This window comes from Leucopleurus acutus, assembly GCF_964270905.1.
Source record: "Leucopleurus acutus genome assembly, chromosome: 6".
Lineage (NCBI taxonomy): Eukaryota > Metazoa > Chordata > Mammalia > Artiodactyla > Delphinidae > Leucopleurus > Leucopleurus acutus.
Window position 1 is genome coordinate 112,676,393 of NC_139149.1, and position 72,089 is coordinate 112,748,481.

A 72,089-nucleotide genomic window follows, 5' to 3' on the forward strand; every position below is an offset into this window, starting at 1 on the left:
CAGCATCTTTTGCTTCTACCCACTAGATGCCCAGTGACACCCTCTCCCCTAGCTGTTGACAACTGAAAATGTCTCCAGATGTTGTCAAATGTCCTAGAGGGCAAACTCACCCCTGGCTGAGGACCATTGCTCTACACCAGTGGTTCTTACATTTGAGTGTGCATCAGAATCCCCCCGAGGATTTGTGAAACACCTATGGCTTGGTCTTCTCCTTAGGGTTTGTGATATAGTAGGTCTGGGTTGGGGTTTGAGAATTTGCATTTTCAGTAAGTTCCCAGGTGATACTGAAGCTGCTGGTCTGGGGACCACACTTTGAGAACTTCTGATTTCTACTACTTTGCTTGCAAATAAACATGCTGTCCCCTATAAAATAAAAGTAACAATACTATTCACATTTCCAGAACATGGAAAATGATGACTATTGGCCATCCTCTTGACAATGGAGTTCAGGAGTTTAGACACCAGGCTATTATAAGAAATTAGAAGATAGCTGCAAAATCTATGGTTTATGAATCAGATGAAGATTTGGTTTATACTTGCTCTAAATTTAGTGATTTTTTTCTCAACTAATATTACTGTAGAGATGAGCAAGATGAAAAGAAACTATCTTAAGAGAAATGATCAAGATGATAGCAATGAACTGTATTAGTCTATGATACGGATGTCCACCCATCTTTATTCAACCTTTTTCTAATTGCTCATTGAGCTTCCTGTGATAAATTTTATATAAATTTCCAGAGGCTGCATGAGAAAATCTATACTCTACTCTTCACTTAGTGACACAGAATTTATTTTCTAACATCTTTATTGGAGTATAATTGCTTTACATTGCTGTGTTAGTTTCTGCTGTATAACAAAGTGAATCAGCTACACGTATACATATTTCCCCACATCCCCTCCCTCTTGCAAATCCCTTCCACCCTCCCTATCCCACCCCTCCAGGTGGTCACAAAGCATGGAGCTGATCTCCCTGTGCTATGCGGCTGCTTCCCACTAGCTATTTTACATTTTATAGTGTATATATGTCCATGCCACTCTCTCACTTCATCCCAGCTTACCCTTCCCCCTCCCCATGTCCTCAAGTCCATTCTCTACATCTGTGTCTTTATTCCTGTCCTGCCCCTAGGTTCTTCAGAACCTTTTTTTTTAGATTCCATATGTAAGTGTTAGCATACGGTGTTTGTTTTTCTCTTTCTGACTTACTTCACTCTGTATGACAGACTCTAGGTCCATCCACCTCACTACAAATAACTCAATTTTGTTTCTTTCTATGGCTGAGTAATATTCCATTGTATATGTGTGCCACATTTCTTTATCTGTCATCTGTCAATGGACACTTAGGTTGCTTCCATGTCCTGGCTATTGTAAATAGTGCTTCAATGAACATTGTGGGCCATGACTCCTTTTGAATTATGGTTTTTTCAAGGTATATGCCCAGTAGCGGGATTGCTGGATCATATGGTAGTTCTATTTTTAGTTTTTTAAGGAACCTCCATACTGTTCTCCACAGTGGCTGTATCAATTTACATTCCCACAGCAGTGCAAGAGGGTTCCCTTTTCTCCACACCCTCTCCAGCATTTATTGTTTGTAGGCTTTTTGATGGTGGCCATTCTGACCGGTGTGAGGTGATACCTCATTGTAGTTTTGATTTGCATTTCTCTAATGATTAGTGATGTTGAGCATCCTTTCATGTGTTTGTTGGCAATCTGTATATCTTCATTGAAGAAATGTCTATTTATGTCTTCTGCCCATTTTTGGATTGGGTTGTTTGTTTTTTTGATATTGAGCTGCATGAGCTGCTTGTAAATTTTGGAGATTAATCCTTTTTAAGTTGCTTCATTTGCAAATATTTTCTCCCATTCTGAGTGTTATCTTTTTGTCTTGCTTATGGTTTCCTTTGCTGTGCAAAAGCTTTTAAGTTTCTTTAGGTCCCATTTGTTTATTTTTGGTTTTATTTCCATTTCTTTAGGAGGTGGGCCAGAAAGGATCTTGCTGTGATTTATGTCATGGAGTGTTCTGCCTATGTTTTCCTCTAAAAGTTTTATAGTGTCTGGCCTTACGTTTAGGTCTTTAATCCATTTTGAGTTTATTTCTGTTTATGGTGTTAGGGAGTGTTCTAATTTCATTCTTTTACATGTAGCTGTCCAGTTTTCCCAGCACCACTTATTGAAGAGGCTGTCTTTTCTCCATTTTATATTCTTGCCTCCTTTATCAAAGATAAGGTGACCATATGTGTGTGGGTTTATCTCTGGGCTTTCTATCCTGTTCCATTGATCTATATTTCTGTTTTTGTGCCAGTACCATACTGTCTTGATTACTGTAGCTTTGTAGTATAGTCTGAAGTCAGGGAGTCTGATTCCTCCAGCTCCGTTTTTCTTTCTCAAGATTACTTTGGCTATTCGTCATCTTTTGTGTTTCCATACAAATTGTACAATTTTCTGTTCTAGTTCTGTGAAAAATGCCATTGGTAGTTGGATAGGGATTGCATTGAATCTGTAGATTGCTTTGGGTAGCAGAGTCATTTTCACAGTGTTGATTCTTCCAATCCAAGAACATGGTATATCTCTCCATCTGTTTGTATTATCTTTAATTTCTTTCATCAGTGTCTTATAGTTTTCTGCATGCAGGTCTTTTGTCTCCTTAGGTAGGTTTATTCCTAGGTATTTTATTCTTTTTGTTGCAATGGTAAATGGGAGTGTTTCCTTAATTTCTCTTTCAGATTGTTCATCATTAGCATATAGGAATGCAAGAGATTTCTGTGCATTAATTTTGTATCCTGCTACTCTGCCAAATTCATTGATTAGCTCTAGTACTTTTCTGGTAGCATCTTTAGGATTCTCTATGTATAGTATTATGTCATCTGCAAACAGTGACAGTTTTACTTTTTATTTTCTCATGTGGATTCCTTTTATTTCTTATTCATCTCTGATTGCTGTGGCTAAAACTTCCAAAACTAAGTTGAATAAGAGTGGTGAGAGTGGGCAACCTTGTCTTGTTCCTGATCTTAGTGGAAATGGTTTCAGTTTTTCACCATTGAGAACAACGTTGGCTATGGGTTTGCCATATATGGCCTTTATTATGTTGAGGTAAGTTCCCTCTGTGCCTACTTTCTGGAGAGTTTTTCTGATAAACGGTGCTGAATTTTGTCGAAAGATTTTTCTGCATCTATTGAGATGATCATATGGTTTTTACCCTTCAGTTTTTTAATATGGTGTATCACATTGATTGATTGGTGTATTCTGAAGTATCCTTGCATTGCTGGGATAAACCCCACCTGATCATGGTATATGATCCTTTTAATGTGCTGTTGGATTCTTTTTGCTAGTGTTTTGTTGAGGATTTTTGCATCTATGTTCATCAGTGATATTGGCCTGTAGTATCCTTTTTTGGTGACATCTTTGTCTGATTTTGGTATCAGGGTGATGGTGGCCTCGTAGAACGAGTTTGGGAGTGTTCCTCCCTCTGCTATATTTTGGAAGAGTTTGAGAAGGATAAGTGTTCGCTCTTCTCTAAATGTTTGATAGAATTCGGCTGTGAATCCATCTGGTCCTGGGTTTTTGTTTGTTGCAAGATTTTTAATCACAGTTTCAATTTCAGTGCTTGTGATTGGTCTGATTATATTTTCTATTTCTTCCTGGTTCAGTCTCAGAAGGTTGTGCTTTTCTAAGAATTTGTCCATTTCTTCCAGGTTGTCCACTTTATTGGCATATAGTTGCTTGTAGTAATCTCTTATGATCCTTTGTATTTCTGCAGTGTCAGTTGTTACTTCTCCTTCTGCATTTTGAATTCTGTTGATTTGAGTCTTCTCCTTTTTTTTCTTGGTGAATATGGCTAATGGTTTATCAATTTTATTTATCTTCTCAAAGAACCAACTTTTAGTTTTATTGATCTTTGCTATTGTTTCCTTCATTTCTTTTTCATTTATTTCTGATCTGATCTTATGATTTCTTTCCATCTGCTAACCTTGGCTTTGTTTTGTTCTTCTTTCTCTAATTGCTTTAGGTGTAAGGCTAGGTTGTTTATTTGAGATTTTTCTTGTTTCTTGAGGTAGGACTGTATTGCTATAAGTTTCCTTCTTAGAACTGCTTTTGCTGCATCCCATGGGCTTTGGGTCATCGTATTTTCATTGTCATTTGTTTCTAGGTATTTTTTGATTTCCTCTTTGATTTCTTCAGTGATCTCTTGGTTATTTAGTAGCATATTGTTTAGCCTCCATGTGTTTGTGTTTTTTCCAGTTTTTTTCCCCTATAATTGACATCTAGTCTCATAGCATTGTGGTTGGAAAAGATACTTGATTTCAATTTTCAATTTTCTTAAAATTGAAAGTTTCTTAAACGTCAATTTTCTTAAATTTACCAAGGCTTGATTTGTGACCCAAGATATGATCTATCCTTGGAGAATGTTCCATGAGCACTTGAGAAGAAAATGTATTCTGTTGTTTTTGGATGGAATGTCCTATAAATATCAATTAAATCCATCTTGTTTAATGTGTCATTTAAAGCTTGTGTTTCCTTATTTATTTTCATTTTGATCGATCTGTCCATTGGTGAAAGTAGGGTGTTAAAGTCCCCTACTATTATTGTGTTACTGTTGATTTCCTCTTTTATGGCTGTTAGCATTTGTCTTATGTATTGAGGTGCTCCTACGTTGGGTGCATAAATATTTATAATTGTTATATTTTCTTTTTGGATTGATCCCTTGATCATTATGTAGTGTCCTTCTTTGTCTCTTGTAATAGTCTTTATTTTAAAGTCTATTTTGTCTGATATGAGAATTGCTACTCCAGCTTTCTTTTGATTTCCATTTGCATGGAATATCTTTTTCCATCCCCTCACTTTCAGTCTGTATGTGTCCCTAGGTCTGAAGTGGGTCTCTTATAGACAGTATACATATGGATCTCGTTTTTGTATCTGTTCAGTCAGTCTATGTCTTTTGGTTGTAACATTTAATCTATTTACATTTAAGGTAATGATCGCTATGTATGTTCCTATTACCATTTTCTTAATTGTTTTGGATTTGTTATTGTAGGTCTTTTCCTTCTCTTGTGTTTCCTGCCTAGAGAAGTTCCTTTTGTTGTAAAGCTGATTTGGTTGTGCTGAATTCTCTTAACTTTTGCTTGTCTGTAAAGGTTTTAATTTCTCTGTCAAATCTGAATGAGATCCTTGCTGGGTAGAGTAATCTTGGTTGTAGGTTTTTCCCTTTCATCACTTTAAATATGTCCTGCCATTCCCTTCTGGCTTGCAGAGTTTCTGCTGAAAGAGTAGCTGTTAATGTAATGGGAATTCCCTTGTATGTTATTTGTTGCTTTTCCCTTGCTGCTTTTAATATGTTTTCTTTGTATTTAATTTTTGATAGTTTGATTTATATGTGTCTTGGCATGTTTCTCCTTGGATTTATCCTGTATGGGACTCTGTGCACTTCCTGGACTTGACTGACTATTTCCTTTCCCATATTAGGGAAGTTTTCAACTATAATCTCTTCAAATATTTTCTCAGTCCCTTTCTTTTTCTCTTCTTCTTCTGGGACCCCTATAATTTGAATGTTGGTGCATTTAACATTGTCTCAGAGATCTCTGAGACAGTCCTCAATTCTTTTCATTCTTTTCTCTTTATTCTGCTCTGTGGTAATTATTTCCACTATTTTATCTTCCAGGTCACTTATCCGTTCTTCTGCCTCAGTTATTCTGCTATTGATTCTTCCTAGAGAATTTTTAATTTCATTTCTTTTGTTGTTCATCATTGTTTGTTTTTTCTTTAGTTCTTCTAGGTCCTTCATTTCTTGTATTTTCTCCATTCTGTTTCCAAGAATTTGGATATCTTTGCTATCATTACTCTGAATTCTTTTCAGGTAGACTGCCTATTTCCTCTTCATTTTTTAGGTCTGGTGGGTTTTTACCTTGCTCCTTCATCTGCTGTATGTTTCTCTGTCTTCTCATTTTGCTTAACTTACTGTGTTTGGGGTCTCCTTTTCGCAGGCTGCAGGTTCATAGTTCCCGTTGTTTTTGGTGTCTTCCCCCAGTGGGTAAGGTTGGTTCAGTGGGTTGTGTAGGCTTCCTGGTGGAGGGGACTGGTGCCTGTGTTCTTGTGGATGAGGCTGGATCTTGTCTTTCTGGTGGGCAGGACCGAGTCCAGTGATGTGTTTTAGGGTGTCTGTAACCTTATTATGATTTTAGGCAACCTCTCTGCTAATGGGTGGGGCTGTGTTCCTGTCTTGCTAGTTGCTTGGCATGGGGTGTCCAGCACTGGAGCTTGCTGGTCCTTGAGAGGAGCTCGGTCTTAGCTTTGAGACAAAGGTCTCTGAGAGAGCTGTGGCCAATTGTTATTATGTGGGACTGGGAGGTCTCTGGTGGTCCAATGTCCTGAACTTGGCTCTCACACCTCCAAGGCTCAGGCTTGACACCCAGCCGGAGCACCAAGCCCCTGTCAGCCACACGGCTCCAAGCTCTCTTTGATCTCTAGAGCAGAATGCTGGCTAAATCCAGTAAATCAAAGTGAGCAAAGTTCTTCCTCTCACTGGACAGATTCCTGGAGTCTCCCTCTCTGAAGTGTTCAGAAGAGCTACTAAAGGAGGTGGGGCGACACAGAATTTTTAACACCTTAGCTAAATAATTTTTGTTAGAGCAGCAGAAAGCTGCTGGAATTATTGCTGTGTACATTTCTGCAGATCGGAAAAAGAATAATGAAAGAAATAATTATGGCTTGAATTTCAATGGTTGGCTTCTATTTAATCTTCTAGGTTTACCAGACATGACGGAGATCTGCAGAGACATTTGTAGTAGTAATCGCTTTTTAGCACTAATTGGTGGCTGCTCTGCATGCCCAGTGTCAACGTTTATTATAACCAAATGAATTTGAGAAATAAAATGGTCTATCCTTGCATCAACAAGCTAATAGCAAAATCAATAGCCCTGTGCTGGCAACATTATTTTATTGTTGTCTCCTTAATCTCCTATACTCTTTTGCAATTACTTTCATTATTACTGCTCATTTAATGAGACCCTGAAGTTTGGAACCAGATGGTGCGGTTAGTTGAATCTGGAAGACTTTAATGGAATCGAGTTCAAACCAGGTTAAGAGTAACAGAATCACAAATCTTAGTGGTCATCGTCTCATAGGCATCGCTTTGTGTACATTTTATGCACCAGAAATCAGTGCAGGCTTCAAACAGAATGACTCGGATTGAGGTTCAGAGAGGCCCAGTGTGCTCACTCACTCATTCATTCATTCATTCATTCATTCAACAAATATTTAATCGTGTTCCTATCTGGGTACTGCAGTATGGCATCAACGAGACAGGCGCATTTCCTGTCCTATGGAGCTTATAGTCTACTGTAGGAGAAAGAAAGTAACAAACAAACAAGCAAGATTACTAGCCCTTGTGTTAAGTGCTAGGAGGGAAGAAGCAGGGAGCTGAAGAAGGGGGAGAGGATGTGTGAAGTTCAGGTGGGTGGTCAGGAAACTCTAGGACACCTGTGTGCAAGAAAGAAGGTGGCCCAAGATGAGGCCAGGAGCTGCTGGACCCAGAGATGCTGCATGGGCCAATGGGCATTTAGGCACTGAGATTTTCTGGGGATTTTATTTTATTTATTTATTTATTATTATTATTTTTTTGCGGTATGTAGGCCTCTCACTGTTGTGGCCTCTGCCGTTGTGGAGCACAGGCTCCAGACACGCAGGCTCAGTGGCCATGGCTCACGGGCCCAGCCGCTCCGTGGCATGTGGGATCTTCCCAGACTGGGGCATGAACCCGTGTCCCCTGCATCGGCAGGCGGACTCTCAACCACTGCGCCACCAGGGAAGCCCCTCTGGGGATTTTAAATACACCTTTGTGCCAAAGTGCTGATGAATAAGACTTGTAGGAAGAACACCTTTTAGGTGAGGGCAGTAAATATTGATGATTCAGACAATATGTCAAGTCAGAAGCATGATTTTAAACGTTTGTGCAGAGGGCAGGCAAAGCAGAGGGAACATTTTGATTAAAAATTGCCTTACATAGTAGCAGTAATTAAAATTTTGTATCACTGCACTTCCTGTAAGGCATATCTTTCTTGTTAAATCTACCCCGTATCTCTTCTCCCCTGTCCCCCACCCACCCCCCTCCTCCTCCTCCACGTTGGTAACAAGGCCCGACCTGCCTCTGGTGAACATCACTGCCCCACACCACATCCTTGGCAAACGGCTGCAGTTCTCTCCCAGTGGTTTCCTGTCTGCTCTTTCTTCCTGGCCTGAGTCTCCTTCTCTCTTGTTGGGCACTTCTGCATCTGTTAACCAAAGAGACACAAGACCACCAAAGTCAGGAGGACTGAGCAAACTGCCAAAGTCTCCACCCTCTACCAGAATTCTCATAGCAATTTATGCTTCCCTTGTTGGCACTTATATTTGCCTTGTTTAAGCAGAGTGACCTAGATGATTCGTTCATTTTGATGTTCTCTGGACCTCTTGCCTTTTACACAGCAGATACTAAAAAATATTTATTGAATTGAATTCTTACCAGCAGTTACTGTTTATTGAGCCATTAATTTGCTAAGCATTCTTCCAAGGGTTTGTTATTTAATTTTTATGTGATGCTTAATTTTACGTGTCAACTTGGCCATGGTGCCCACATATTTGGTCAAGCATTATTGTGGATGTTTCTGTGATAATTTTTAGATGAGATTAACTCTTAAATCAGTGAACTCTGAGGAACGCAGATTGCTCTCCGTATTGTGGGTGGGCCTCACCCAATCAGCTGAAGGTCAGAATAAACACAGACTGATCTCCTTGGCAGGAAGGAATTGTGGCAGTAGGTGGCCTTTGGACTCAAACTGTAACTCTTCCCTGGGTCTCCAGCCTGCCAGCCCATGCTGCAGATTTTGGACTCACCAACTCTCCACCATTGCATGAGCCAGTTCTTTAAAATCAATCTCTCTCTCTCTCTGTGCCTCCCTGACTAATAATACACTTTTACATCTAACCATTTATGCCCACTTTATAGGTGAAGGAGTTGAGGTTCAGAGACATTTAGTACCATGCCCAAGGGTACATGCCTCACAGGTATGGAGCCAGGATTCTGATCCAGGTATTTCTGAGCCCCAGGGTGCTACAGCTTCTTATACGTGAATTCAAGGCATGAGAGCACCATGAGTTGCATGTAACACAACCTGTATTTACTATAAAGTGTGTCTTCTTTTTAATGATTCACAAACTACCTTGGGATCTTATAGTGCACGAGACTCATCAGTATGCAAATACCTTATCATCCAAGTGAGATGCGAAAATGCCCGTAAGCAGAGAGGGTTGGTGGACACGGAGGCTGTTCTTTATTGCACGTGAACTTGTTTGGCATATTTAAGCCCTGCGGATTAAATTCTCTCCTTTCCAGTCATAATTTCCAGTATGATCATGAAATAACCACACAATTTTTATAAACAGTCAACTGCAGGATCTTTAGGAATATGAGAGGGAATTAAATGGACAAAACTGTAAAATTAACCGTTTTGTTGAAAGTAAGGTTGCATCCCCTCCCTCCAAAAACTTTCGTTTAAAGAGAAATGAAAGTTTCATTTAAACTTTCAAATAAAGAGAAATAGGCCGTCCATGTGGATGAAATTAAAATAGAGAAGAGCAAACAGTGCACGCGGAGTCCCCGCCTCTTGACGGCTCTTGCCGCGGGCTAAAGTCCCATGTTGTACCCTTTCCCTAGGAAAAGGCAGCAGTAAATATTGACTGCAGGATCAATTGTCTCTGTTGAAGCCGCAGTCTGCCTCAGTCAGAGTGAGCAAGCCAGGTCACACTGGATAAAGAGCTGCTTTCAGGACGACTGGTCACCCCCAGACACAGAGACAGTCTGCTGGGATCGGAACTGAAATGATCCTTCCCAGAATGGAGAAGATGGTGATGAAGGTGCTGATTATGTTTGTCCTTGGAACGAACTACTGGTTCCACTACTGTGCAGGTAAGGAGTTCAGGGTCAGGCCACCTGCCCTTGATGATGCAGAGCTGTCCTCATCCATGCATCCTGTCTCACTGTGTCCTCATGTGTTTATGAGTCCAGGTTTTCCCGTGTATGACTATGACCCGTCTTCCTTGACGGCAGCCGTCAGCGCCTCCGTGGCAAAAGTGAATTCCCAGTCGCTGAGCCCCTATCTGTTTCGGGCGTTCAGAAGCTCAGTTAGAAGAGTAAGTGCTTGGTATGTCTGCTCTAGTCTTGGTATGTCTGCTCTGGTTTTTTCTTTTGTCCTTTTTTGGGTTACACGTTAAAAATTTTCCAGTTTAAAAAGATAATAGCTACTCATCTCTTTCACACTTTTTTTTTTTAATAGAGAAAGGATTTAATTATAATTATTGTCGTAAAGCTCTCAAAGCTACTTCGGATGACTGATTCTTCTTGCATTTTTCTTCCCTCTGGCATCATTTCCTATTTCCAGATGTTACCCTCTGCACATCCTGCTTCTGGACCCAAAGTCCCCATGGTTCCTTTTGAGATGTTTTATTAAAAACTGCTTGTTTATTAGAAATGAGGCTTTTTCAAGTTCAGCAGTTCTGCTCCTAATACTTATAGGAAATAAATTCTGGCTTTTGAGCCAAAGAAATCCACTTTGCTTTGTCAATTTTGTAATAGTCTGTTTCCTGTTAGCTTGGGGAAATGGGGAAAAGATGAATTTTCATGGGCTTCCAGTGACTAAGGCCGTGATTGGCAAAGAAAGAAACAGAATTATCCTTCCAAGGAAATGAGAAACTAGCAGATCGCCTCCCTCCTGGCTGGGCCCCAGGTGCTTGTCTGCTCGTCTTCCCGTGCAAGGGGGGTGGGGGGGCAGCAGAAATACCTGCCGGAGAGTTTAGGTTAGGTTAAGAGCTTAGGTTAAGATGCGGGGTGAGGAGCTTCTACAAAGTTCCTGGTCCTACAAACGAGAGCTCGTTGCAGACGGGCCGCCTGGGAACTGCGAACTGTGGAGACATGGCCAGGGGTCCAGGCAGCGGCCGCGTCCTCGCAGAGGCCAGAAGGGCATTACTTCCTCTTCACCTTCATGCTCACCTCTCCCATCCCTGCTGGGCACCACCTTAGCACACACCTTGTTTGTCCCCTCTCCTCCTGTGAAGGGCACACAGCTCATGGCTCCATAGCTCCAGTCTCCAAATACAATACATTCATCTTGACCCAGCTCCTTCATAAACTAGCTCAGTTTCTTATTTCCAGATTCCCAGGAAATTAATTGAATTGTCCCAGCTGTCTTTTCTAATTGGGTCATAGGTCACGAAGATGATGCTTTAGCTAGTCCAGAACCAGGCTGTTGTGGCCAGACTGGGGTCACTTGGCCTGGCTGTCGCGGTGCGAGAGCACGGCGAGATACGTGTGGTCAGCTGCCAGGCCAGAGGGCGAGTTCCTTCTGGAGGAGGACTGGGCAGAATGAAAAACCCCTCCGTCGTACACTGACTGTTTGGGCTTCCATCTTTTGCACTTAATGAAATCCACGTTTGGTGTGGGGCAATCGGTGTCCTCTTGCCAAGCTTGCAAATGAGTTTAGATTTGCTTGTAATTTAGCTAGTGCTTGCTACAGAAGAAAGTTAGTAGTTAATTAAGCGAATAACATCATGAGGACAGGTCCCGAGAGAACCAGTTACGGACACCATGGAAATCTGGCCAGTAGAGACGAGCTAGCATGAGGCATAGTCATCCAGAGAACATTCCAGCGTGTGGGCCATCTTGGTATCAGACACCTGAGCCCAGACACACAGGTACCTGTAAAGAAACACACCTATGTATGTGGGCGTGTGATCCTTAGTGAGAACACAGGAGGGAGATGCCGCTCTGCCTCCTGTGCGCTGCTCTGCTACCTGGAATTCTGCACATTCTCGTTTCTTTCCAGCCTTTTCTCACTATTCAAATTCATTGGCCAAGTTACATTCACCGTGTCCCTTCCATGAAAACTTCCTTTCTTCTCCCAATGGAGGAAGAACTCTCCTGCTTTGATCTGTCCTGGTGATACATCTTTCTTCTTAGAAGTGGTTCACATTTTGCTTTATTGTATGCGTTAGTCATGCCTTCTATAAACACCCTGAAGATGGCCCCAAATATGCCAATTCCCTTCATAACAGTAGCCATGAGAGATCCACTCAGAGCTAAGCAAAGTCCTCAGGAAAGAGATGAAGGAACAGATCAGATCACTGTCCCTGAGGGTACAAAACAATTCATAAAATAGTAATAGAAATGAGCTCGAAACATTGCGAAAAATGTCACCTCTCCGACAGCCGACAAAATCAGAATGAAAATAACCAGGGGAAAGGTGAAAGGGAAATCTCAAACACTGCTAGAGAAAATGTAATTTGGTAAAATTATCTTTGCAACGTGCAATTTGTTAAGCATGTTTATAAACACGTTAAACATTAAAAATAGCAAATGTTTATAACATTTGATCTCATAGTTTCATTTCTAGGAGTGTGTCCGAAGGAAATAAGTGGTTTGGTCATGTTCGTGTATGTGCAGGAGGTTTGGGGTAGAGTTCGGTGGGCTTAGGGTGAGGGGTCCGGCCCCACTACTTTATCCCTGAGTTTGCTTCATAAGCCCAGTGGTTCTCGACCCCTGCACATCAGCATCATCTGGGAGATTGAAATACTCCTGATGTCCAGGCAGGATGGTGACTAATTAAATCCCAATCCCTGAGGGTGGGGCTCGTATTCTTACATGTTTCCTGGTCATTCTAATGTGTAGCCAGGGTTAAGAACCACTGCGATTTACCAGGGACTTGGATCAAATGCTCTTGCCATTGATTTTAAGTAACTTAACTCTTGGGCTCCAGGTTTAAAAAGGATGGGAGAGCATGGGGAAACGGAATCAGCCACGATGACTTCCTTGTTCCAACATTGACACTAGGCACACACAGACTGTTCTCTCAATGTACACAAGCAGAGAAAGGAAAGGTGGACACAGGCCCTGTGCTGGGGGTGAGAAACAGAGAGGCTGGACCAGGCCGTGCTCCCATGGAGCTCAGATACCACTGCAGAGAGAGAGGGGAGGGAGAGGAGGGGAGGGGATGAAGGGAGAATGGGGTGCAAATTCTATAAGTGAAGGTAGTCTCAGAGAGTGGGGAGTCCTGTGGAGAAAATAAAACAGGGTGATGGATGGGCCTGGGCCTGGGCTGGGGCAGCTGTCAGAGGGGAGAGAAGTCGCCACAGAGGTGCCGTATTTGAGCTAAGACTCACTCAGTGACGAGAACCTCCAGCCGTGGGAGGACCTCCTGCAGGGGGTAGCTGGGAGGAGGTTTTAAATAAAGTGCAAGTAGACCTTCTAAGATCTCTGCAGCTGTTGTGTGGAGCGGGATGCCAGGAGGAAGCCCAGACAGCAACTGTGGGAAGCAGATGGTGACCTATGGCAACTGAGGCTCTTAGTGTGGGGAAGGTGAGGAGTAGATGGATTCTGGGATATTTGGGGCAAAGCCACGGAAGCTCTGGGATCCTTTATGTGTCTACGCCCATTTCTGTCCATTTTTACCTTTCCTCTTTGCACGTTTTGCTTTTTGGCTTTCTACGTTTTGCTAGGCAGCTATACCTGAGCTTTACTTTTTGTCCAATCATAAGGGCTTAGTTTGAAAATCCTAAATGATCACTGTGTTAGTCAGGCTTCTCCAGAGAAGCAGAGAAGAGATGGACAGAGTCAGAGACAGACAGAGACAGGGAGAGATAGATTTTAAAGAATTGGCCCACACTACTGTGGAGGCTTGGTAAAGCCCAAATCTGCAGGGTGGACCAGCAGGCTGGAGACCCAGGGAAAAACTGACGTTGCGGTTCAAGTCTGAAGGCCGGCTGTTGGCAGAATTGCTTCCTGCTGAGAAAAAGGTCAGTCTCGGCTCTAGTCTGACCTTCAACTGATTGGATGAGGCCCACCCACATGAAGGAGGGTAATCTGCTTTCCTCAAAGTCCACCACTTTAACCTCATCCAAAAACCTCTTCACAGAAGCATCCAGATCAATGTTTGACCAGAGCTCTGGGCACTGTGGCCCAGCTAAACTGACACATAACGTTAAACATTGTACTCTCCAAAAGGAACTGTTACGGGTATTTTATGGCTTGTATATTTTTATTTCTTTTTGAAATAAAAAAATCAAAATATACTCATTATAAAGAGTCACAGGATACAACAAGAAAGAGAAAACCAAGAGTAACATTCGTTACCCAGCCCTCTGAGACACCCACTATGAACATGCGGCAGGTTGTCTTTTTGGATTTTTTTCTCTTCATATGTGGGTATAAAATATATATTTTTTAAAAAAACAGGACCACACTGTAACACCGATTGTAAAGGACCATGATTTATTTCAGCCGTAACGCTGGGTTTGGGATTTTCTCCAGTTGATTCCTTAGGGTTGAGTATTTGGGTTGTCCCACATTTTTCAAAGAACACAGAGCAGAAATTCACTGGCTGAAAGTGAATTCAAATGAAAAAGCAGAGTTATTTGACTTTTCTCCATATTCTGGAAAGGGTGCTTAAAAGTGCTTAGAGATGCAAAAAGTTTGCAAAATCATCTCACAGTTAAAATTATCAGTATGCAAACCCCCTGCATTTTCATCTTTTAAACTAAGCTTTTGTCCTGCCAGGTTGCTTTCATCAGGTTGCTTTAAGAAATTGTGGAAGCATGATGGGGGGGGGGGGCGCTGGCAGGGAGAGCCTGCTTGATGCGCTCCAGCTGAAGAGTTTTTAATTTTTTTAAGAGATTCAGATTTAATATCTAATATGTAAAAATGATCAGTAAACAGGGTCATAAACAATGGCAAGGATGAGTTTTTTTAAATCTCAGAATTTTTTTAAAATTAATTAATTTATTTATTTTTGCTGTGTTGGGTCTTCGTTTCTACGCGAGGGCTTTCTTCTAGTTGCGGCGAGCGGGGGCCACTCTTCATCGCGGTGCGCGGGCCTCTCACTGTCGCGGCCTCTCTTGTGGCGGAGCACAGGCTCCAGACGCGCAGGCTCAGTAGTTGTGGCTCACGGGCCCAGTTGCTCCGCGGCATGTGGGATCCTCCCAGACCAGGGCTCGAACCTGTGTCCCCTGCATCGGCAGGCAGATTCTCAACCACTGCGCCACCAGGGAAGCCCAAGATTGAGTTTTTAATCCTATTTGTTTTTAGAAAACTCAGCTTGTATCAGCACTCCTCATCCTGCGTCAGAAAGAGACACAAAGATGCCCGCATCCCGAGCTTGGAGCTGTGGCCACTTATTTCCAAAGCAAACTATCCCGTTACTCCCTGCCTGAAAGTGGTCCCACCGACTGTCACAGTGCTGTCACCACCTCTCTCCCCACTGGGCAGTAGGTGAGTGTGTGGGTTGACTCAAACTTGCCAAAGGATGGGCTCAAGAGCTCAAAGGGAAGGAGTTTTCGGAGCCTGGGGTGGGGTCGGGCAGTGGAGCCCACCTCCCTGCTGCCATCTTGTCCCTGCCCCCGTGTGCTCTCTTTGTAGCAGCGATGGTGACTCAGATCTCACCTCTTCGAAGCCTCTGAGAACTTCTCATTGCAATGAGAATGAAGCCAAAACTCGTTCCCACGGGCTACGGGACCATGAACTACCTGGAGCACTCCTTTCCACCTTCAGGGTGTTTGGTTTTCCTCTTGTTCATTTTGCTTCACCACCACCGCTGGGCTTGTTCTGCCCCAGGACATCGGCTCTGCGTTTTCCTCACACTATGGGCTCCTTCCCATCCTTTAAGTCCCAGCTTAAATACGCCTTCCTTGGGAGGATTTCTCAGGCGCCTCGTCTAAGCTCTCTGCTCTCCGTCCCCACTGCCACGTTGCTTTTTTACTCTTAACTCTATAGCCATCTGGAAGGTCCTTGTTCAGTTTTCTTTAGTGTGTTTGCTGTGTGGTGCCCCACCACCCTGCCCCAGGTGGAATCTAAGCTCAGTGGGGTCTTCCCTGCTGTGCTTCTGGTGCAGCACACACAGTGGGCATTTAGTAAGTCAGGAGATGTCCGTGTCATCGGAACAGCACACTCATCAGGAAGTTTGGAAGGTACCCCCAGTATCCCACCCTTGGTGGAAAGGAGTGGAAAACTGTGTAATCTTATTCATAGATCCGAACTGATCAACCGGGAAGCGGGACTGGATAACACTGTACAGCAGAGATGTACTTGCTACTTACTTATTTCAGGAATTATTAAGAAAGTATGGAGCATTCTTTTAGGAAAATGACACTTAAAATACTTTGCTTTTGCTTTGGAAATAAGTGGCTAGCTCCAAGCTCGGGATGGAGGGGTCTTTGTGTCTCTTTCTGACTCAGGATGAAGAGTGCTGATACAAGTAGAGTTTTCTAAAAACAAGTAGGACTAAAAACTCAGCCTTGCCATTATTTATGACCCTGGTCATTGATAATTTTTACATATTAGATATTAAATCTGAATCTCATACGTACGTTGACACTTAAAATAAGTTGATTCTTGTTATTTGCGGCAGTTACATTCCATAAAGATTCTGCGAACACTGGGTTAGTGAATCCTGAGCCGTTTATCCTGGGGAAATTCAGGGTGAGGTTTCTGAGAGCCTCTGGTCACAATATTTCGGTTAACTGATCAATATGTGCCCTTGTTTTATGTGTGTTTTCACTTAAAGACTTATTTAATATATATGGTTACCATTGAGCTCACTGTACCAGCGCTGTCACTCAGGCCTGAGCAAAGCTCAGCTAACACATGTATTTTCTCTGTCAGGCACATCATAGCCTTCCTGTGCTTAGGAAACTAGACAGCTTGTCAGCACTAGGCTTGGGGGCCAATTTAAACAGCAAAATCACCAAGGAAAAGCACAAAAATGAGAAAACCGCGACACACATAGACCATGAAATTGACGTGTGTACGGTCTGGCGGCAAAGAGCCTGCGCCTTTTATCACCACATCTGACCCCGGTCGGGAGCGTGTGCGTCTGGCGACTCAAGTTCTTTGCCGCCCAGCGTGTCTTCATGAGTGGTCGTGAGGGCGCCCGGTACTGATTGGGGTTAGATGTACATTTTAGCAAGTAGGCAAATTTGCAAGTACGGAATCTGTAAATCCCGAGGATTCGTCATAAATGTAAGTCATTAGCAGCAGTGCTTAGCGTGGAGTCAGGACACCCAAGTTCTGGTCCTACTGTCTCAGTAAAGTCTTGTGAGCCTTCGGTAAAGCACTTCTTCCCCTGGTCTTCAGAATGAGGGTGTGGATCTGGGTGATTGCCACGAGAATTGAGAGCTTTAGTGGTGGGGTATTCTGTCCCTTTCTCTCCTTGTGCAAGGAGACACATTCCTAGCGTGTGACCTTCAGAAACACATCTGTGGCAGACTGACGCTTTGTTTTCATGAAGGTCAACATCCTGGATGAGGACAGCTTGACCATGGACATAGAGCTCCGCATCCGGGAGACGACGTGCAGGAGGGGCTCTGGGGAAGACCCCGCCACCTGTGACTTCCAGAGGGGCTACTACGTGGTAAGAGTCGGGGGAAAGGCCACCAGCCCAGAAAACAACGCAAGGGAGCACCTGTCTTCCTACATCGCCGGGACCTGATTCAAAGCCACACCAAGGGCTTGGCCACTGCCTGGCATCTGGACACCCTGGGAGGCACCACTAATTGTGTCCACGCTGTCCCCTGGGCAGGGGTGGCGTGACTCAGTGGTCGAGGACTCGAGCTCTTGGAGTCCGCGGTCCTGAGTAATCCTGGCAAATTATTTAACTCCTGCTGCCTCAGGTTTCTCAGCTTTCCTATTTAAAAATAGGGATAATTGGTTCCAGGCAAAGTGAATACGAAGAGGCCAATAGCCAAGACAAATCCCAGAGACATTTCAAATTCTATTTTAAATGAATTTAAAATGCCAGCTGTGTTCCTGGTGCGAGGTGCACTGTTTTATAGTTGCCTGTTGTATAACATCTGTCTCCTCCACCAGCTTGGGCTCCATGGGGGTCAGGACCACAGCGTGGTCAGTTTCATCTCCCCAGTGACCAGCACATGGCCCCATGCTTTGTTAACCCCAGGGATGGGAGGCACCCCAAATTCACTGTCCGAGGCGTTCTCGTTCAGATGTACGAGGTCTCAGGGTTTTGTTACTTTATTGTTGTGATGTCTGGGTCGTTACACAGGGGTGTCAATCCTGAAAAGAGGACCCGTTGTTTTGTTGTTTCGTGAGACTTTTTGCTGTGGCTCTGTTTCACAAAGGTCCCAAACCCAAGTGTCACTAGCATTTGTTTCTAATGAAATCTGAGGCCAAGGGAGAGCAGAGCAGGGTCCTTGGGAGATCTTCCCATTTCTTGTTGTTCAAAAGGAAAGGCATTTGAGGGAGCCCACTCAGTGCTCAAGAAGGGAACATCTTCTTTCCCTCAGGACTTGTAATGTAGCAAAAGCCTAAGAGATATTTAAGTCATCATTTGTTTCTGCTTAGGTCTTGAGAAATTTTCATTTTGGAAAAATGAAATGTCTCTGTGAATTTTTCCTTTCTGTCTGCATCATTGCGTCAAGCCCTATGGTGTTGCCTGATTTCTTAGATAGGTCCTAACCATTTCTACCAGCTGCCGGGCATGGAACTCACTGCTTCCCCTTTTCCAGCCGGCAGTTGCTTGCAGAAGCACCGTGTGGGTGTCTGCTGAGCAGGTGCAGGACGTGTGGGTTCGCTGCCAGTGGTCCTCCAGCTCCTCCGAGTCTAACAGCAGTGAAGAGGTAGGTGCAGGGGCTTGGCATCCTTTGGGACAGCACCTACCTCTTAGGGTCTGTGTGGGTCTGTGACAGGCAGGCCAGTGTGACAGAGTAGCTGGAGCATCACTCGGGTATAGCTCTGCTGACTCAGCTGGCATCTCCCTTTTACACCTGCAACCTCATGTTCAATATCCCTTACTTTTTCCAGTTCTCTCTCTTTTCCTAAGATTTAGGATGTGAGCTTAAAATAACAATGAGCAAATCTTCAAAGTTTTAGATCTAAGTATGCATCTCACTGCCTCTGTGTTTTAGTGGAATGAAGAGGGGCATTTTTTTTTTTTTTTACGGTACGCGGGCCTCTCACTGTTGTGGCCTCTCCCGTTGCGGAGCACAGGCTCTGGACATGCAGGCTCAGCAGCCATGGCTCACGGGCCCAGCTGCTCCGCGGCCCGTGGGATCTTCCCAGACCGGGGCACGAACCCGTGTCCCCTGCATCGGCAGGCGGACTCTCAACCACTGCACCACCAGGGAAGCCCAAGAGGGGCATTTTTGATACATCAGTGTTCATTTACCAGCTCTGCAACCTAGGTCAGGAGATTTAATCTCCATGATCTGAAGCTTCTTCATCTGTTAAATGCCAGTAATAGAGACCACCCGATAGGAAGTTGAGAAAACCAAGGAAGTTGATGGACATGAAAGATCTGGTCCAGAATCTGGTACGTAATAGATGCTTGGTAAATGGCAGGACACCTCTTTTTTCCTTCAATTGCACTGATATTCATCTGCAATAATACTGTGAAATCAGTATATATACATTTCTGACTTGGAATTATATTACTTATTTGTCTGTGTACTGACTGCTTTCCTTACTGGAATGTACATCAAATGAGGGCAGGGAATGTGTGTTTTGTCATCTAGGACAAGGTTTGATACAGGGTAGATGTTCAGTCAATACTTGAATGAATACAAGAAAAATGAGGAAGAGATTGTCAAGAATATGATATGAGGAGGAAGCTTCTAGACTCTAATTTGGGATAAAAACATAACGATTACGTTATTTGTTTATTCATAATGGATAATATCTTTGACTGCTACTTAAAAATTGTTTCTACCATTATACAGCCAAATCTGTCCAATGACATCTTTCTCTACGTATATTTTTATTAATTTTTTCAAGATTTAAATCTGTAGTGAAAATTACATGAAAAGAGTATACAATTTCAACTTCAAGAATTACACATAAAAGTAATGTTCCTCTATTATGAACATACCCAGGACTTCCGTATTTTATATGGAAGTCCATTTTAGAATTAGGAAGGAGTGAGAAACTCCTGTTGCAGGGGTGTTTTCACTGTTGGAAGGAGAATTCTGCAAAAATGTTCAGTTGAGCATAAGGTTATTGATCAATCTCGTTCTCACTGGCAACTTTTGAGTGTCAATCCCCAGGAGATTTCTGGATCCTATCTCCTTGATGCTAGTTCAGGTACCCAGGGCCTCGACTCCAGTAAAGTATCCAGGATGTAAGGCACGCTTCACAGCTGACACAGTGGCGCATGCGTGGCCAAGCTAACCCAGGAGTGACAGGGACCAAGCATCATGTCACAAGCATTTCGTGTGTATTGATTTTGTGGTTTGCGTGGGGGAAGCTAGGAGACAGTGGAGAGCAAGAGAAGCACTGCTCTGGCTCTTGTGGGGTTTGTGGATGAGTCTGGGAGTGTCCATTAAGCAGGGGTTACCCTGACTACCAGGCAAGCTTTCGGGAGCACGTAGCAAGAGGATGCAATAGCGTGTGGGGTCAGAGCGAGCTTTCCCCGGGGGCTGAAGGGTGGGTGACCGCAGGACAAAGGGCACAGGGTGTGGAGGGGAAGGATGAGGAGATTCCCAGCACAGGGGAGAGCCTGACGGAGTTCCCTGATGTGTGAGGGAAGCTAAGCTGATGGGTACAAATGGACAGAAATCCATCATGACTGGGAGAAAAATATGAGAAGAGAGGCATAAGGGTGGGGCTGGAGAGGACACCAGCCTGGTCAAGGTGGACCTCATGGGTCATGTCAAGGAGCCTTGGCTTGGGGCTAGTCAAGGGCTATAAGTAGGGAAGTGACAGAATAGATGAAGAACAGACTGGAACTAGGTAAGAATGGATGGGGACACTGGGAGGCTGGCAGGGCAGGTGAGAGAGAGTGCCAAGTAGAGCTAGGAGTTAGTGGTGAATGTCGAGAGAAATGGATGCCTGTTCTTCTATGACCTTTAACACATTTGAAGTTAATAAGTGGCCCCCTAATTTAACCCCTCTTCCATCTCTTTGGAAAGAGATGGAAAGTTGATTTGGAAAGTTGATTCTGATTGTTTGCACAACCCACAAACCTACTGCAACTTGCTAACTGCAGACTGAAGACTACTCACTTTTCTTCCAGTCCCAAGTTTTGTAAGAAGACTCTGATACTAAGTTAAGTTAGTCCCGGAAACAAACAAGATTTTAAAATAAACTCCCAGGTTGCTTTGCCTCAAAGACTAGGAGATCATAAAGGATGATGAGCAAAGAAAAAATTCCTTAAATTAAAGGATTCTGCAATTCGAAAGAAGGAGAAGAAAGCAGATGGAGATTTAAAGTAATTCCTGGCAACTCTAAAATAGATTTCTTACATGAAACAGAAAAAAAATTAGACGACAGCTGTTAACCATTTTCAGTGAAATAAATGATGATACTACAAACATGAAAGACAATTGACTGGAATGAATTTAGACATAGAACAAATAAATCATTGTTGGAAGTAGGGAATAAAAGAAAGAAAACTGAAAAAAAAATATCCCAGAGTAATGAACATAAAGGCCACTTGAAAAACATATGTAGATAGTAAAGGAATTTCCAGAGGAAGGAATATAATGTGAAGAAAGATGGAAGCCATGGAGAGCAAGACCAAACATCCTAATTATTACGAAATAGGACTTAGCTCAAATGGAAAATATCTGGTAAGCATACAATGAGAGAAAGTGTCTCTAATATAAAAACATTCAGGTTTTCCACTACATAATTTTAATAAGTATAAATGCTTTGTAAAAAGATTTGAGCAAATACATTTCTAAAATTGCTAATATTCTCTCTTAACCAAATAAATATTTCAATTATGGGCAGTTTTTATTTTTACTTTTTTAATTTTGAAAAAGAAGCATGTAGAGGATAAACGATTTCTATACGGCACTTCAGTCAACCACACGACGAAACGCTAACATCTGTAGGATGATGAATGGACTTGATTTTGGACAAATCCTTCTGATTTCAAGTGGATGGGATGAGGTTTGGCTGGAGTTTCAGCCATGAGACCCAAGACAGTGCAAAAGGAGAAACTGAGGAAGAGTGAACAGGAATTCTGAGCTCGGGGGAGCAGAGTTCCAGGCCTTTCATTTATTTACTCTCTCCCATTTCAAATGATAGAAATTCAACTAGAAGCGACCTAAGCCAAAATGAGCTAATTCCCTGGCTCACGTCCCCAGAAAGGAGAGGAAGGAGTTGTCCTCTTGGACAGCTCAATCTAGGGACTGTCAACACTATCTGGGCCACATTCATGTTTTTCCTTCTCCGTCCCTCCTCCCCTTACTGCAGATGAGTGTTCTCCTTGTAGCTGGAGGCGAGACTGCCAGCCACTCCAGATTCATATCCTCTAAACTTAGGAGGAAACAGAGCACTTCTCTCTAGCTCCAGCTGGAGATACCTCTTGGTATTATTCCCGTTGTCCTATCTTAGGTCATGTGTCCCATTTTTATTTTAATAACACTGTTATTGAAATAAATTGGGTTGGCCAAAAATTTCGTTCGGGTTTTTCCATACGATGTTACAGAAGAAGCCGAACGAACTTTTTAGCCAACCCAATAATTCACAGACCATACGATTCACCCCTTTAATGTGTACAGTTCAGTGGTTTTTAGTATGTTCATGAGGTTGTACAACTCTCATCACTATCTAAATCATGAACACTTCGTCATCCGGAAAAGAAACCCTAAGACCCCTTACCCTGTTCCTCGTTCTCTCCAGCCCTTAGTAACCGCTAATCTACTTTCTTTGTCTATAGATTTACCTTTTCCAGCCATTTCATATAAATAGAAACATACAATATGTGTTCTTTTGTGAACGGTTTATATTAGTTAGCATGTTTGGAGGTTCATACATGTTATAGCACGTATCAGTACTTTTCATTGTCGAATAATACTCCATTGTATGGATAAGCCACATTTAATTTATCCATTCATTAGTTGATCAAAATGGGGGTTGTTTCTACTTTTTTTTTATACATATCTCTTTTTTTAAAAAAATTATTTATTTATTTATTTATTTGATTGCACTGAGTCTTGGTTGTAGCTGCCGGGCTCCTTAGTTGCGACACGAGAACTCTTAGTTGCGGCATGCGGCATCTAGTTCCCTGAGCAGGGACTGAACCCAGGCCCCCTGCATTGGGAGCGTGGAGTCTTAACTGCGCCACCAGGGAAGTCCCCGTTTCTACTTTTTGACTATCGTAAATAATGATGCTGTGAGCATTCATGTGCAAGTTTTTGTGTGGGCATATATTTTTATTTATCTTGGGTATTTACCTATGAGTGGAATTTCTGGGGCGTAAAGTAACTCTGTGTGTAACTCTTTGAGAAACTGCCATGCTGTTTTCCATAATAGCTGTACCATGTTACATTCCCACCAGCAATGTATGAGGGTTCCAGTTTCTACACATCCTTATGAACACTTATCATTGTCCTTTTAATTTTAGCCATTCTAGTGGGTGTGAAGTGGTGCATCATCATTGTTTTGATTTGCATTTTCCTAATGAGCAATGATTGACTATTTGTATATATTCTTTGGAAAAACGTCTACTCAAATCCTTTGTCGGAATTCCCTGGCGGTCTAGTGGTTGGGACTCCGCGATTTCACTGCCACCGAGGGTGCAGGTTTGATCCCTGGTTGGGGAACTAAGATCCTGCAAGCTGTGCAAAGTGGCCAAAAAAAATTCCTTTGCCAAATTTTAAATTGGGTTATTTGTCTTTTTTTGTTGAGTAGTAAGACTTCTTTATATATTTTGTATATGTAAGTTCCATATCAGATACACAATTTGCAGATATTTTCTCCCATCTGTGAGGTTTTTTTTTTTACTTTCTTTATGGTGCACTTTGAAGAACAAAAGTATTAAAGTTTAATGAAGTCCAATTGATCCATTTTTTTCTTTTGTTGTTTGTGTGATTCTTACATTTAGATGCATGGTCCATTTTGATTAGGAAGGGGTCCAGCCTCAGTCTTTTGCATGTGGATATCCAGTTGTCTCAGCACCGTTTATTGAAAAGATTATTCTTTCCCCCACTAAACTGTGCCACCTGCTAGGCCAATCACTCTGACAAAAGTCAGCAGGCTAACTGACTGTTCATGATGGAGAGGGTAACAGGTAGGTGGCCCAGACACCTTGTAGAAAGGTTGTGAGTCATGCAGCCACCTTACTTTGTGACTATGGGCTTTCAGTGGCTTCATGAAGACTACTCGTGCACACTTTTTGTTTTTTTTTTAATTGAACACATATGGGGACTTCATAGAGAGAAAACTCACAAATTTGACCTAAACACAGTTGATTTGCAAGTCCATATAACGAGGTTCTGTCTTTCTCGTCCACAAAACAATTGGGGGTCATTTTGAGTCTAGTGGAAACGTTTTTAGACAATTTAAACTTCATGTAAGTTGCTTTTCCCCACATGCTTTTTTAGACATTACATGTTCAATACCATATAAAATTATTTAATGTAATGTATTGCCTTATTTCATTAAAAATAAATTATATAATACATCTGAGTCCTCCTGACAATATTTGCATATTTTGCAGTGTCCTTCCTTTTCCTCTCTTTCATGTGCTGATACATACTAATGCCTACATTTACTTAGATGGTTTTGGGAGATATCTTGGGATCCTCTACATCAAGAAACAGTTATCTGCTTGGTAAGTTGAGATCCGTTCTTTTTAATATACATATATGTGTGTGTGTGTGTGTGTGTGTGTGTGTGTGTGTGTGTGTGTGTGAGAATCAACTTCATATTGAAGCTCTCTATCAAGGAGTCATTTAAAACTAGAAATATCTGTACATAAGCTTTGAACAATTACAGAAACCACAGAAAATAAACATTTGCTTTTGCTCCTTTCTTAACAGTAGGCAATAATGTTACAACTCTTCATTTAGGCCACTCTATATTTATGCAGAGCCTTTCCATATATGATTCCATTTCATGTCCCAACATCTCCGCCAGTTAGGCAGGACAGGTGTTGGTTTTTACTATAAGAGGGTCCCCCAGCTTGAGCACGCTTTTTCCCTCCTGGGTGCACGACCAGTTTTAGGAGCCAGGTATGAAACAATGTGTCGGTGGAAGGATCTGGACTAAACCTCATCTGACTGGCTGGGGCTGAATTCTGTAATCCTCCAGCCATAAGACCAGAGGTGACCATCCCGTTAAGAATCTTGCTTCGGGGAGGGAGGGCTTTCTTTTTTTCCCCTTCTTAAGTGGTCTCTCATTGGAAGTGGGACTGAGTTAGTGTTCTATGGCTTAGGAAACATTTCTACCTATTGGTAAAATAGGTAGATAGGAGGACTTTTTCTATTGGAGCTGATGGCAGCAAAACTCTTTGGTGATCTCTCACTGCTTCCTTCCTGGAAAAGCGTATTTGTGGCATCAGTAATAAAGTCATAGAACATTCCAGAAGTGGGCAGAGGGGGCCTGCCTTATGACTGTTACTGCGTTACAGGTCTCATTCCTGACAGATCAAAAAGTGAGCCATTTTACGAACGGTCACTTGCTAAGTGTTCCTGTTTTCTTCTGTAGGACACCGAACACATCCTTTTCTGATCAAGCCAGACTCTGCTGAAGTCATGTCATAAGAGATAAACCCCTGAAATGCAAAATATTTTAAGGGAAAATGAAAAAAAAAGAACAGTCCTTCATAAACCAGCTTTGCAAATCATTGAAAAGCTAACTTTGAGGCATCAAAACTCACTTAAAATTTGTCAGGAATCAAAATATCAAATCTAGCTGAGGAAATCAGCACTCACCTGCCTCCTGTCCCAATCTGGAGCATTTTCTGAAAAATCCAAACTCTTTTAAACTTCTCTTTGCCCTCCAACCTCAACTGTACTTTTCAGCAAGCAGACAGAACTAACAGTTATTTAGTTTCTCCCTTTTACGATCACTTTTCTCATTTAACCTTCATGAGAGCACTGTAAACCAGGTGTCTTATCTGCTGACACAGAAGAAATGAGTAACAACTCATGTTGTTTGTTGTAGACACAAAATACTAACTCTCTACTAATTGCTTGACAGTTTTCTCCTTCAGCTTCACAACCATATTGAGAGGGAACACTATGTTCCTTCCCATTTTGTAGATGGGCAAACTGAGGTTTAATGAGTTTCTGTAACTTGTCCAAGGCTACACGGCCAACGTAGGACTTTGATCCAGGTAGAGAGGGGCAGAGACAGGACTTAGAGACAGATCTGTCAGACTCTAAAGCCTCTGTTTTTTTCATGCTGCTTTACAGAAGAGTTGTGAAATTTACCCTCTGATCAGAGTTCTCCATGAAAATGAATAACACAGACATTAATGTTTCATTGAGCTCAGTGTCTGACCATCCTTAGGCTTTTTCCGAATTTATTTGAAGTACTAAAGCTTACAATCTGAGGCTTGCTTAAAAAAGGGCCTGAGTTTAGACCCCCTCCAATGTGCCACTTGGGGAGAAATACAGTTATTCTAAAAATGTGACCACTGCTGAGAACATTTTTGAACAATTTTTTTAGGAATTATCTTCCAAGTCTAGGGCTCATTCTTTTGAATCTCTGTAGTGATGGAAAACATGTGCTCTTGGATTTAATTTTGGAAATAAATTCAGTTAATCAGATTAATAGCCAACTTGGGTGCATTAGTCATCTATTGCTACGTGTCAAATTACCACGAAACTTAGCAGCTTAAAACAACAAACATTTATTATCTCACAGTTTCTGAGGGTCAGGAACCTGGAAGTCGCCAAGCTGGGTGTTTCTGGCTCAGGGTCTCTAAAATGATGTAGAGAAGATGTTGATTGTGGCTGTGATCTCATCTGAAGGCTTAGCTGGGACTGAGGAATCCACTTCCAAGGTTACTCACATGGTGGTTGGCAGGCCTCAATTCTTCAGAGACTATTGGAATGAGGGCTTTGGTTTCCTACCATATGGGCCTTTCCACTGGGCTGTCTGAATGTCCTCAAAACATGACAGCTGGCTTCTGCCAGAGAACATGATGAGAGAGAGAGAGAGAGAGAAGAGAATGAACAAGCAACAGAGCACCCAAGACAGAAGGCACAGTCTTTTATTAGCTAATTTTGGAAGGGATATAGCATCACTTCTGCATAGTTTATTAATCACGCAGACCAGCCCTGGTCCGATGTGGGAGGGGAATACCTGAGAGTGTGAATACCAGCGGGCCATCTCTGAGGCTGGCTACCACTCTGAGAAAATGTCATTTGGGACAAAAAAAATATTATACAGATATAAATTAATGCGACTGATCCTTTTTATATTCCTTGGAAGGTAATTCCAGAGCTGAATTCTAAAAACATTTTGGGCATTGGGACCTTCATTGACGCAGAGGGGCAGCCAACTCAGAGACTGCTTTGAACATGACAATTCAATTTAATTCAACAAATGTGTGTGACAAGCCCTGGGCAGATCCCTCAGAGGACTGAAAGATAAATGTGACAGTCCCTGCCCTCGAAGGCGTGTGGCTGGGGGTTCAGCTGTCACACCGTGCGGGCAAGAGTGGGGGAGAACCTGATAAGCAAGATGAGGTCATGGTGTTCCTGGGTAGCCTCTTGGCCGGAGGGGCTCTGGTGGTGCTGGTCACAGGCTCTGTCATTAATTTATAGTCACTAAGTCCATGTTGTCTTAGATTTTGATGTGAATGACAGAGCCTGTATATCCCCTTTCTATCTTCAGGGATCATGAGAAGGGGCTTTCCTCCTGGAAATAGAAGGGGCCTGAACCTGTGGCCCAGAGCAAGAATAAACACTGGCTTTGAGTGACAGCCTTGAGGTAAGGGGACACAGCTAAAAACACGTGTATGTAGAGATGGAAGCTACCAGCGGGGGGTTGGAGGGTGGGGATGTCTTAAAGCTGCGGTCTCTACACCTGCAGCGTCTGTAGTCTGCTCTTCAGCTCCTGTCTGGCCTCCCACCTCTTCTTCTCTCCTCCCAAATACTGATCCTCGACTGTCTCTTCATTCTTGCACCCTCAATCTTTTCCCCATGGCTTTTATATGTGCGGTTGTTGATGTGATCAAATTTCTCTAAGAACAAAAAACAAACCACAAACAGAACAGCCCCCTTTCTCTGACCCAGTCTCCCCATCTCAACAGCTGCCTTCCCTCCCTACTTCCTTCTCTGCTAAGCATCTTGACAAAACTGCGGTCTGTGATTGCTGCCCCTACCTCCCCACCTCCCATTCACTTTTCTGCTTTTTGCAAACTGGATAGTGATCTTTCAGATCTCTAGCATCTAACCTGCCTTCCTTTTCTTAATCAGTCATTTCAATCCTGGTGACCATTTGTCTGGTCTCCTTTGCCCAGTCCTTTCCTTCTTCTATAGATTACTGCCGTCTATTCCACTTGCCTGACTTGATCACTGATTGCTTCCAAACACACATCGCTCACCTTACTCTATCCCGAGATCCAGGCTCTAACATCACCTGCCCACTGGTTGCAGTTGCAGAGAGCATCCCTGGGCTCCTGAAGGTCAACTAGCCTCCTCTTCAGCTCCCTGTCTGAATAGAAGGCAACAGCATCCACTGAATTTTCTCCAGCTCAAAATTTTAGAGTATCATTGGCTCTTTTTAAAAATTTTTACTGAAGTATAGTTAATTTACAGTGTTGTGTTAGCTTCAGGTGTACAGCAAAGTGATTCAGTTTTTATATATATATATATATATATACACACACACATATGTATGTATGTATATATTCTTTTTCAGATTCTTTCCCATTATAGGTTATTACAATCATTGGCCCTTCTTTACCCTTCATCTTCTCCCGACATCCACAGGGGCCACACATTTTCTCTGGTTTTAGCCCATCGTTTCATCACTGTCACCACTGACCTGTTGCCTGAGATCTTGCCTAGGGTCCTGATTCCACGCTGTCCACCTTGCACGCTGCCCTCAGGTTTATCTGGAAATGCAGAGGAGACTCTGATCCTTCTCCATTTAACCCCCTAAGGCTCACTTCACTTATATAGCAAAGCAGAGGCAGACCCTGAGCCAGGAGGAAGAACAGCCTATTTGCCCCAGTGCTGGAGGCTGAGTCCTGGTTTTGCAAACCCACACTGAGCACCACTGCCTCATGCATATATAAATCTGCAGCTACTAGGGACTGGAGCAAAGGCAGCTCTGTCTTTTTAAAGGCTCCCAAGTACTAAAGGCACATGACGAAAGGCACATTTAAAAGGAATCGTTGGATGTAATTATAGATATGGATTCAGTGTACATTCATTTTTACATACACACACACAAGTTAACCATGAAGCTTGGGCTTTCACGGGTCTTACAGTTTACATAACACTATATGCCTTCAGGATAAAGTCCAAACTCCCTAGCGTGGCCTGCAAAGGGCTTCGTGATCCGGCCCCTGCCCACTTCTCCAGCCTCATCTCTCCCAAGGCCACCAGCCCTGAAGCTCCTGCAAAACTGAAATACCTGCAGTTCCTCCTGATCAGACCTCTACCTGGAACATCCACCTGGCTAATTCCTCCTCACTTACATCTCAGCTCAGCGTTTCTTCCCCAAGGGGTCTCCGCACGTCAGAGATACATCCCCTTATGGCTTCCCTAAAGTCCTCATCCGAGGCGAGGAGAGAGACAATTTCTGTCGCCAGCATCTCCCATGGCCCCGCGCAGAGCCGGGCCCCCAGCAAGCATTCTGGAAGTATTTTTTGAGTGGATGACAGACGCTCACTTTGGGTTCTTGACCTTCTGTTATCAAAAAATTCAGCTAAGCCTAGTATGATAAATTTTTAACCCCGGAATTTGAAAGAGGTCAACTGACATTTTCCTAAAATCGAAGGGAAATTTACCAGTGAGGCTGTGTTGGATAAAAGATGCAAATGGTAGGCTTTCTTTTGAAGCTATACACACCCTAAAAATAAAAACCAGCTTCAGGCTGAAATCAAGAAAGTACTCATTACAAAGAAACAGACTCAGCATTTTCTTTTTTTATAAACTTAAATGATTTCTTTTTGCTTTACAGAACATCCTCAGCAGGAGAAAATAGAATGCTCAATGGACTGGCTGTATGTTATTTATTAATGATTATATTGGAGATATATATATATATATATATGTATATATAAACATATATACATACACATACATATATCCCAATATAAATTTATGATCTGACTTCTGTAAAGAAATTGATCACTTAAAACATGTCTCCTTAAAGGCAGCACAGACTAAAGGCCAAACACTGCCGCCCTGGCCTGGACATTGACCTTGATGTCCCAGTTATATCCCTGCCCTGCCATGACCCTCAGCGGGGCCGGTTTCCACACTGTGCTCTGAGTTTCCTAGAATCCTAAGATAAGGCCAGCACAGGGGGTCCAGTGAAGAGCCAATCCACTGTGTCTGGAATCCTTTTCCAAGCTTTCTCTGCTACTTAGGAGCTGGGAGAGTGACATAGTCCCTAAACTCTCGGGCTCAGTTCTTCAAAGATTTATGATTATTATTTTATTTGCTTTAGTCCCTGCTAGACAAGGAGCTCTTTTAGGATGTGTTACCTTGTCATCTTTATTATTTTAGTTTAATAACATGAAAAATACAGTTAATAATATGTCTATACTAAGTTATTAATAACAATATCCATTGTCTAGTTCCTAACCCTAAAAATAGTGCCTAGACTATAATAAGGGTTCCCGCAGGTTGAAAGGAAGGAACGAACCAATGTGGGAACAAGTTCAGGACAACTCTTTTCATACTGTGGATGACGTGTTTCCTGTGGGGATCTTTCTGAAGGCAGAGACTTCGGCTCGCTGAGAATCACAGAATCCTCAGAGCTTAGCGCAGTTTCTGCAACAAATTAGGAGCTGAGGAAGTGTTTTTGTAATTTAACAACCACTGTTCTAGGATTCTTTCAGATTGCTAGAAAATCGTTTAATATGTAGGTGTGGGCAGTGAAAGGGAGTATTTAAACAAAGAGGTCTGAGATGCTTTTTCTTATTTGCTGCCCTAAAATAGGAACGGGGAAAATCAGGCCCCAGCTCTCATGTCGCAAGAAATCTGTCTGAGAGCTTCACACTTTCTTGATCTTTAGAGCTGGCCCAGCTCTGACTTTTGCATGACGTAGCGGCCTGAAGACCACAAACCACTCTGCCGCCACCCAAACCACAGCAGCGTGAGCGATGCTCTTTCCTTTTTGTGGCAATGATCAATTAGCGTGGAACTATTAGTGTGGAATTCCTATGCTCTATGGCCCAGAGCAGCAGTTCTTAGAGAGGTCTTTTGTCAATAACTGCATGGTGGAAAGAATCAGTCTCCTGATTTGATCAATTTGTCCAAAAAATATTCGTCGAATCCCCACTTCGTGCCTGGCTCTGCACCCATGAAGATCAGAGCTCTTAAGGGTGCCTGGGTCTGTGTTTGGACCTTCCACCTACGTTGCCTTACGTAAATCTTGCAACCATCTAAGTGAAGTTTTATCACTATATCTCCGTTCTGTGGATGAGGAAGCTAAGGCCTTGGAGGCCCCTCCTCTCAGAGCTGGTGCTGGGTTAGGATTAACTCCCGATGTCTGTCTGTCCCCAAAGCACCTCTTTTTCTTCCTGAATTACTTGACCTCATGTCAATATCTACACATTTAGAAAATAGCACAAGAGGGCAAAGCCTCAAGGATCATTTGTTTAAGAAACGTTTGTCACGTGTTGGGTGAAGCACCTATGGAGTAAAGCACACCTGGAAGGCCAAAACCTGAACTGGCCGGCAATGTTAACAGCATACCTACCCGCCAGCGACTATGTAGGGAGGTGACCCTAGATCCTGGGCCTCTTCGGTGAACCTGTTGAGTGATTTCAGTATTCAGAAATGAAGCTTATTAATCACAACCTCTTGGCATGATTTTCCATGACAGCCCACCCACTGGGGAAGCCAGACACCCTCCCTGCCCCCCACACATAAGATAGACAAGCCCAGCCAGCGCCCAGAGGTGGAAATCTGGCGTCTCACACCCCGCTCTGATGCTCCTTCGCAGCACATGCCGCCAACGGCCCCACCGAGTGCAGTGCGTTCCCGTCACTCACAGTAATGATGTTCTATAAAGTGGCTGCAGACGCTGAATCAGCAAATCCTGAACCATTGCGCTCCTGCGGGAAATACAGGGTTAGGGCCCTACCAGCCTTTGGTCACATTTTGTCCAGTAATCAATATGCTTGTTTTATGTGTGTGTCTGTCGAAAGACGTCTTATGTAATACATATGGTTGGTTCATTAATACTGAACTCACAGCCAATGGCACTGTCACTCGTGCCTGAGGGAAGCTTATCCCACGGATGTATTTTCTCCGCAAGGCACATCACAGCCTTCTCGCGCTCAGGACACGAGAGCACTTCAGGACTACACGTGGGGGCCATTTTAAACAGCAAAATCAGCAAGAAAAAGTACAGACATGCAAAAAACATGGCACTAAGTAGACCGCAAAAGGACGCTCGTTTACAACATGGGAGCGGAGACAGGGGGCAGATGGCCTTGAATGAGCTCGCTTGGGAACGTGGGCAGATCTCTGTCACTCTGTGGCCATCCTAGAATGACTCAGAAGCGCCAGGAGTATTGATCTGGAGGTTACAAGTGAATATTAGCGAGTAGACAAATCTCTGGGAATGATGAGATCTGCGCGCGATGGGCTCCCTACCTTTGGTTTATCCCTAGTTTCTCTGTAATCCCTCTTGTTCCTTTCCATCTGGCCTTTAAGGAAAAGGCCTCTGCACCTGCTGCCTCCAGGACCCCCCTCCCCTCTCGCAGGGCACTGGCTCTGCCCTGCTCTGTATCCGCCCTTCGTTCCTGCCTGGTCCCTGCCCATCCCTTGCCTGATGAACCTCATGACAGAATCTGACGCTGTTGAGAACTCCCTTCTTCCCTGAAATCCTCTGGCCTCTGAGACACAGCCTCCGAGACACGGCCTCCTTGGCCCTCCTCTTGGCCAAGATGTCTCTGTTCTTCGAATGGAGGTGAGGGTCACCAGGGTTCTAGCCTTGGCTCTCCCTCCACCCGCCGTCCTCCCTCTCCCAGGTCATCCCAGGCACCCTAGGGCTTTGAGGCCCACCTGTCTGGGGACTGTTTACACACCGTCCCTCTCACCTGAACCCCAGGCTTGATTAAACAGCCCCGGGATGTTTCACACCATCCTCAGAATGGAGTTCTTCCCTTCGGAACTTACTCTTCCTCCTGTATCCAACTCAGCTTCCAGTTGCCCAGACCGGACACGGATTTGTCTTGGACCCCCTCCCTACCGCCATCCAGCTACCACTGTGCTCTGCCTGCCGGTCCTTCCTCTGAAACGTTTCTTGGCTCTGACCCTCCTCACCATGTTCTGGCCTCATCACTCTAGCCTGGGGTGGTCAGCATGTTCCTGATGGTCTCAAAAGCCACCTCTGTACTGTCACCAGAGTTATCTTCACATCAGTCCTTACAGGTCAAAGTCCTGATCACCTGGGAGGTGGAATCTAAACTCACTAGTGATTTGGGACACGAGAAATCGGGCACTCCCCGCAATGGTAGGGTCCCTGTCTGTGTCCCTGGTTTCTCTTGGCCTTTGCTTCACATGGAAGACTCACACGGCTGACTGTTCCATGGTCCCCAGTCTGGGTCTGACCTTCACTCCCAGGCCCAGTGACCCTGCCTCCCAGCTTGTGCTTGGAGTCTAGCTCACACGTCTTCTGCAGAAACCTTTTTCCTCGAGGTCTCCTGCACGTGGGAAGCTGGAATTGCATTTACCATTCTGTCCTCTGACTGCCTCTGTCTTCTCTACTTGCCCGTGATTTCTGTCTCCTTCTTCTGGAGATTGGGGCTATGCCTTATTAATCTTCGTAATCCCCAGTGGATACTCAATGCACACATGTTTATTGAATGGACGAATAAGACGGATGAATGAGTGAATGAATGAATAGTCCTACCTCCAACCCCAGCCCTCAAAAGACCACAGCTACAGCCAGGCTCTTCTTAAGTGGCTTGATCGATTCCCTCCCTCACAACCTCCCACCATCAGCACCTCCTTAGACCAGACTGAGCCCGCGACCTGGCTGCAGCCTTTCCTCGGGGAACCTCTGACCCTTGGCTTTTTGAGACTTGACCTTCATTTCTGGGCCTTCGTCTCCATTCCCTGGACTCCATTACCTCCTCTTCTCCCTGCACGCGTCTCTCACCCTTTTCCTTGTGCAGGGAACTGGCTGCTTTGCATAGTTGCTCTAGTCTCTGGTGCCCTCTTGGATTCCTTTTCGAATAGCGCCCAGGAATCCTGGGCCCTGTGCCTCCATTGTAAGAGTGTGAAATGCGTGCCACAGGGTCTAATCCTCCCCTTCTTTCTTTTAACAGCAAAATGCATTGGAAGGAATAGAAGTTCCAATGAAGAAAGATCCTTTACAAATTGTGTGATTTTTCTTTTGATCAGTTCCAGTCGATAATAAATGGCTTACTTCTCCTCTTTCTTTCATCGCTTGATCTTTTCTTTTCTTTTCTTTTTTTTTAATAGGAGTAACCCTCACATTTTTAGATGAGAAGCTAATGCCATGAGGAGAGTTCACTCAGTGTCTCTGCCCGCGGGCCTGCTGACCCCCAAGGAAAGGCAGTGCCGGGCTCAGCTAGCGCAAGGTAGCAGTGCTCAGGGAGGGGACTGGCTGGAACGATCCCCATGTACACGCTGACATCACAAATCAGAGTGTTCTGTTGCCAGATACACGACCTGACAGACTCCTGCTGCGGGTCCCATGACTATCACGAGGCAAAGACTGAACGTTGCAGGCTTAGTGTTTGTTTAATCCTATTCTCTGCCTCCAGGATAAAGTGACAGGAATGTGTTAGCCCAAATGTTTGGGAAAGGCTGATGAATTCAGAGACCGGCAAATTACAGAAATGTAGGTTACTTTATGTGCGGTTAATATCTTATTCTGACCATTAGAGACATCACACCTGTCCTCCATGGATGTTCAGATAAGGACCAGGGTGCTGGGCTTTGCCGGGCAGGGGGGGCGCCACGGAGAGATTGTAAAGGTAGAAGGGGTTTCACAATATTGATACCAAAACCAGATAAAGACAGCAGAGCAGGAAACCATAGATTACACTCAGTTATGAAGAGGAGGAGGCAAAGCTAATACTATTTGCAAAAGCTATGGCTCAATGCATGGAATATTCTAGAATATCAACTGAAAACCTGTTAAAAACAGTATGACAGTTGAGTAGGAAGACAACCCCCAAACTTCATACATACTAGTCAATTTTATATTATAAGATATAAGACAAAAGATGTTATGGTAACAATAAAAAGAATAATACCAACAAATAAATTTTAAAAGAAACATGCAGAACACACACACAAAACCCTTAAACTCTATTAAAGGACATAGAAGAAGATTCAGTAAATGGAAACATATCTTATTCTTTTTTTTCTTTTCCATTACAGTTTATCACAAGGTATTGAATATAGTTCCCTGTGCTATACAGCAAATCTTTGTTGTTTATCTACTTTATACCTGGCAGTATGCATCTATTAATCCCAAACTCCCAATTTATCCCTCCCCCAGATATATCTTATTCTTATGAAGCAAAACTCGAAAGCCTAAAGATGTCAGTTTTTTTCTAAATTAATCTACAAAGTTGATGTGATCATATTTGATTGAAAGTGTCCACAGAATTTGTTTTCCTAACCTGACAAGCTGGTCTTAAAGTCGAAATAAAACAAGTCGATGGGTTTAGCCAGGAAAGTTCTGGAAAGTATAGAAGATCGGATGTGAGGTGTGGCCTAGCCTTGCCAGCGTTTATAGGCTGTAGCAAGCAGAGCAATTCACTGAGGGAGCAGGAAGAAAGAGGCAAATTGGAATCAAGGTACAAATGACCGGTAACGACTTAGTGTATTATCCTGACACTTCGCGGAAGCCATGGTAACCGATGTCAGTTTCAGTCTCACTGCGGTGGGGGGACCACGTCTGTGTTTAGGGGTGTTCTCAGATCCATCAGTCCTTTCTCTACTGGGTCACCAGCTGGGGCCCTTTTCTAAGTAAGCGGCTCGGGGGGCAAAGACCTCAATCCCTTGGGTGCTTTCTTGGCGATTCCTGCTGTGGCAGAAAGCTCGCTTTGCGTAGTGGGAAAGTTGGCTCACTGGCTCTTGGCCACAGCTGAGATTCACAAAGTATGCGGGCTGAGTGTGGGACCCACACGCGCTGCTCGCTGAAGCGGGGTTGTTCAGTGACCTCGTGGCTGTCCTTTGAATGGCGCAGCCCTGACCTCAGCCGTGGGTGGAGGAGTGTGGTCACCACTAGCCTTCCCTCCTCTAGCTCTGACCTCTTTGGGAAGCCTGGACGAGACAACAGCAGGGAACCCCTCCATAAAGATACCCTTGTGCCACTTCTACACACATTGTGAAATGTATATTTCAGGGTATCTCCACCCCAAGATCTTTAACTTAATCACATCTGCAAAATCCCTTTTACCATGTAAACTCCCATGTTCACAGACTTTAGGGACCAGGACATAGACATGTTTGGGGAGGACACTATTTAGCCTACCCTACCACCATGGTCAAATTACCAAACAGCTGTCGCCTACTGAACGCTGCAGACCAGTCACTTTACATGTATCCCATCCCTTAATTCTTAAAACTGCCCTATTGGGTGGCTACCGATACTACCTCAGTTTGACTGACTGGGGAAAAGATGGCTTACAAAAAAACTTCTCTCATGGTTAGTAAGAGGCAAACCTAGGGCTCAAATCCCAGCTTTCTGAATTCTGCCCTCCCTTCCCTAAAAAAATGAAAAAAAGAACGAAATCTTTGGAAAGTTAATCAATGGATTTGAAGTTCTCTCAGTAGATGTGAAGCAAAGGGCATCGTCGCCAAACTGTTCTCTTGATGGACCGCTCTGGCCGCCAGAGGCTGCCACGCATGCTTCCTACAAAGCCACTGCCGGTGCCCCCTGCATCCCACCTGCCCCTCTGATAAATGTGTATTAAGTGACTGCACGAGCTGATGTAGGGAGCTTGGTTCTCTGAATCTGCCACAGGGACTCCAGGCAGGAGAGGGTGACGAATTGTCTTACCCCAAAGCATGCTGTTACACACTCACACTGCTGCCCGTCTATTTTCTTCTTCCCTAGACCAAAGGTCTGGACTTCTCAGCTGATGAAGTGAGATGAGCAGCTGGGATTTATTCCAAGTTTTCCTTTTCCTTGCCAGGACCTTGGCATTCTTTCTTTGGTGTCCAAATAACATTCTCTTTACTATCACTCAACAGAAAATTGGCATCCCTCAAAGCCAAGCAAAGCCTACCTCGAAAGCAAAACCAAAATTCATGAGCAGATGAGACAGCTGAGCCTTATTTTCCTCTGAACGAGGGTACTGGGGAGGTCATGGCTCGGTGAATAAAGAGGAGAAGGGAGAGAAAAGCAAGCGACCTCCCTAGGCTCCCGGAGCCGCGGGCACTAGGTGGCAGGATTGGCTCAGCACAACTCTGTGGGCCGGCTTGGTGTCGCCAGGGCCTGGTAACTAGGTCACGGTGAAACTGGGAAATGTGTGTCAGCCTGTAGGCAGAAGCACAGGGCCAGTAGCTGCTGCTTCAGAGGCAGAGCTCTGCGAGGCCCCAGCAGCTGCTGCAGCCTGCCCACTTCTCCCCCTCTCCTCCCCCTCCATGTTTCTCTGCTTTGTCATAGCGGGTCCCTCTCCTGTGTCCCCTGGCTGGGCCAGGACCTGCTGGGACATCACCCAGTTCAACACCGGTGGCTCAGAGGGCGGGTGTGGTTACTACCTCCCGTTCCAAGGCCACACATTCTCCACTCTAATAGTTAGCTTTTCAGGTAGCAAAACTCACATTCTCAAGGAAGTGTCGTTCGCGGTAAAAGGAAGCTCCACATTAAAACATAAATAAATAAAATTCACGGAAAATCCCACCCATGTACATTTGTCTCTCGAACTCCCTTTAAAATCTCTAAAGAAGTTGCGGCACATACATACAATGGAATATTATGCAGCCATAAAAAGAAACAAAATTGAGTTATTTGTAGCGAGGTGGATGGACCTAGAGTCTGTCATACAGAGTGAAGTAAGTCAGAAAAGAGAAACACAACACAGTATGCTAACACATATATAAGGAATCTTAAAAAAAAAAATGGTTCTGAAGAACCTAGGGGCAGGACGGGAATAAAGACGCAGATGTAAAGAATAGACTTGAGGACACGGTGGGGAGGAAGGATAAGCTGGGACGAAGTGAGAGAGAGGCATGGACATATATACACTACCAAACGTAAGGTAGATAGCTAGTGGGAAGCAGCCACATAGCACAGGGAGATCAGCTGGGTGCTTTGTGACCACCTAGAAGGGTGAGATAGGGAGGGTGGGAGGGAGGGAGACGCAAGAGGGAAGAGATATGGGGACATATGTATATGTATAACTGATTCACTTTGTTATAAAGCAGAAACTAACACACCATTGTAAAGCAATTATACTCCAATAAAGATGTTAAAAAAAAAAGCTCTCTGGTTAATTTTAGTCCTAAAACAGCCTTGTATCTTTAATGAGGATAATGCCATGTTACAGGGCATAGATGGGAATCACATACTGATGTACACATATTGGCCTATATCCCATGGTATAGTCAAAACTCTAAGCTGAGCATCTCATCTTCTCTCCCGGCTGAGCCTGCGGTGGGCAATGGGACCGGGACACGGTATTCCGTTCTCATCCTGGCCCTGCAAGCAGAGAGGGGCGACTGGACAATTCTTAGGGGGCTGGGTGGCTTTGTGCCCTGAGACCTGGCATAGGGTAAGGCTGGTTTTGTTCTTCTACTTGGGGCTCTTTGGAAATTCCCTCTGGTCCCTCCCTCCTGGAGTTCCTTGGTCTTGGCCCTGAGCTCCATTTCAAATGGTCCCTGTGACCCCTGGCTCAGCCTTGGGGTATCCTGCAGCACCCGCCACCTCCTCCTCCAGGTTCTTCTGGCCTCTCCGTGCAGCCACACTGGACTGAACCAAGTGACCCCATGCCAGCTCTCCTGGGTTGAAATAGTGTTCCCCCAAAATACAGGTCTACCCAGAACCTCAGAATGTGATTTTATTTGGACACAGGGTCTCTGCAGATGTAAGTAGTTAAGATGAAGTCATACTGGATCAGGATGGGCCCTAATCTTGTGACTATGTCCTTATAAGAAGAGAAAACACAGAGATGGAGGGAAGACATCCACGTGATGACCCAGGCAGAGGTTGGAGTGGTGGTCTCTGCTGGCCAAGGAAGTCCACGGGTTGCTGAAGCCGCCAGGAGCTGGAAGAGAGGATGGACAAGATTCTCCTTCAGAGTCTCCGGAGAGAGCCAGCCTCGCCTCTAGAACTGTGAGAGAATAACTCTGTGTGTGTGAGGCCACCCAGTCTGTGGTACTTTGTTATGGCAGCCCTGGGAAACCAATGCACTGGCTTTCCCCCTTACTCCACATCTGGTCCCAGGAAACAACCACGAGTTGTGTGCGCCCCTCAACCCTGTAGAGCAGGAAGACCTCCCACCCCCACGGCAGCCCTCCCCTGGTCCTGCCTTCAAAGCCTTTGGTCAGCTCCTCTCTTGTTCTCGCCACCTCCTGGGGGCAGTTGGACCCCTGTCCACAGTCCATTTCCTCTTTCTTGCTGTGGATTAGACACCCGTCCTCAGTAGCACTCAGCTTCATCTTGACGCTCCCCCTGGGCTATGGGCTGGGAACTAGCATCCTCTCTCCCCTCCCCCAAGGGGGCTTGCCCACAGCAAGGCCCGCATTCTCTCCAAAGACATCTCTGCACCTGTATCCTCCCCAGAGCCTCTCTCTGATCCTTTCCAAATCCGGTCTTGCTAAGAGGCCCGGGTGCTGGGCCGCAGGTTCCTTCATTCCTTTTGAAGCTGTGCATCTGGGGATGGTTTGGAGGTTTTTCCACACTCATTTTGGTTTCCCAGTCCCGTTCTAACATCCTGTTACAGGTGTGTATGTATATACACACACACATATGTATATAAATATGTTATTACGTTGTTGAGGTGGGACTGTACAAAGTCTATATACCGCCTTTCTGATTGTAATAGGTGGAATTGTGCTACACCCCCCAGAAAGAAACCATGCCCTCACAGAACCCGCGAATGTGATCTTATTCGGGAAAAGGGTCTTTGCTGACATTATTCATTTAAGGATCTCAAAATGAGATCGCCATGAATTTAGCGTGGGTCCTAAATCCAATGGCAGGTGTTCTTATAAGAAGCGGGGAGACAGAAACACACAGAGGAGAAGGTGATGTGAAAAGAGAGGCTGAGATTGGAGTCATGCAGTCCAGCGAACGCCTTGAGCCTCCAGCAGCTGGGAGAGGCCGGGAAGGATTCTCCCCAGAGCCTTGGGTGGGAGCCGGTCCTGCCAACACTTCAGGTGACACCCTGATTTAGGACTCCCAGCCTCCACAAGTGTAGAGGATAAATTTCTGTGGTTTTAAGCCACTCAGTTGGGGTAATTTGTTTTGACAACCCGAGAAAACCAATACTAACTATATTACAAATATTTTTCCATGCTATGAGACATTGTGGTAATTGTTTTTAATGACAGCACACTATTCTATAGTATAAGGAAGCCAATCAATCCTGTATTGTAAAATATTTAATATCTGAAAATTCAGCTAACTGAATAATAAGGAATTAAATGCACGTGAACGTTCATTTTGAGGATATGATAACTTGCATATGAAGGTGTCCTAGGGGTGGAACTACTGGGTCCAAGGGTACACCCTTCACTCTGCATGAGCCTGTCTTGCTTGAAGCCTGTCATTCAAGGCCTGTCATTTCTGTAAATGTTATTTTATGCTAGTTGGTGCAAGACGTGTAATAACCCCGTGACTCACTTATAGAGCAATACTTACAAATGCTGTCCTTGTAAGCATGAAACACAACCTTCTGTAAACCAGGCACGACCTAGTACTTAGCCTGTCTGGGTCCCCATCTGATACATTTTCGTCACAATTAGCTCACATCCCTCAATTCTGACACCAGCTGTATATTAAAATGTGTTTCTTTGGGCCTTTTCTTTTATTGGTCTCAACTCTAGAAGCAAACCCTGAAATATAGCAAATCATCCTTAAGCGTCCAGAAAAAGTGTGTCTTGGGTCAGTTTCCTCCTCAGTCTTTAATACTTAAAAACATAAACATGATAGATGCTGGAAGTAATGTTATCCCAAGAAGTCTTTGGGTGTCTTTTTTTTTTTTTTTTTGCTCTACGTGGGCCTCTCACTGCTGTGGCCTCTCCCGTTGTGGAGCACAGGCTCCGGACACGCAGGCTCAGCGGCCATGGCTCACGGGCCCAGCCGCCCCGTGGCATGTGGGATCCTCCCGGGCCGGGGCACGAACCCGTGTCCCCTGCATCGGTAGGCGGACTCTCAATCACTGCGCCACCAGGGAAGCCCTGGGTGTCTTTGTTCTGAGGAAGTCAGCATAGAAAAAACCATCACTGAAAACTATATTTATCTAGACCCAAAGGATTTGGGATCCAACTTGTATTTTGCTGACATCTAATATTTTTTACCTTGGGAATGTTTGTGAGTATCACTTAACCTTGGTGACACATTCTGGACCGTGAGGGTAGTGGGCTAAAGATTTCCAGGATAGATTTCCAAGATTCTATCCTCCTGCTAACGTTTAAATGGCCCATTTGAAGGGCATTTGCACATTCATTTTTAAGTATTGAGGCAGGCGTGTCTGAACCACATGAAGACTCCCTATGTACATCATTCAAAGATGGTATCTGGAGTCAGAATAACAATCACAAAGATCGCAAGCATATTAACCTGATGCAACAGTACCAGTAGCTTTACCTTATCTGCTCGGCTGAATAAAACATCTGATTTTTATACAAACTACTATCTTGATACACAAGGTTATATTTAGAGACAATAAGATAAATCATGGAATCATTACCCCTCTAGTTATGGTGTCTCATTTGTAAGTTTATAAGAGATTGTGGCCTGCCATAAGCTTACGAAAAATATCTGTGTAATTCTGACTCGGAATCTGAAAATGACTTAAAAAATTGAGTCTAGTAAGAAGCTGATTAGCACAATCAAATAGAGTCATTATTAGTTTGTCATCAGTTTGTTATTAACTACTGAATAATACTCCTTGATTCTAAGAGAGAAACATAAACACGTATGCACGTATACACACGTGTACACACAGTGCATGGGCACACACACCAAAAAGTAGGAAACAGAGGCAGAGTAGCATTCCCACCTGCTTCTTCTTGGAACCTTTGTGTCAAGCACCGTATATCAGGAGGAAAGGCCTGTAGTAGTAAAATTATCATTAAGAAAGATAATATTTCCACATAACACTCCCTTTTTAAAGGAATTCCTCATATATTTTCTTTTTTAAAAAAAATTTATTTATTTAAAAAAAAATTTCTGTCCATGCCGCATGGCATGTGGGACCTTAGTGCCCTGACCAGGGATCGAACCCACACACCCTGCATCAGGAGCACAGAGACATAACCACTGGGCCGCCAGGGAAGTCCCCACATAACAACCTTTTGAAGTTAATGAAAAGCCAGTACACACTGATCCTCAAGTTGCCCACTGTATCCCTAAGAAGACCCAGGGACGATTTACTTAAATTATTTAAATTTACATTTCCTTAATATTATGTCACCATTTGGGTTTCCTTAATTTTTCTAACTTGGGATTTAAATATTTTTGTTATTTCATAAAAGTTGTTGAGTCTTTAGGGTCAAGTGAAACTTTGGAAGGCATCTGCCGCGGAAGCGTGGAAGTCTTCTATCTCCTCGGAAAACTGGGTCAGCGTGGTCTGAGCCCAGCATGGGACTGGTTCAGAAATGGACATGTGAATCCATGCAGGCCAGGGACAAGCAACTAAGAGTCTGCTGGAGGCTGCTGGACACATTTTCTTGCTTTTCGGGTATATCTTTCTTCAGAACGAAGTTGATGCGCGACAGAGGGCAGAGATGACAGAAGCTGAGATGTGGATCCAGAGCCAGTGGGTTCAGCTGAGCCCCAGACCTGTCCGACACCTGCACTTCCAGAGCCGACTCATGCTTCATTGTGTAGGTCACTTGGGGCTGGCTGTTAGGGTTGTGTGATAGGCTATCACGTTCAGTGCATCTCATTTCAGACAGGAAACCACAGTCCATTGGGCCATGCCTCAAGCGCTTGCCCGCCATCATCAGCTACTTAGAGAAAGACCAGGAACTGGGGCCCAGTCTCCCGATGACAAGTCCACAGCTCTTCCCATCCCATAACCTCTATGCACTGGAGCTGACCTTCCACATGTTTTGCCGAGCACACTATGTTTGGCGGATCAGTGGACCTCCCTGGACTGGGGTCAGGCGGGGAGATGGGGTCTTTAACGTTCAGAGAAAATGATAAAATCAAGGAAGCAATGTTTGCTTGGGAGACCATGTCTTGATGACCGAACTGACTGAGATCCTTCTTGATCTTTGCTCAGGAGCCAAGGTGCTTGCCAGGCTGCTAACATTTTAGAGCTTTGACACTGGCAGGCAAAAGCTAATTGAGACTCCTGTTCCCCAACTAGTCTTGTCTTTTGATGAGAATATTTCTGCCCCTTGCTGTTGTAATGCTCAGAAAGGGCTTCCAAGATATCCTAAGAATATCTCGCCTGTGTGTTATAGGGAAGAAAAGAAGGAGATAAGAGAAAGCTGTAGTCTGCCCATCCCCACCACGCCTGGACCTTTTTCTTTGTCCAGAAACAAAGGATGCACTCTTCTCTGTCTTGTTTTCGTGGAACCTGTGATTCCTTCCTCCATAACACACCTTTCTGTTGTTGTTGTTCTGGGCATTACATTAAAGGACAAAGGTATTAGATCATGAATCAGACAACCTGGTTTTAACACCTGGAAGTGACCTTGAGCATATGTCATTTCAATGTCACTCTGAAAAACTTAGTGTCCCCAGGCCTCCGCTCACTCATCTAAAAATGAAGATAATAACCCCTGCCTAGCACATTTCCTGCCTGAGCTGCACCCCAGCTCGTTTTGAGGATCAGTTAGATTAGCTGGGTGCCTACTATGTAAGAGGCACATCGTCGGGTGGGGGGGGGGGCCCTGGAGTGATATACAAAGGTTAAATTGTGGAGCGTCATTTAAATGTTAGGTCTTGTTACCGTCATCAAAACACTCATCTGGAAACTATACCAAACATTTTCTTTCTTCTTCAACTACTGTCATCTTCCACATCCATAAACTTCCCAGCTCTTCTATTAATCACATTAGTGGTAAGAACAAAATGACATCCTTTTCATACCTGCCACCTTCCTCACTGAGCAATGACCATGTCCACTGGAAATAGTATAAAGGGCACTGGAGGAAGCATTTATTCTGCAGTCCTGCATCACTGGGTTTTCAGAGTGTCAGCTAAATGTTTACAAGTGATTGACGCCCCTGACAATTCTCACTTTTCATTTTCTATTTAATCAGTCACACGTGGATCAGGAATAAGACAAACCTTAACCCTTCGCGTAAAGGCTGTGGTCAAAAGAGATTAAGCTGCTTCTGAGTTGTGTAACTCAGAAAATGGCATCGTGCTAGTTAAAAGCAGCCTTTTATATGTTAGGGGTTGAATTTAGTCCCCTTCCCCCCACAAAAAAAAAGATATGTGAGGTCTGAACCCCTAGTACCTCAGAATGTATTCTTGTTTGGCAATAGGGTCATAGCAGGTGTGATTAGTTAAGTTGAGATAAGGTCATACAGGAACAGAGTAGGCCCTAGTCCAATGTGATTAGTATCCTTATAAGAAGATGCCCATGTGAAGACAGTCACACAGGGAGGAGGCCATGTGACAATGGAGGCCCAGACTGAGTAATGTGGCTTCAAGCCAGGGAACACCAAGGCTTGCAGCAATTGTCCGAAGGTTGGAGGAGGTAAGGCAGGATGTCCTTACAGCTTTCGGAGAGATCATGGCCATACTGACACATTGATTTCAGACTTCCAGCCTCCAGAACTGTAAGAGAATACATTTCTGCCGTTTTAAGCCATCCAGTTTGTGGAACTTTGTTAAGGCAGCCCTAGAAAACTAGTACAGTATATAAGAAATTTGGGAAAAGGAGATCTTCCAAATGATGCTCTATTCGTTATCTATTTCTGTGTAACAAATTACCTAAGCTTGAAATAATACATCTTTATTATCTCACAGCTTCTGTGGATCAGGAACCTAAGCGTGGCTTAGCTGGGCTTTCTGCACCACTGTTCCTCACAGGCTGCACTCAGGGTGTCGGCCAGGGCTGGGGTCTCATCTGAAGGCTCCCTGGGGCAGGATCCATCATAAACTGATGATGTAATTGGTCCCGACTGTAGGTGTGTGAAGGCAGCAGGGGGGCTCTCAGGTAAGCTCCGGAGACCAGTGATGCTTGTCTCAGGTACTCAGGAAAGAGAGATAGCTCATCGTGACGTAACAAGTTAAGTCTTCAAAGACAGAAGAACAAAGAGGATATTTCTTGATACCAACTGTTACCTCCATGAAGACTACATGTTTGTTTCCTTTTTTTGGGGCATATGTATTTTTGGAAATATGCCAAAACAGGTTTAAGGAAAGACTGGAGAAATTAAGTGATCTTATCATTTCCTTTTGTGATACCTTGGGGAAATCAGTGGTGAGATCTCTGTCCTCTCAAATACTGGGATTGTAGGGAAAAGGAAAACAGCAACATACCTGACATTTAGCACAAATTTATTACATGACTGACCCTGTGTTACCCACTCAATTACTTTCCCAGAGGAAGCCTATTAATGCATATATTTATGCACACTTTAAAATACCTATTGAGCATCTACTGTATACCAAGTGCTGTGTTTGGCACTGGGAAGACAGTAGATCATGAGACAAGTTTTTGGCTGGGCTTTAAATGGCACAAATAATCCGATCTCCTGTACTCAGAGTTCTGAATAGTTTCATTTAGAAACACAGGTATCTACTAGGAATTGAAACTCCTGTTTTGTTACTGACAGATTGGAAAGACTATCTTTCTACTTGTCCATCAAATTGTAGTGGAGGGCCTGGCGAACATTTCTGCCCAGGGCAGCAGCAGACAGGAGAACCTCTGTGGTCTGTGTGCAGGAGAGGGAGGGAAGTGGGAGGGGGAGAGAGAGAGACAGAGACAGAGACAGAGAGACACAGAGACAGGGAGTCTTGCTTGAAGTCCTTTCCCTGATACCCTCCAGGGAGCAGGTGAGGCGGGTATGGCCAAGGTGGGTGGATGTTTCAGAACTGGCTCCTGGTTAATAGCTCAGTAGAGCTGTGGGTCTCTGTGGGGCACTTTGGAGGAGAGGACCTGTGGACTTTTCTCTTATCTGAATGGCCTCTCTGTATGGCAGAGCAACATCTAATTACCAAGCATCGGCTCCTCTCCTGTGAATGGCCCTCCTCCCCTTTGAAGCCCCAGGTCCCGATTCCATTCTTTAGTGTAAATGAAAGTGGGATCCGGCTGCTCGCTGCTCAAAAGCCAATAGAGAGGCCAGGTTGGTGGAAAGGAAAGTTTGCTTTATCTTGGATGCCGGCAACCGGGTGTGTGGGGGAGGGGGGGCAGACTCCTGTCCAAAGGGTGACTCCCCTCCACTGACAATCAGGGGGCAAGAGCTTTTATAGACGGATGCAGAAACAGCACAGTCAGCTCTGACCATCGTCTTGAAATTAGTCATGCAGTGGTCTGATCAGCGTCATCTTGATTGTTTTAAGTAGTACAGTTAATCTTCAGTACCAGGGTCAGTTTGTTCCCATTTCTTTGAGGCCAGTTCTCGGAATTATGGCAGCTTATGTCATGGTGCAGCCTGATCATCATGTAGTTAACTTCTTCCACCTGGTGGGGCTTTCAGTATCTATAAGACGGCTCACAGGATACACCTCAGAATAGTATCTGTAGCCCATGAAGAGGAACTAAAGGTCCTTGACTTTGCTTACTGACTAGACTATTATTATTTGGTCTCCCTCGACTATGTTCCTTTGTTTCTGCATTTTCTCACTTCCCTGATTAAACTTATTCTTGGTTAAAGTTTTTCCACAGACAAAGGCAGGCTGAGGACATGGGGTGGGGTGGGGGGGAAGGACCATAGGGCTCTCCTCCATTTCATTAACTCAGGATAGCACATTACTCTAGTCTCATATCTTTGGGACTCCTGTATGTATGAAATTAAATTTGTTTTTCTCCTGTTAATCTGTCTCACATCAATTTAATTATTAGACTAGCCAAAGAGCATAGAAGAAAGGAAGGGAAAACTTTTCCACCTCGATAATAGAAAAGAAAAGTGAACTAGAAGCAGTGCAGAAAGAAAGCACTGCCATTGAAAGCAGATCAAAGGTTATGGGTGACAGGATGGAGAAAGATGGGAAAAATGAAACTAATATGAGCCAAGAGTTATAAAAGAATTGGAGAGAAGTGAGAACTAACCAAGACAGACAAAGGAGATCCAACACACACATAATCGATGTCTCTAAAGAAGGTAACAACATAGTGGACAGGAACAATATTTAAAGTTGTAATTCAAGCGCAATTTCCAGAAATAAAGGAAGAAGTGGCTCTTCAGTTTGAAAGATTACAACATTTGTCCTAGAGGAAAATATTTACATTGGACCATCAATGTGGAGACTCCTCTCAGTAAAGTTACTGAACTTCAGAAAGAAAGATAGAATCCTTTGGACACATAGACCAAGAGATCAAATGAGCTCTTAGGGGGGAAAATCAGTCACGCTCAGAGCACTCACAGCCTCAATCAGTCCTTGAAATGACAGAGCAAAGTCTACAAAGTCCTAAAGAAAAAATCCGTTGACACAAGAATTTTATAGCCTCCTATGCCTTATGTGACAAATAAAGGCAGCAGCAAAGCATCTTTGAACCTGCAAGAGCTTAGAGAATATCATCCCCATGAGTTGCTTTTAAAGAAACTGCTAGATGACATTCAGCTAGTTGAAAGGTCAATAGAAAAAAATACAGGGAAAAGACCACCGTGAGCACTGAATTCATTACGCTCGCTGTAGGGTTAAGACCAAAGCACTTGGTTACGGGCATTAGAAATGATAGAATCAGTGAAAACCAGGAGACAAAGAAGGCAAATATGTAGCTGGAGAAAGTAAATGAGGGATCTATTCTTCATTACATAACATTTTCTATTTTTTAAAAAATTTTATCCCAGGTATATTGATTACATATTTAAAAAATAAATAATGCATTTAAAAAAATAACATGAAAAAGATGGGCCAACGTTTTAGACTTTACTATTCTATCAATTAGAAGCCAGAAGATGAAATAGAGATTTGTGCCATCTCAACAACAACCAGTGTGGGTGGAGAGAAGCCATCTAACCTCTCACAAAACCAGAAAAAAGGCTGAGAGGGAAAAGCCAAGGCAATGTAGCATCCTGTATGGGGTTTCATGGTCGACTGGGTATTTTTCTTGTGGCAAAGATTCCAACGATCTTTTTACAAGGACACCATATTACGTTGGTGTGCAGTTTTGTGGAGGAGGAGGTGCTTGAGGAGCCTTTTCAGGTCAAAGTGACTTCTACTGTGGGCTTGTGGTCTTTACCCTGTGAGTCTCCTGGGATCCCCATGGCCGGGGAAGGGGAGCAGAATTTGCTGCCCCAAAATATGCATCTTTGACATAAGGACTATCTTGAGCTGGTTATTTTTTAAGAAGCAGCAGACACAGAAAAAGCTCTGAAAACCAAGTAGAAGTCATGAAACTCTTATCACTGGAGAAGACAAGGACGTACAACTGCAAGACCACCTTACCCTTGTTTACTGTGCTTTTCCTGATAACCTCCCTTTACTGGCCCCCTAACCCCTAGCATCTTCTTTTATCTTTAGCTGGCGATGATGTGGTGGCTTGGGCCATTTCAGAGAGTTTTACTCAGTTTTCCTGGGTCTCTCTCATGTATACGGGAGGTATACATGTTATTAGACTTCTGTTTGCTTTTCTCCTGTTAACTTGCCTTTTAACTCCGGGGTGGAGAGGCAGACTTAGCCAAGAACCTAGGAGGGTAGAGGGAAAATTTTTTTTTCTCCCACACTGGACTCACCCATCATTTTCTTTCTTTTTTTTTTTTTTTAAACATCTTTATTGGAGTATAATTGCTTTACAATGGTGTGTTAGTTTCCACTTTATAACAAAGTGAATCAGCTATACATACACATATATCCCCATACCTCCTCTCCCTTGTGTCTCCCTCCCACCTTCCCTATCCCACCCCTCTAGGCGGTCACAAAGCACCCAGCTGATCTCCCTGTACTATGCGGCTGCTTCCCACTACCTATTGTACATCTGGTAGCGTATATATGTCCATGCCTCTCTCTCACTTGGTCCCAGCTTACCCTTTCCCCTCCCTGTGTCCTCAAGTCCATTCTCTACATCTGTGTCATTTTCTGTCTGCCCTAATCCTGGCTCTAGGGTATTTCAGACAGCATCTGAGCCTCAGTGGAGGACCTGCAGTGACTTAGCCCTGGACGCTGTCTCCATCCTCAGAGTCTCCCATTTCCCCTGCTGCAGCCTCACTGACGTCTGTGTCCTCAGTTCCCTGGCTGGGGCTTCTGTGTTGGTTTATTTTGCTCTGGCTCCTCCCAACTCCTCCCCCAAGAGCACATGGCCTCCTCCTGGAATCCCAGCCTGGAGGCCAAGACTCTGCAGTCCCCTAGGAAGAGATGCTGCCTCACCCCTCTTTGGGTCAAAGTCCCCTCACTGGGGTACCTCAACTTTCTTTTACAATTTTTGTGCTATTTTTATGTTAGGTTTCTTTTTGGTGGTGTTGGTATTGTTTGAAAACTATCGATACCTTGACCACCCCCAACTCCACCATAAACCAAGTTAACTTTACAACTTCTGGCTTGAACGAGTAGGTTTTCTGCCTCACTCTAAAATCCCTCCTCCTCTTTCCTTGCTTTCTGTTGGAACAATAAATCACCAATTCTAATGCCTCATTAAATGGTTTATACATAGAGTTGTCGACTGAAAGAAAACGCACAACCTAGAAGTTGAGAATTATGTTTCACTTGGCAGACAAAACTGAGGACTTAGGCCTGGGACACAGCCTCTCAGATGCTCTAAGCCACTGCTCCAAAGAGGCAAGGGAGAAACCAGGATATACAGCAGTTTGTGCAACAAAGACCAGCTAGTCAGAACATCAAAAGATTGCTGTTAATTAAGGAAAACCAGACATCTCAAGTTAAGGAAATTAGCGCTTTCCTATGTATGGGAAGATGCAAGAGTCTGGGCTCACTGAAATCATTCCTTTGATACGCACCTCAGCTATTTGGGGCCAGCATCCTGTGTTTTCTCGTCCTGAGTGTTCTCAGGTGCAACTTCGGGGGTGGCTGCAGCAGCCATTTGCTAGATGGGGGGCATCCTGCCTCTATCCTGAGTTCCCTTAGGGCTCACCGTTGGGGCGGTCATAATGTGATGACTCGATGGCTACAACATCCTCTGTTTGCTGATATGGCAAGCAATATTTTTCATTCACATAGTGCATCTCAAACTTTGATGTGCCTGAAAATCACCCGGGGTTCTTATTAAAATATAAATTCTGTTTCGTTTAGGTCTGAGCTTGGTCTTGAGATTCTTTTTGGGGGAGGAAAATGCTGACCCTTTTAGAGTTCCTGGCTGGGTCTGAAAAAGACAGATGAGCAGTAGGAAAGCACACACACATATTCACTGTAAGTTTTACATAACATGGGAACCTTCATAAGGAAATGAAGACCTGAAGAAACAGTTAAACCCGAGGCTTTTTGTACTGGGTTTGATGAGGAGTGAACAGTAGTGTAGAAATAAATATAAGTCGAAAAGTGTGAGGTAAGTGTACAAACTAGGGGAAAATTAGCAACCCCTTTCGTTCAGATTCTTCTCAGTGTTTCTTCGGAGAGAAGGATGCTCCTTTGCTCAGGGCATAGGGAAGGCACCTTTCACATGAGGGTTCTGTGTCCAGGGGAGGAGGGTGAGGGTCAAGGTCAAAGTGACCTTGCTGTTTCTGCTGTTTTCTCAAGCTCCTTCAGCTAAAAATACTCAATATGCCAAGGTTCCAAATTTGGGGGTAGCATGTCTTGCACCCCATCCGTCTGTACTTCTGACAAGTTTCCAAGTGGTGATATCAGGCACTCCTTGGATGAAGACCACACTTTGAGTGGCAGGGATCTCTGCCGTTTCACTTTAATTACAACAGCAAGACCTCACTAAATGGCTTTACTACCTAGAACAAAACAAGGCCCCTCCCCCCTAGTATTTAAAATGCCAGCTTTTATTGCTCCAGGGTCTCTGCTCTTCCTTTGGGCAAATAGATAAATCTGCAATTCAGATTGACAGTGACTTTGAGCCCTGTACACTCAAAGCCAATGACAAGCTATTACACGCCCCATTACAAGTTACCGATGTACCACAGGTAACCTAACACGTGGTTCCACATTCCTTTAATGAAGTCACATCGGGGCCGCCTTCTTCATTAGCTGTAGAAGGCATAAGGTACGTGACACTTTTAGGAGCCCAGGAAAATGTTTACATTTCTTGTAAAAATCAGAAGAAAAAAAAAAAGAACTTTTAGTGTTGAATAAAATGTTTTAGGTTTTTTTTTTGGTTTTTATTTGCGGTACGCGGGCCTCTCACTGTTGTGGCCTCTCCCGTGGCGGAGCACAGGCTCCGGACGCGCAGGCTCAGCGGCCGTGGCTCACGGGCCCAGCCGCTCCGCGGCATGTGGGATCTTCCCGGACCGGGGCTCGAACCCGTGTCCCCTGCATCGGCAGGCGGACTCTCAACCACTGCGCCACCAGGGAAGCCCATGTTTTAATTTTTAATCCAGCCAGGATTATAGTTGTCTTTAATCCCAGTGGAGTTGTAAAATGTACGTTTTAATACTTTTTGTGGTGTAGGGGCCCATGGAAGTCACAGTGTGGCCCTGGTCACATCCTCACGGTCATGAATTAGAAGATGACACCACAGAAAACAAAACGATGGTACTTTTTGTGGGTTTTAAAATTTTGTTGGTAATTAGAACTGGTTTTACAAATCATCATCTGCAATGTGTTGATTGTAACCCTGAAAGGCATCTCATGCTGGCTGGGCCGACTTGGGAACAGCCTGTGGGTCATCAGCACTGATTATCAGAGGTAAAGGCGACAACTCTGGCCTCACGTCTGCCCCCTGGAACAAGTCAGAAGGTTTGTTGCTCTTAAGAATCACCTGGGAGCCAGAACAAATCCTGATGTCCAGGCCATACCTATGCCCGGGCAACCAGAACCCGTGGGCATCAGCTGGGTGTTAAGACCCCCCCAGTGATTCCAAGGTGCAGCCAAATTTGAGAACCAATGATTCCGTTCACCCCAGGGAGTGACCGTAGGGCAGCATTCCACGGAGCCCTGGTTCCTCAGAACCTTGACATCGCTAAGGTTCATTGATAGATCTTCCTTAGAAAAAAAGGGGTTCTGGAGTCAAATATCTTTGGGAAACATTAGATTTAAGAAAGTAAAGCAGTTGTCTTTACCGTAGGATGTCTGGGAGAATTAATATTAATATCAATTAATATTTTAATTAATAGGCCCAAGATGGAGCCACTGCTGCCCGGGGCGCCACGTCAGCAAACTGAAACTTACATAACATTAGTGTCTCTGTAAATGATCCGCTGGACCAGAAGAGCAATGTACCAGTTGGGTCAGCCAACCCCCAAACACCAAGCCGACTCTGAGCTCTATGCTTATTTCCTTGTTCCTCGTCCCCTCAGACGAGGTTCCTATATGGTCCCAGTCAGTCAGATATTTTCTGTTTTTCTCTTCCTTGTTCTTTATTCTTTATCCCATAAAAGCTTCCTGCCTTCTGCCCATTTTGCAGTTCTCCGAATGGAGACTGTCCACTTCATGAATAAATTTTGTTTGTATCACATAACTGTCTTCTTTAATCACTTTTTTTTTTTTTTTTTTGCGGTACGTGGGCCTCTCACTGTTGTGGCCTCTCCCGCTGCGGAGCACAGGCTCCGGACGCGCAGGCTCAGCGGCCATGGCTCACGGGCCCAGCCGCTCCGCGGCATGTGGGATCTTCCCGGACCGGGACACGAACCTGCGTCCATCGCATCGGCAGGCGGACTCCCAACCACTGCGCCACGAGGGAAGCCCTTTAATCACTTTTTAACATACACCAATACGACCTGAAAATTTCTAAGACAGAGAGAGTATGCAGCATTTTGAAGGGTTGCAAAATATGCCACCCCAAAATATGTCTCTCTGGCATAAGGATTGTTTTGAGTTGAGTATTTGGAGAAAGGGCCGACACAGCAGAAGTTCTGAAAATGGAGTAGAAGTTACCCTTTTGAAAGGGAAATTTCCATATATAAAGGAAATCTCTATTTGTAAGGGTGTCTCCCTCTCCGTACCAGGAAGAGAACGATGGCTCTAAATCTTTCACGGGAAACTTTCATCAGTGGAGAAGGTGTTGAGTTGAATCTTCATAACAACCTTACCTTTGTTACCATGGGTTTCCTAGGACCTTCTCTGTAACTGGCCTCCCCTACCTCACACACACCTTTCTTTAGCTACAGATGGCATTTAAGCTGGTGGTTTAGGCCACTTTGAGGAGTTACTCATTTTTCCCTGGGAATCTCCCATGTATGTATATATAACATGTGTACCTCCTCATATATGTATGTGTGTCTATATATATATATATGAGATATACATTTTAATAAGCTTCAGTTTGTTTTTCTCTTGTTAATCTTTTATGACAGGGGTCTCTACTCAGATGGGTAGAGGGAAAATTGTTCTTCCTCCCCTACAATTTCCTAAATTTATTTGATCAGTCTTCCCCTCCCCCCTCATTTGGGAAGTTTCCCAAGGGATGCTTTGGGAAGTGCTAACCTAGAGTCACATTTTACTAAGTAAAATTTAAACCCACTACAGTTGCCTGTTTTGGCTGTTGGGTTTGGAGAAGATGTGTTCTTGGCATCACAACTTGGAATTCAGAATTCACTTTCCTCAAAACAATGCGGTGACAAGTAGTTGAAAGAGTATGATTAGACCTGTAATTTGGGTGTATGTGGGTAAGACAAGCTTCTGTGAACTAGTCTGCAAACCAAACCACCAGAGATAGAGAGAATCACTGGGGGAGAATCCACTCAGGGTTGCAAGCAGGTTAGAAACGTACGTATGGGATTCAACCTGGGCTTAACTGGGGAGCTGATTTTGTTGCAATTCTCAAAGCAAAGTTTTTATGAAGCTTAAAATATGCACCCATTTTTTGAATGACTGAACGTAACATGAATGGTTCTTACTTGTTGCCAGCTTATATGCCTCAAAATTCTGAGACATTCTTTCATGCTGTATCTTGCTTAAGAATTAAAAAAAAAAAACCAAGCAAATGTCATTGTTATAGTCAACTTTAATTACTTGTTGCTATGGAGTTTTGCTTGCTACAAATTCTTCATCTGCTTCTCCTAATTCAGCTAAAGTTTCCGCAGCTGAAGTGATATTCTGACTCTAATGAGAGACAATTCATAAATTTTTTAATAGCTTTAGTCTTCACTCTAGCACGACCTAGCCAAGGAGTGCCAAGAAATGAAAACAAAACAGGAGACAGGGATATTTCATGAGCCCGCCAACACAGATCTTTAAGAAGAGAGATTTGAAATATTTTCTTTTTAGGGGATGGAAATTTTGTTGTAACAGCTTGAGAATGAAAGAAAAAGCCATTTGTCAATGGACTCATTTTAAAACTCAAGCTGTTAGCTGGGAAGCAGGCTCTCCTTCAGAAATTTCATGTTAACTTGTTTTTCCTGAAGAAAACAAAAGTTTAGCAGTTGTCACAACGGTTCAGATGATCTTATTCTGTGCTTGATGGAGCAAAATAGAATTGAATGTTAGACCAGCCAGATGAATTGAGCAAACTTTTTTAAAAAGCAGATCTTTTATTAAATAAGAGTAAAATCAAACTGCAGTGGTGCATGGGGCTTGTTTCAAACACTTCACTCCGTATGACACATGGAAGGTGAGCATTTGCCATTATAAGTTCCTCAAATGACTGTTCTCTCCTGCCATTTAAGAATGGAATTTGGGGTAAAAGTTGCAGTATTTAAGAGGTGAAATGGCAACATCTTGGAAATAATTTGAAACGGTGGCTTTGTAATGTCTCAACTTGGCTAGGTCAACCTACCTTTCCCAGAATTCCCTTTCTGGGAGGCTTCTTGTTAAGGTGGGCCACAGACGACATTCTCGGGAGGCTTTGAGGGCAGAAGGATGCGGCAGCCATTCTGCCGTTCTTGCATGTCGTCCCTGAGCAGCCGGCTCACCTCTCGCCTGGTCGGCATGAGAAGGCAGCTGGACCTGCAACCACTCCACCTTCCCCAAGATCCTCCCCCTGTTCTCCAACTCCTGGGCCAGGTGTGTGTTCAGCTCTTGAGGTAGGGCCCTGGCTTCTGCAGGACTCCTTTTTCTAAGGTTGGTGGTGGTAAGAATGACGTGAGTTTATGACGTGCAGACTTCCACTGTTCTCTGAAGACTCGCCATCTGTCCACCCTTGTGGGGTTCCAGCCTTGATCACCCCCATTTTACATCAATCTGTCCTTCTGACTCCTGCCCTGCCCGTGGACTTCAACCTCCAGCAACAGACGCAAAGATAGCAGCCTTCCAGATACATGGAAAGAAATACAGATATGCCGATATATAGACTTCTAGTGGTTCTTCCTCTCTGATGAACTCTGATACACATGCCTACTCTCATACATAAAAATATATATGATATACACTTATACATATATAAATACATGTAATACTGAGAGAAATAAATCAAATATATTAAATCAAGTACATTAAATAATTGTTAACAGTTATTGAACCTAGATAGTGAGCACATGAATGTTTATTTTACTATTCTTTCAAATTCTTTGGTATTTTGAACTTATCCATATAAATGATTTGGGGAAAGACAGAATGGCTCTTAGTAATGAGTAAAGTTTCCAGATTCTCAGTCCAAAGAACTATGGAGTAACATCTCAGCAAATAATTTTTTTTTAAGTGAAATTAGGCAGTATACTCATTTAATGTGTTGAAGTGCCCAGTAGGTGCCAGGCGCTGTCTTAGATGCTGAAGATTCTGTGGTGAACAAGACTCTACCAGACCTCCTGCCCTCATGGAGTTTACAGTCTAGTGTCCTGTTTGTTTTGTTTGTGTCTTGTTTCGTTTTTAGACATCTACAACTAATTGCAAGTTTTACATTTTGGCCCCTCATGGCTACGCCTAATGGCAATAACTAATGCAGATGGTGGTCACTAATCGAAGATTTCCTCTGCTCTCTGAAGAGTAGCCATTAACTGACCTTCCTTGTTTACCAGCTGAATCCTATCACGTGCTTTGTCTGATCAATGAACAGGACGCCAGGGGCCATTTTGGGTCATGGTCCTCCACGTGTGCATAAACAGTGATACTGACCTAAGCCAAAGAACCACTGGAGTTGCCAAGGTCTCTTTTCCTCGGGGACCAGCCTCTAAGTTGCATATCTGGGCAGTGCTTTTGTGGGAGATGGTGGGTAGAGGGTAGTGGGGGGTGTGATGCTAGATTGTGGATCCCTGGGCAGGAGGTAGGAGGGTGATGTATGGAGAGATACTGGAGAACTGCATACACCTCACAAGTTGGGATCCACGTTTACTAACAAGACCAAGTGTTATTGTAACAACGCTATAAAGATTTTAAATGTCTTAAATGACAGTATTTTGAGATTGCACCTTTTGTTCTTTGGCAAACCCCAAACAGGAAATCAAACATGTACAATTTGGAAGGGAAGGAATGAGTGAAAGATTAAAATATGATTTAAAGAACCACTCAGCTTCTGTACGCTCAAACCCAGAGGAAAAACTTACCAGTTATCATTGTCTGCCAGTGAATCAAGTCCAGTTCAGCAGCATTGTCTCAAATGTCTACTCTGTTTTGGGGAGGGGATGAGATTAAGACAAAAATTCATAAATAGTGCACAGGGAGATTAAGACAAAGAAATGAAATCTTTTTTGTAAGATTTCAACAGTGAAAATTTGAAGAAAAAGATGAGTGCCTGTTTTGAGCCTGTTTGCCCTAAGAGCCATTCCTTTCCCAATCCCTTTCTTGTCTATAACCCAGGAGGCCTGACCCTTGCAGGTGACACTTCCCAGGCTCCCTTATTGTGGTAGACAGACTACTGGCCCCCCAAAGATATGTCCATGTCCTAATTCCCAGGACCTGTGAATGTAATTCTTTACATGGCAAAAGGGACTTTGAAGATGTGATTAAGTTAAGAGATCTTGAGATGGGAAGTTTACCCTGAAGTATACAGATGGGTCTGCTGTAATTGGTCAGAGTCAGAGAAGGAGATGTGACAACAGAAGCAGAAAGTGGGAGCAAAAAGTCAGAGAGGGGGCTTCCCTGGTGGCACAGTGGTTGAGAATCTGCCTGCTAATGCAGGGGACACGGGTTCGAGCCCTGGTCTGGGCGGATCCCACATGCTGCGGAGCAACTAGGCCTGTGAGCCACAACTACTGAGCCTGTGTGTCTGGAGCCTGTGCTCCACAACGGGAGAGGCTGCGACAGTGAGAGGCCTGCACACCGTGATGAAGAGTGGCCCCCGCTTGCCACAACTAGAGAAAGCCCTCGCACAGAAACGAAGACGCAACACAGCAAAAATAAATAAATTAATTAATAAACTCCTACCCCCAACATCTTTCAAAAAAAAAAAAGTCAGAGAGAAATTTGAGGATGTTACGCTACTGGCTTTAAAGGGGGAAGAAACGGCTAGGAGCCAAGGAATGCAAGAGACGTAGTTCTAGAGCTGGAAAAGGTAAGGAAACAGTCTCCCCTCAAGCCTCCAGAAGGAACCAGTCCTGCCAACACTGTGACTTTAGCCCAGAGAAACAGATTCTGGACTTCTGACCTTCTGACTTGTACAATCATAAATTTGTGTCATTGTGAGTTGTAAGTTTGTGCTAATTTGTTACAGAAGCGATAGGAAACTAATACGCCTATCAACGGGCTTCCAGAAAGAATTGGCTAAAGGGAGGCACTGTTGAGAGATTAGGGGGTGAAGGAAGGGAAGAGCCAAAGGTTTCTTTTCCTCTCTCTCTGCCTTTGGCGGCATCGATGGCAGGGGCCATGGCTCCTCCTTGGGTCCAGCTCAGACCAGACACACCCAGTTTCTCACACAGGACCCCGTCCCTGTGCTTGGGTAGCACCACCTCTTCCCTTTGTTTCTCCACCTGGCAATGACATCAGCTTCAGGCTGTTGCTAATCTCTGGGTTGCCTCACTGATTCTTGTTGGGCTTCTCAACAAAAAATCTCAAATGATGTGCATGAAAAATACATATATTTCTAGTAATTATACCTATATAGTCTTTAATATAGATTGCAGCAAGTTTGTTAAGATCCCTTCCCAGCTGTACCACCCCACCTCCTATTAGCAGTGCCGTCACAGGCCGTGCCACCATTGTATCAAAATCCATTTTAACTTGTAGAATTGTTCTTATAACCAATGTGCATTGATCCCAGTTATCTCTTTGTTTATGATATAAAAGCAACGACAGCATTGCTTTGATTAAGATGCTCCTATAAAGCATCACCTCTGAGACTGGCTGTTGTTCTTCCACTGTATTATCAAGTATATTAGTATATCATACTTTATAATCTTAGATAATTATGATCTCACCCACGACATTTCACATCTTATTATTCTGTAATAGCCAGCCTCTAAGATGGCCACAAATGATTCTCATCTCTTGGTATTTATACCCTGTTTATACCCTGCACATTGAATCGGTACTGGCCCTGTGTGCCCAGTAGAATGTAGCAGAAGTGACAGTGTGTGACTTCTGAGGCTATGTCTGAACAACATTTTAATTTCTATTTTGATCCCTTATTCAAGTTTTCTACATATTTACTGATTTTTTGCTCTATTTTTAAAAATCTTTTATTGAGTACAAAAGAAGTGAAGTCTCACACTGTAATTGTGAATTTTGTTTTTCCTTTCTATCAGTTTTTGTATTTTGAAGCTCTGTTATTAGATGCATACACATTTAAAATTGCTATGCTCTCTTGGTGAATATAACTATGAAATGTTCCTCTTTATCCCTTTTAATATTGCTTGCTCTGAAATTTGCTTTGTCTGCTATTAATAAAAACACTCTAGCTTTCTTTTGATCAGTGTTTGCTTGATATATCCTTTCTACACCCTTCTACTTTTAACATATCGGTGTCTTTATGTTTAAAGTGGATTTCTTTTTTTTTTTTTTTTTTTGCAGTAAGCGGGCCTCTCACTGTTGTGGCCTCTCCCATTGCGGAGCACAGGCTCCAGACGCGCAGGCTCAGCGGCCATGGCTCACGGGCCCAGCCGCTCCGCGGCATGTGGGATCTTCCTGGACCAGGGCACAAACCCGTGTCCCCTGCATCGGCAGGCAGACTCTCAACCACTGCGCCACCAGGGAAGCCCTAAAGTCGATTTCTTGTCGACAGCATAAAGTTGAGTTTTGCTGTTTTATCTACTTGGAAAGTCTCTGCCCTTTAACTGATAGGTATATCAGTCAGGGTTCAACTAGAGACTGGGAGTTAGTAGGAGGTAGATATTAAGAGGATTGCTGCAAGGAGCTGGCTTATGTGAGTGTGGGAAAATCTGAAGTTGCAGAGGTGGCCGTCTGGAAGGGGAGACTGGAGCTCTCAAGCACCAGCTGAAGCTGCTGTCCACAGGTAGAATTGCTCCTTCATCAAGGAAGCCTCAGTTCTGCATCTAGGATAGTCTCATTTACTGACAGTCAGCTGATTACGGACTCTCTATTCATTCATTCCAGTTCGATTGAAATATAGTGACATACACCACTGTATAAATTTAAGGTGTACAGCATAATGATTCGACCTACATACATCATGAAACAATTATTAAAATAAGTTTAGTGAACATCCATCATCTCATACAGATACATTAAAGAAATAGAAAAAATATTTCTTTCTTTGTGATGAGAACTCTTAGGAGAACTCTTAGAACTCTCTCATCAGCTTTCATAGATATTGTAAAACAGTGTTAATTATGTTTGTCATGCTGTATGTCACAGCCCTAGTGCTTATTTAACTTGTAACTGGAAGTTCGTACCTTGTGACCACGTTTATCAAATTCCCCCTCTCCCTCCCCTCTCCACCTCTGTTCTTTTTTTCTATGAGTTTGTTTGTTTGTTTTTGAAGTGTAATTGACCTGCAGCACTATGTTATTTCCTGTTACACAGCATCAGAATCTACTTTCAAATAATATTATAACACTTTATATATAATGTAAGAATTTTCAACAGTATATTTCTGTTCTCTCTCTCTTACACTTTGTGTTGTCCTTTTCATATATTTTACTTTTAAATATGTTATCAAGCCAACAGTATCTTATTAATTTTTAATAAACAGGTAATTAGATTTTAAAAGATTTTAAAGATAGAAAAATGTCTTTTATGTTTACTCAAGTAATGATCATTTTCAGTGCTCTTTCTTCCTTTTGATAAAACCAAGTTTTCATCTGGTACCTTCTGCACAAACAACTTTCTTTAACATTTCTTGCAATGGAGTTCTGATAGAAATATATTCACTTAGCATTTGTTTTTCTGAAAAAGTCTTTATTTAAAAAATAGTTTTTTTTTTTTTTTCACTGAGTGAAGAATTCTGGGTTAATAGTTTTTTTCTTTCAGTGTTTTAGAAAAAATATTGCCTCACTGTCGTCTGGCTTGCATAACTTAAGATGGGAATTTTTCTGTCATTATTATCTGTTTCTCTCTGATCATGAAGTATCCTTCCTCTTAGGCAGATTTTAACGTATATTTTTTCTTTGTCACTAGGTTTTAGAAATTTTATTATTATGTACCTTGTTACAGTTTTCTTCAAGTTAATTTTGCTTGAACTTCTTTGATTTGGGGGTTTATAGTTTTCATCAAATCTGGAAAACTTTAGAGTTAGCCATTTTTTCTTCAAATATCTTTTCTGTCCTCTGCCCTTTCCTCTTGGGATTCCATGTATGTATCTCAGACCAGCTGACTTTGTCCCATAGTAATTGATAGTCTGAATTTTTTTGTCTTGTCCTTTTTCTTTCTGTTTCATTTTGGATAGTTTCTGTTGCTTTGTATTCACATTTGTCTTTTTTTCTGTAGCACCTATTTGATGTTAATTGCATCTAGTGCATTTTTCATTTCAGATATTTTATGTTTTATCTCCAGGTGTTCTATTTGGGTCTTTTGATATAGTTCTTGCCTCATCACGCTCTGTTTTCTTATACCTTCTTGAACATATGTAGACTATTTATGATAGCCATTTCATCATCATTTTTCACTAGTTTTTTTTTTTTTTTGGTACGCGGGCCTCTCACTGTTGTGGCCTCTCCCGTTGCGGAGCACAGGCTCCGGACGAGCAGGCCCAGCCGGCCTCCGCGGCATGTGGGATCTTCCCGGACCGGGGCACAAACCCGTGTCCCCTACATCGGCAGGTGGACTCTCAACCACTGCGCCACCAGGGAAGCCCTTTTTTCACTAGTTTTATTATTCCTCTCATTTCTGGCTCAGTTTCTATTGATTAATTTTTCGTGTGCTTCCTTGTTTGTCTGTTAGCTTCTGATGAACACAGGCCATTGTCGATTTTTTGTTCTTGAACGCTAGATTTTTCATATTCCATTACTAGTGTCGAACTTTATTCTATCACTTGGTTAAATTAGTTGGAATTGGTTAGATATTTCTGAGCCTGCTTTTAAGCTTTGTTGGGGATCATCCAGGGCCACTTTTAGTCTAGAGCTAACGCCCAGGCAAGTAGCCCCACTACTAAAGCAATACTCTGAGGATTTTACCCAATGCCCCATGTCTCAAGGTCTTTCCATTCTGCATGGTGGGAACACAAGCTATTCCCAGCCCTACCTGAATTCAGGGACTCCTTCTGCCTTCACTTCTTGCTGATTCTTTCCTGGACTCAGCTTCCTCTCACATATTCACAGGTCAACACTCAGCCCAAGATCTGAAGGCTCTTCTTTGGCAGTCTCCAGAATTCTCACTCTTTCTTGGTAGCTCTTTCCCTTCTAGTATTTTACCAGGAAAATTCTAGCCACTTTTGCCTTTCCAAACTTCAGTCTCCTTTTCCTCAACTCAGGGAGACCACTGGGCTCTGTTTGGGTTCCCTTTTCTGTCCTGCAGACTGGAAACTGTTTCTAGTCCATAAGCTGGGGAAATCTTAGGGATCTTTATGTTTCTTTCCTCTCAGGGAGCCTGTGCTTCCAATTATCCACTTTCTAAAATACATTATGTCATATATTTTGATCATCTTCTGGTTGTTTAAGGCAGGAGTGTCTCTGTTAATCCATCTTGGCTAGAAACATCTAGTATTTGTTTTGGATAGTATAAAATATTTTCATTAAATAAACTTTTAGTTTTTAAAATTTTACTTCATAGAAATAAGGAAAGAGACACAATTGTAACCACAGGAGTGATCCTGGAGTTCTAGTTTACATTTCTAACTTTAACTCGCAGTAACTGAAGTATAAAATAGTCACAGGGAAATAAAGCTAACAAGCCATCACCTTTTCTCAGTTTCAGCCGCCGAGCTTTGTACAGCAGCAGTGAATCCTTCAGGATCCATGAATTTGGTCACAATTTCCACTCCATAGGAATCTGTCAGGTCAGTGAGCTTCTAGCCTCTGTTCCTCCTTGAGTTGTATAAGTTTATTTTTAGGCAGTAGAATTCAAAATGAGCCCTCTGCCCTCACTGTAATGATGGGCTAGGTCAACCCCAACTCTAATAGTGCTGACAGCACAGTAACTTACTTTTGAAGACCGTGTTACAAACAGCCCAGATCCCTTAGATAGATAGCAACAGAGAAGTGATTGGAGAGTTCTAGGTATATTGAATTTCTGGCATTGTGTTTTGCAATGAATTTGTAAAATTATTGCACACATGTAATTTTTTATACCTTATCTAATGGTCCCTTTTGTTTAAATATAATTATGTATATATATATATGTATATATTTCTTTTTTCAGTAACAGTTACCTTAAAAATTAAAATTTAGTTTTGTAGTGAGTATCCAAACATTGGTAATATGTACTGATTTCATCCTGTTCTCTTAATCCACTAACCACAGTTATGCCACAATCCTCAGTCACACTTCTCCTTGCCTCTCCAATATTTCTTCCCGTCTAAAGAGAAGTCTTTTATGACTTCAAAATCCTTCAGAAATTAATTTTGGCATAACTCCTTTTTTCTCTCCAAGGAAACTTTTATTATTTCTCTCACATCATAAATACAGTGTTTCTTTTCCTTTCAAGAACAATACAAATATGTCTCATTTCTCTTTGAACTGTATTTTCAAAGTCCGTAACACTCAGGGTTTGGAAAAACATGACAATCGAAGTTTATACCAATATTTACAAACCACTTGTCACAATGCCCACGTGCATTGTTGAAGAATTGTTTAATAACTGTTTCTTACTTTTAGCCTTCCTCTTTTTATCCCGACTTGTGGCTTAACTCTCAAAGCGTAAAAGTGCCCGTGTTAAGCTTGTTTTGAATATTAAAAAGATGGAGATATGAATTAGTTTCTGTAACATCTATATGGAATGCTGAAGGCATGGGTACTCTCTAATGAACTAGGTACACAATATCATGAAATAAAAGATCAGATATACATTCTTATCGATTTATGCAAGTGAGCACATCTCCATGATTTACAAGTCAAGAAAAGAAAGATCAAACTTCACAGCTCTGATGGCAGACCTCCCTCAGAGACCACCCCTCCCTGTGATGTTCAGTAATGTGAATATTGCAGAGATATCCTGGAATTGTATAAATGGTTAGGGAATTTTTGGAGAAAGGGAGAGGTAGAAAACCAGGCAGTTGAAAATGGGAAAAAGAATGAGGCTGTAGCTGAGAAACCTCATCTTGTGTTGTGGTGGAGGGCTAACTCTGATTGGTGCAGAAAATATAGTGTCCATCCTTCATCATAAGGAATTCCTCCTGGTACCATCTGGTTGATTGTATCAGAGTGCTGAAAAAACAAACAAACAATAAACAGCAAGAGCCTGGGAAAAGCTGGAACCAGAAGAGAGGAGGAGAAATGAAACATCTAAAGCACCCCCCGAGCCCTATCACAGTCTCATTTCTTTAGTTTCCTGATTGGAGGATGCAGACTTTTATAGTCAAATCTGATTAATATAAAGGTCTATGAAGAGGTAATTTGAGCTAACTGGATTTTTTATTTGCAATGCTGGAGTTTTATTAAATACCTCATTTATCCATTAAAAACGTATTTGCCAAGGACCTGTGTTCCTCTGGGTGAGAAGTAGAAAGGAGTGAAGACGGCCTTTTTTGATTCGGTTAGGAGGGGGAAGGAAAATTAATAATAAAATTTAAAAGACTTTTGTTGACGGAAAACAATTCACAGCCTAAAAGTTGAGAGTTATGTTTTATTTGGGGACATTCGTAGGACTTCAAGTTCGGGAGATGGAATCTCAGAGAGCGGATATAAACCAGGATATATAGGAGTTTTTGCAACAAAGGCCAGGTAGTTGGAACATCAAAAGATTACTGTTAATAGAAGAAAACCAGATATCTTAAGGATTTTAGTGCTTTTCTCTGTATGGGAAGATGCAAGAGTCTGGGCTTACTGAAATCATTCCTTTGATATGCACCTCAGCTGTCTGGGGCCAGTATCCTGTGTTTTCTCATCCTGAGTTTCCTCAGGTGCACCCTCCGGGGTGGCTGCAGTGACTATAACGTGATAGCTTGATGGCTGCAAACATCCTTTGTTTACGGATGTGGCCCGCAATATGTTAGTTCTCTCTTTAAATAATAGTATATGTTAGCTGTATGGTAAAGTGAATCAGTTATACATACATCCACTCTTTTTTAGATTCTTTTCCCATGTAGGCCATTACACAGTATTGAGTAGAGTTCCCTGTGCTCTACAGTAGGTCCTCATCAGTTATCTATTATATATATAGTAGTGTGTTCACCTGAAACTAACACAACAGTGTAAATCAACGATACTCCACTAAAAATTAAAAAAAGAAACACAGCAAACATTAAAAAAACAAACAAAAAATAGTATATGTTAGATCATTCTATAAAACCAAGGTCATAGGAATCAAAACTAACTTTTCCATACTTGAAGGCAAATCTTTCTGAAAATAAGAGTCATTGGTAAGAAGGGAGGCCATGGGATTTTCAACTGCACCCATGAAAATGACCACTTTATGGGAATGCCATCCATATCTACGCTCTGAACACCCACCTGCTGGCTTAACAGTCTCTTCCTGGTGTTTTCTCGCTCAGTGATTCCTCCATGGTGGGAGTCCATGGAGGGAAGACAGCACGGTTCTCCCATGATCCTGCTGCTGCGCTTAGAGTCTTGGGTGGGTGTCCACCACCTGCTGTGCCCCCTGTCCTTGGCTGGGGTCCCTGAGCTCAGGAAGGCTCTTCACCCTGCCGGTCACTTGCTGCTGTCCCTGTCCCTCTCCTCCAGCCTCCACACCAAGCTGTGTGATCCGCTTTCCCGGGCACTCCCTTAATCATTTTGTCAATTTGTTTTTGTTGTAGAGGATAGAAAGGCACTAAACATACCAAGTCCAGCTGTCAGCCTCAACCTCCCCCCACCAACACCTGGCTCTGAGGCTCACTGACCCTCCCTCTGGGGCCTTTCTGCTTGCATATTCAAAAGAAATATTATAATAAAAGCAATGTGATTCAACTCTTTTAGAAGGGATAGTATTTATGTAAAATTGGGAGACAGCATTTTCTAAAATGTTTGTGATATAGACTAGACAGTGTCTTCACAGATAAAGAAATGAGTTCAGGGAGAACATGGCCTCTGAATCAAAGTTGTATTCCCTTTTCTCTCCTCCAGGGGTTGCCCAGGCATGTTCTGCAAGGCCCCAGAACTAGGATTCCAGGGCATGAATTAATGGGGAGGAGGCAGAACATTGATAATCGAAAAGAAAACTGTCCCAATACCCAGAACTGTTCTCCGGGTCCCCCAGGAGATGGAGGGGCATGGTGGCTGCAAAGATGGGGTCAAGATGCCCTGACGCCACAGGTGAAGATGCCAAGAGAAGACGTGCCCTGGTACCAGCGGGTCTCCTGGCAAGACACCCAGGCCCTTCCTAAGGAGAGGATATGAGATCTTAGATGCAAAGGTTACATTTGCAAATCATACAACAGGGAGTCAAGAAAGGCAGCTCCCGAGAGCCACTGGGGAAAATGAGCGGATGCTAATGAACGTGTGAAGAGTGACAGGGAAATGTCTTTGTCCTCATCAGTGAAAGTCGTCTCCAGATAGCAATAAATTGATTCTTGCATATCCTGTGCAGCATAAATAAATAAATAAATGGCCCAGAAATGAATTTCTAATAGAGTTGGTGGGAAGTAATTTGCGAACAAATCTTTCTGCTGCTCTGGATGGGAACTGCGTCTCTGGGAGAGGTCGTCAGTACCTCCAACACATTTTCTAATTACTGATGCTAATTACTTGCATTATCATTTGCATACTCTTATGAGGCAGACGCTACAGAGGGCTGGCTGAGGCTGTTGGGTTTTTTTCCCTCTTATTCATTCAGGAATGAGAAGACTTCCATCCTGGCTAAGCATTTGCCAACAAACAGGATGGCTGGAACAGGATTTGCCCCTCTCCTTGTCCTCTGGGAGGCTGGCTCTCAGATATAAACATAAAGGCAGCTTGATCTATGTCTGTCTATCTATCTATCATCTACCTATCTCTAATCTATCTATCTATCTATCTATCCCCATGGCCAATTTGCAAAGCCTTTTAGGCACTCCCAGTTCTTGGAGCCCCATGGTTAGATGTCCAGGCTGTGGAGTCAGACCCTGACTCAGCCAGATGAGCACAGCTCCAGGTCTAGAATAAGCTTCAGTAAAGGTAAATTCCGATCCCTGCCAGTGCAGGACTAACATTGACTCCTGTCCTGCTCCATCAGTCACTTTATTTTTCTTAACTAAATTGGTGGTGAGTTGAAGTTCTTTGACTAGTGAGGTTGGTGTAAGGCCTGGCTTCCCCTGCAGACAGGGATCCTGGCTTGAAGCTACCCTTACTTGCAGTTTGGAGCATCCCAGGAAGCACATCCCCTCTCTTGCCTTCCCTGCTGCCTGCTGTGAGCTCCAGTCTTAGAACTGGAGTGGGAGAGAGTAGGTGATGGGGAGAGGGTTTGATGGGAGAATGATGGGCTCCAGACCTACTTATTCCAGGAGACAGCGTCTGCAGAGCTGACTGATGCCTATCTGGCTTTTTGGCTTCCAGAGTTTTTGTTTTGTTTTGTTTTTCTAGTTAAAAAAAAAAGGAGCGAGAAATTGTAGAAAATCTATTTTTTTTTAAGTTCAGAAGGTGGAGTGTATATTTCCAGCCTATCTACATAGTCTATACTGTGGCAGAAACTTCACCTCGAAATTGATCTCTGGCTTTTTCTCTCTATATTTGACTATCTTTATGGGTTTTTTAAATAAGTAGGACGAAGCCATTTAAAATACAGCTAGTTTAACTTTGTTATTCTAACCCTGATGTTTAAGTGTTACTTCTTTACAATAAAATTAAATGAATGGGAAACTTTCTACTGTTAACAAATATAAAGCTATTAAAATTATATTGTAAGTAATATAGAGTAATTATTTGAGATGTGAACTGTGGGATTTTATTAACAAATTAGAGAATCAAAATCTCTGTGGCTTGTTAAATTATGATGTGCTTGAGGTGATCTGTATAGAGCGTTGTAAAGAGTCCCAAAATGAACTTTGCAGCGTTTAACTACATGTTGCTTGGTGATCATATCATGCCACACTTGATAGTAGTTTTCTGATTCCTTTTCCTACAGGTATAATAAGAGTCCTTGTATTTCTGGAATATATTTAAACACTTATAAATGCTAGTTATCACATGAATCACAAAGTTAGTCCATTACTTAATGTTGCCCTATGTTAATTTCCAATTGCTGCCTATAAAGTCATCACAAATTTAGCAGCTTAAAGCAACACATTTATCATCTCAGTTTCCATGGGACGGGAATTTGGAAATGGCTTAGGTGAGTCTGCTGCCCAGGGCCTCACAAGGTTGCAGTCAAGGTGTTGATTAGGCTGTGTTCTCATCTGGGGGCTTGACAGGGGAGGAGTCTGCATCCAACCCCCGTCCTGCTATTAGTAGGACTGATCTTACGCCCGTGGGATAGAGGCTTCTGTTTTCTCTTTTCCCTGGCTGTCAGCAGGGGACTGCTCTCAACAGCTTCCAGATACCTCCTGCAGTCCTCTGCTCCATGGCCCTCCCCATCACCATTTTACAACACAGCTGCCTGTTTCTTCCTGCTGGCACTCAGGGGAGGGATTACTGGGACAGGGATCCTGGGAACCGTCTTAGGATTCTGACTATCACTGGCCACTTCTTTGTGATTCCGGTGTAATGTTTTAGGAAGTCCTAAGGGGCTCACAGACTTGTTTTGATGGGCGGGGAAGAATGGCATTTTTATCCCCAACTTAGAGGATTTGAGAAATTCCGCTGTTTGTTTGCTTAATTATTTTTGGAGTAGTAGAATCTGCTAGATTCCCTTTACCTTCTGGGACAGCCATCCCTCAATGACTGACTAATACAGAAAGTATAAGAGCCAGCTTCCCTTACTTCCAGCTGGCACAATTCTAAGGAGCATTTTGTGTTCCAGAGACACCCTTCCCCTCACTCCATGGATTAACCCATGGCTAGAGTTCACCTGAGGACACGTTCTTCCTTTGCTCCTTAACCTTCCCTCCTCTGCTGCTTCCTTCCTTACAAGTGTCTCTTAAAGAGCATCCTCTCAATATATCACCTGCACCCAAGTCCTTGATTCAGGCTTTGCTCCTAGAGAATCCAACACAAGGCACCTGCCTTCCTTCAAAAGGGATGTCAGGTGCTCCAGCACACCCATTACCTGCCTGGATTTTGGCACCAGGCAGGTTGGAGTTTGTTCGGGCTCTTCCACTTACTAGCTGTGTACTTTTTACATAACCGCTCTAAGTCTCAATTTCCCTACGAGTAAATGGGACGTTATACAGGTAAGAGAATTAAAGAGAGAGGATGTGTAAAATGCACATCATAGAGACAGCGCCTGAGATATTTAGCTATTTTTATTATTTCCAAAAGAAGAGTTGAGAATATAGACACACTTTTCAAGCAAATAGTTTATTAAACATTTAAGCCCCACATATGTGCTTCCCTTCACATCTGAAATAATTATGCAAGCTCTCTAGGCAGCGGCTTTGGCTTGTTTTTGATATGTATGGTAATGTGTTCCCATTGGGACGTTGTCTCCTTCAGCATTGCCCCTGGACCAAAGGTCCTGCAACGAGATGGGCTGCCCTTCCTGGGGAAGGGCAGGAGGTCCAAACCCAGCTTCCCTGGGTACCAGGGGCATGTCTTCGAATTCTTTAGCAACTTGCTCTTGTCTGATTTGGAAGCAAATCAATCTAGGCATCCTGGGTTTCTTCTAGTTCTGGGGCTCACTCGTCACCCGAGCAGTGAATTAAAGCCCAGATCACGGTAACCTCCTTCATTAGAAGGTGTACGTGTGTGTGGAGGGCAGGGGGCGGGCTCACAGAGGAGAAGGAATGTAAATACTTACCAAGTAGATTTTATTTTATCCCTGTTCCATTATGAATGACCTTATCATCCGCGGTAAAGAATTTGAATTTTACTCTAGGCAATGAGAGTCATTAAAATGTTTTAAGTAGAGAAATGACATGATCAGATTTGCATTTTAGAAATCTTTGGCTGGGCGGAGAACGGATCTTGAGGGGGAGAGGGGAGACTGGGAGAGCAATTACGGAGTTGGGGGGTTTATCCAGGAGAAAGGTAATGGGACCCTGAATGAGTACAGTGATTATAGGGTGGGTAGAGAGAGGTGGAAAAGATGGTAGACATCTGGAGAGCAGACCCAGTGGGATTCACTGACTGGCTGCACTTAAGGGCAAGAGGGGTGTCGAGGATGGGCTGAGGGGTGTCAACGATGGGCACCAACTGGGCTGGTGGTGAGTCATGCACTGAGATGGGGACCACAGTGGGGCGGGCAGGTTTGGGAGTGAGAATATGCGTTAAGGTTGGCCACGGTGAGTGGAGATAGAACATCCAGTTGGAGATGTCTGGTGGGCAGCTGGCTATTAAGAAGGAGGGGTCATATCCTGGATGCAGTAGTGAGTAGGGGGAGTATGGTGGTGTCAGAAACCCATCAGTCTCCACCAGAAGAGTCTTGGGGAACACTACCCCCAGGGTGCACCGGGCTTGTGTTAAGGCAAGATTGGAGAAGGAACATTTGGTGAAGTGTTTCATTCTTTGGTTCCCCCTCCATCCTGGAGAATATGGAATATTTGGGGGGCAGAGGAAGAGTGAAAAGTTGAGTGAGGGGAGACGAAGAACAGAAATTATGGGAATGAGTTTGGTAGAGGGAGATGGCAGTGGCACATCCGGCTCCAATGGGACCAAGAAGAAGAGGGGTGCAAAGCAAGAGGGTGTAATTAACTGTTAGAATTCCAAAATAACTAGGCACTGATAGGTGTTAAGGTCCCCACTGAGGTGAACAGCCCAGAAATGAGCTTTTCTGGTTCCTGTTTGTTATTTCTCAGCCCTGCCCAATAGACAAAGGGTCATGTGCTCCCATTGTGCCCATGAGAGAGCTTCGTGCCACAGCCGGGCTATGGACCCCATCTATAGACTGCTCAGGTATGTGCCCAAAGCTTGGGTTCATTTTCTTCATCTTCTCCAAGGCTCTTCGTAAACCTCTTCACCATGTCTGAGCCATCAACTCTACCACATTCTCGGTTCTCAGCCCCTTCTTTGTCTAATTATGTCCGGTATAAATGACTTAGGATTCATGGGTACTTAAACCAAAAGTCTCAAGGTGAGGAATTTGGAACATAGAAGAGAAATTGAGGGTGAACTAGTGAAAAAAAAAAAGGTAGGTCTGGAGCAGAAATAGGAATTGAAAAAGAAACAGAACTTTCTAGGGGGAGAATCCGGAGATCCATCAGTTAAGACTGTAAAGCAGAAGTCAGGTGGAGATAGAAACCTAAAGGGGGGCGCAAACAGGCAAGGGCATCCTGCATCAGGAGTAGAAGGAAGCCAAAGAAAACAGAGCGGTCCTAGACTGAACACTAGAGGCAGAACAATAACAACATCAACTCTTACCATCACTGCTAATATCATTACCATTCCTTACTGTTTACTATATGCTGGGCACCTGGAATATTCACGCTATGACCAGATTCAGGTAGAGCACAGCTACTCCTGGTTACCACTGCTTTTCTGTAAAGCAGAAATGTATTAAAAGCCATTTATATAGTGTTTAAAGGACTGGAACTAGGTGCAGCGTTCTCAACTTTCAGGCAATCAACTCTATTCTCAGAAGTATTTTGTGTTGAGACAGAATTCTTTGCCCTTCCCACAGCAAGAGGCTTCTGTTTATCCCCATAAAAATAATGCACTTAATTACATCACCCCTCACAAGAACAATCCCTCTGAGACCTAAGACAGCCTCTCACAACCTCTGCGGACAGAGGAGTTATATTAGCAGAGAACCTTCTCCAGAATGCAATGCCTCGTGACGGAGGTGCAGGAAAGGGTGGCTGCTTCAGAGAGTGACTGTGGGTGGGCACAGCTGCTGGCCCCTCACTGCGGAGCGTGGTGGGGGGCGGGATGCTGCACGGCCTACAGCACCTCTGCCCCCCCTCCCCCTTCTGAGTCCCTATCCCTCCTGTGGGTCCAGGCTCTGGAAGGGTCTCGGTCCCTTTACCAGGTGTTTTGCCCAAGGCCCTCCTATAATGTCAAACACAATTTTGTCAATTTCCATTTCCACTTCTTCCACTTCTTCCTGTTTATGCTTTCAAAAGTGTCCTGGAACACTCTTCCAGGATCCCCGTCTCTGTCATAACTCCACGGCTCCCTCAGGGCGGCCTGGATTTCTGAGATCTTCCTAAGACTCTGCATGGCCTCCATCAATTCCGCGCTCTTCTGCAGAGAACTGGTCACGTGCAGACCCTGGGCTGGTTCTTCGTCCTCACGAGCGCAGAGTTCAGGTGAGCTTTTGCTGCTCGGTGCTCGCTCACAGCCTTCTTCCAGCCCATCGTCTCCTTGGCTAGAAGCGCACAGATGTCCTCCAGCCCTTCTTAGTAGCATCTTTCCCGGGTCGTTTCACATCTTCTTCCTCCCTTTGGATACCTCCTGGTTTCCCGTCGGCCACTCTCTTTCCCTTTTTGTCT

General features: G+C 43.6%; 1 protein-coding gene across 1 annotated transcript; it reads left to right on the top strand.

The window, feature by feature from the left end:
• Positions 1-9,681: 9,681 nt before the first annotated feature.
• On the top strand, positions 9,682-34,398 carry SPP2 (secreted phosphoprotein 2). Its single transcript, XM_082841223.1, has 7 exons — positions 9,682-9,934; positions 10,034-10,158; positions 17,298-17,420; positions 18,532-18,642; positions 24,527-24,581; positions 27,596-27,691; positions 34,224-34,398. Exons 1-6 carry the CDS (start codon positions 9,847-9,849, stop codon positions 27,679-27,681), a joined length of 588 nt encoding a protein of 195 aa, XP_082697349.1. The 5' UTR covers positions 9,682-9,846; the 3' UTR covers positions 27,682-27,691; positions 34,224-34,398.
• Positions 34,399-72,089: the final 37,691 nt, after the last annotated feature.

Bases quoted from the DNA above. Each gene is read 5' to 3' on its own strand.
- SPP2 (XM_082841223.1), top strand. From the start codon at position 9,847: ATGATCCTTCCCAGAATGGAGAAGATGGTGATGAAGGTGCTGATTATG. The intron at 9,935-10,033 runs GTAAGGAGTTCA...TTATGAGTCCAG, and splicing joins CTGGTTCCACTACTGTGCAG to GTTTTCCCGTGTATGACTAT. The intron at 10,159-17,297 runs GTAAGTGCTTGG...GTTTTCATGAAG, and splicing joins TCAGAAGCTCAGTTAGAAGA to GTCAACATCCTGGATGAGGA.